The following is a 57,554-nucleotide window of genomic DNA, read 5'->3' on the forward strand; positions in this document are numbered from 1 at the left end:
GCTCCTACATTGTGTGCATAAATGTTTACAAGTTATATCCTCTTGTTGATCTCTTTATCATTATGAAATCCTCTTCATTGTCTCTTGTTACAGCTTGGTCTCCAGCAGCTCTCTATCTCACTCAGCCACAATCCTTGCTGATTTTCACAGCCATTTTTGTGGGGACTTCTCTTCCTGGCAGAGTTGTGGTCTAGGGAGACAGATCTGGGAACGGGAACCCTTGCTCTTCTGGGGGGATCTCCACAGCTGAGATATACCTCCTGCTTCTTAGCCACCACACCATAGGTATGGGACCGGCCTATTTCATGTCTCTGCCCCTCCTACTAGCCTTTACATGGCCTCTTCCTTATATCCTTATAGAAATTCTGTTCAGCTAGTATTTAGGTAGTTCTCAATGGTGTTCTATAATTTAGTTGTAATTTTGATGTAGTTATTGGAGGAAAACACAGCATTTACCTACTCCACCAACTTCACTAGAAATTGTCTATTTATCTTTAACTTTTACTACAATATGTCTTGGTGTAATCTTTGGATTCATCTACTTGGAACTCTCCATGCTTCCTGGACCTGGATGTCTGTTTCCTTCCCCAGGTTAGAAAAGTTTCCAGCCATTTTTTCTTCAAATCAATTTCCTGCTTCTTTATCTTTCATCTCCTTCTGGGTTCCCTATAAATGCAAGTGTTTGTGTGTTTGATGTTGTCCCAGAGCTTACTTAAATTATCATTTTTTGAAAAGAAAAAAGTACTTATATTTTGCTGATTTAATTGATTTCCATTAGTCTGTATTCCAAGTAACATATCCTTTTATCTGTATTAGCTAATCTGCTATTGATTCCTTCTAGAGTATTTTTCATTTCAATTACTGCATTCTTTAGGTCTGCTTGGTTCTTTTTTGTATTAACTCGGTTGCTCTCACTAAATTCCTCTATTCCTATCAAGTTTGGTAAGCATTCTCATAATCATTTCCTTTAAGTGGTTGTCAGGCAAATTATTTCCATTTCATTAAGGTTTCCCTGCTCCCGTCCATCTTACCCTGGGGATTTTTCCTATTTTTTCACTTGAGAACTACCCTGCTTCCCTGAAAATAAGAGTGTCTTATATTAATTTTTGCTTCCAAAGATGCACTAGGTCTTATTTTCAGGGGATGTCTTATTTTTCCATGAAGAAGAATATAGTACACATTTATTGTTAAATGAAAATAAAGGAAATTTATTACCTGTATACGGTACGGTAGTACGGTAGTTGTCAACACAAACCAGACAAACTGTGAATCCTACAGTATCAAGAATTTACTCATTTATTCAATGACAATCATGTCATCATCTTCTGGAACATCATCATAACAATCCAATTCCTGAATTTCCTGGTGAATTTCTTGTGACTCCATTTCTTTCAGAATCAGTAGACCAAATCTCTCATGTTTAGCCTAGGGGGGCCTTATTTTCGGGGGATGCCTTATATTTCAGTCAGAAGGAAACCTGTAAGTAGGTCTTATTTTCAGAGATGTCTTATTTTCGGGGAAACACAGTATCTTCTCATTTTGTTTGACTTATTTATTTCTGTCACTTAAATGAAATAGCTATCTTTCCATCTTAAAAAAACTGGCCTTGTGTAGAAGTGATCTCTGTACATGACAGTAGTTTTGACAGGCAGGTTGGAGCCAAGAGGGGGGCCTATGCTACTGGTGCACCAGCCTATTGGGTGGGAGTGGCTCCAGATGGTGCATGTAGTAATTCTCTATTGATTCTGCTTGTTCCCTTTGTTCAGAGACAAAAGTGTTTGGACAATGTGGCTGGGAATGCACTGTGGCAGTCTTACAGGGCTATCGTACCTGGAGAGAGCTCCTGCTCACTCTATGGAAGTAGAGAAAAAGTAAGTAATGATGTTCACCAGCACTTTGGATAGTGAAAAATTTCCACAGATCCTGGAAAATTACATCTTCCAGGTCTTCTCTATAAGGCGACTCTGTTGTGAAGGAAGTGATCTTGTGTAGAAGCAACATCTGTGTGGACTGTGTGCCAGGTAGTTATGGCAGGCTGGTTGCAGCCAGGCAGATGCTTACTGTGCGCCTGGGTGCTGGCTTGCCCAATAGGAGCAGCTCCAGGCAGAGAGGCCAGGTGCTATGTGGTGACACCTGGTCGATCCTGCTTGCTCCCTGTTTGGGCCAGATGGATTCTGGGCAGTGTGGTTGGGAACGTGCTACAGCTATCGTGCAGGTATGCCAGAGCACCTGCATAGAGTTCCTGCTCACTCTACCAAGGTGGAGGATGGTAACAATGGCACTTACCAGCTCCAATCCTCTAGAGCTCCAGTGGTTACCCAGCCTCCTCTACTTGGTCTCTTAATTCATCTGTTGTGCAGAAGGTGTTCAGTCAGCCTTCAGTTGCCTCTCAGGAAGAACTGCTCTTTATATAGGTGTACATTTCAGGTACTCGTGAGGGAGCAAGTGTCCTCCTATGCCACCACCACCCTGTAACTGTCCCAGTTGTCACTCTTAAATGAGAATCAACTTGTTACTCCTCTTCGTAAAATTCTTCACTTGGACCTCATGTTCTTCAAATGAAATCCAGACTCCTTAGCAGGAACCCCAACTTCATTTCTCAATCGGTTTTCTCCCTGTTCCTAAATTCAACAGACCATTTCCCCCCAAAGCCATGCTCCTCTGCCCGAGAACTCCTTTAGGTCCTTTGCTTGGTAAAATCCTTCTCATCTTCAAAAAAACCGCCTGGCTTCTCTTCCCTAGGAGGACTTCCTCCACACCTCTCCTATGAGCTCTCAGAGGATCATGTGCTGCTTGTTGCTGCACTCACCACATTCTTTTGTTTTACTGGCTTTTCTTTTCCACTAGGATCATGAGGACAGGGAAAATCTAGGATCCTATTATATCCGCTAGTAGCCAGGTCAGAGGCCTGACACAGAGTAGACACAAAATAAATGTTTTAATGAAAAGTAAATACCCGCTATCTATAAATCTCACTTTCTTTCAACTGGAAAATATCCAATCTCTCTAAAACCTTTCTAAAAACAGACCATTGTCTTCCCCCTTTGACTACATTTATAGCCAGAATGATGACTTTGTAACATATGGGTCATATCCTTGATAACATTTGAGAGTTAGGAGCTAAGTGCATCATTTATGACATCAGGAAGGAAGCCACCATTTGTAGAGCACCTATGTGCTGCCATTGTACACTAAGTTTATGCTGTCCATTACTTCAGTCTTGACAATTCATGGGAAGTCTTTTTAGCTTTTTTGGTAAAGAACCTGAGGCTTAGGAATTTGCCCAAGGTCACACAGCTAGCAAGTGAGGAAGCCAAACTAACACAATGTGCAAGATCAGGACTAAATTTTCTTCTAAATGAACTAAAAAAAATGAGTTTGGCTGGAACTAAGATTTCCCACAGGGCTGAAAAAATGATGAAGGCAGCAAATAACTTGTCCATCTCAGACTATGGGTATGCAATTTTAACAACATAAACTGAAAAACAGCCTTGTTCCTGTTCAGTTTAAATAACGCACATGCTGTTGCCATCCTGTCAAATAACAGACTCATCAGACCTTCAGTTTGAACTATTTCAAAACAACTTCTCAAATTTATTGAACTCATGGGATAATATGGTAGAGTTTTGTGTAAAGAAAAAAAAAAAAGCCACCACTTACTAAATCTTGCAGACAGCTCGGAGTTTAGGCAGCATATTGGGCATAGTAATCACAGGATCACTATCACAGAATCTGCATTTTCCTTTCAACCAGCACCGAAGGTTTCCAATTCTAAATTTAGCTTACTGGAGACCTCAGCATAACAATGTTTAAAAAAAGAGACTGAGTTGATTTTTTTTTTTTTCAATTTAGAAAAATGACCAGAGGCAATGACAAAAATAACCATTTAAAAGGGATCCCTCTCCAGAAATGTTTCGTAAAGGTCCAGGCTTTTTTAAGTTTTTTAAGTTCAGGCTTTCCATCTTTTTCTCCATCCTTCCAGATTTAAAAAAGACGAGGTTGGAATATGTCATCCTGTACTCGGCTTGCTACACAAAGCCTCTGCCTTTACAAGACCTAGGTGTAATGCCAGGACTCACCCCCCAAACCTCTGGGCTTAATCAAGTCCATGGGTGCCTGGCTAGAGAGCCCTCGGTGACTGCTGCTCAAGAGACTGCTCTTAACCCAAGGTCCGTCACAATACTGGCTTTGAACAGTAGATGGCTGACTGTATCACGTAGAACTGTGGTCTGCAAACTGCGGCTTGCGAGCCACATGCGGCTCTTTGGCCCCTTGAGTATGGTTCTTCCACAGAATACCACGGCCTGGGTGAGTCTATTTTGAAGTGGTATTGGAAGAAATTTAAGTTTAAAAAATTTGGCTCTCAAAAGAAATTTCAATCGTCGTACTGCTGATACTTGGCTCTGTTGACTAATGAGTTTGCCGACCACTGACTTAGGACATACACCAGGATAAGATGGAAAGAAGTCAGACATCCCTTGTCTGTTCGTAATGAGTCACACCGGCAGCCAAGCCTGTGCTCCCATCCCCAGAGCCCAGTGTAGCCACTGCCACACCCCCTCCATACACTGAGCTCACTGTGCAGCCAGAATGGAAGTTGTTAAAAGTTATCACTGCAATAGATGACTTTCCTTAAGTAACAAATGACAATATTTTATTTAATAGCAGTTTAGTCCTAACAACTCCATCTCTCCATCTCTTTTTGGGGAGCTGGACTTTTAGGCAAATGGGAGGGTTAAAAATACAGAGGAGCAACATCTGTATAGTAAACGTGTGCTTTTCTCTCTTCCGCATGACCTTCTTAGAAAATTCTTGTTTCTGAACAGTTTCCTCAAGAAGAAATTTTATTAACTGTTACGTACTGCATGTAGGAAAAGATTCTCCTTTTCGCCTTCATTTCATTGTATGGGTTTCACTTTCAGGTACTGACAGGGGGAAAGGGGAGAGGGGAGGAGACAAAAATCACAGGAACGGGGAGGAGACAAAAATCACAGGAACGGTGTAAAGTGCGCGCTGTGTCAGCAGCATGAGCCATCCTCTAAGGCCGTCAGTGCTGACTCTCGGTGATTCTGGTGGAGTTGAATACATCATTACACTTCTATTTGCGTTCCACCTGAGGTTTTGCCCTAACCACGAATTTTGAATGAAGGTCTAGAGCGCTTTTGTGAAAGGGGTAGAACACAGAGGTGCGCTGGTAGGTAGCCAGGTGTCAGTGCACTTTATAAGGGAGGAGAGGATTACAGGAAGATTTCTGTTGCAGCCTCAGTCCAACCCAGATTTAAGACTTACAGAACATGGCTTCACACAGAACTGTGTTAGTGGGGAAGGGATGATAAGGGGAATGGTAAACACATCCAGTAAAATTGAGGGATAAAAAAATACCCACACAAGTCCGAGGGATAAAAAATACCCACACAAGTCCATGGAATACAAAGGAACACAGAAGAATACTCCCTGAGCCATCAGGGCACAAGGTAGGTAGGGTGCAATGGATTAGCCACTAAACTGCTTCAGTAATAATAATTCTGAAACCTGTTCTAATTTTTTGTTGAGAAAATCTTCTCCTGGACAGGTCAAAGATTGTGCTTTAAAAATGTCATTAGAAGGTAACAGTTTTTTAAATATTCATTTGCCTCTTGCTTCCAGGTGATTTCTTTTTGGTTAAAAGCCAGCAGTACAAACCCTTCAAGATGGAAGAACAGTCTTCTGACAGGTGAGGTGAGGCGCTGGGTGAACTTACACAGTAAGTGAGAGTCTGTATGTCTTGGTCGTCTCCCTGACCACTCCCCATCGCTGCCCTCCAGAGACGCAGCTCATTTCCTCTGGAAGAAGCCAGTGATGGACACCTGCCTATTGGCTTTGCCCAGAGCAGCAGTCCCTTTCTTGGGGCCCTTTCGTTCCTCTTTGGGCTCTTTTTTCACAGTCACTGCTGGGGGTCTGTGTGTAGACGTCTTCATCTTAAGCTCCTCTTCACTGTCTGTGCAGGATTCACTCTCGTAGACTTTCTCAGTCACTGGTAGAATAAGGGGAAAATGGAACATGAGTGGCCTGAGTCATTTAGAATACTATTCCATCAAAAGAATGAGAAGTCTTGTCCTCCCAGATCCCCTCGGACACTCCGATAAGGAAGGTGTGCTCATCTCCCCCTGGCAGATCAGATCCAGCCTCAGGTAGGAAGTATGTGGCATCTTGAGATCACAGCCTCTAGTTGGGGTTCAGAATCAACACTCACCCTTATTCCCTCATTGCTATGTCCCATACCTTTATTTTAAATATATTTTTATTGATTTTAGAGAGGAAGGGAGAGAGAGAAACATCAATGAAAGAGAATCATTGATTGGCTGCCTCCTGCACGTCCCCCTCTGGGGATCAAGCCGACAACCCAGGCAAGTGCCCGACCATGAATCAAATGGCGACCTCCTGGTTCATAGGCCTTTTCAACCCCTGAGCCAGGCGGGGCTGTCCCAGGCCTTTATCATTTGACTGCCCTAATCCTGCTTTTGGGTCTTGCTCTATGCTAGTTAATTTCCTGAGCTCTAGTAGTGCCTGCCTATTTCCACTGATCATTTTCCTGGTCTTAATCTCTGCTCTATTGGCAGTTTTGATCCTGTCTAGCCAGGCTCCCTGCCGTGGACTCTCTGACTAGCTCTATCCTGATGTCACTCACTCTCCGCACATCCTAAGTATAGAGAATTGGACATTAGATACTCAATTGTTCAGTTCTTGGTTTTGAATGAATGCTAATTAACCCAAGATTTACGTGGTCTAAGTTTATGTCATAAAGAGAACTGTCCCAAGCAAATTCTATCAGATGACAAACTTGATAGTTTCAAGGAATGATCATGATACAATGAGAAGCATAGTTACTAATTCTCTTACTCCATATCAGCCAATAAAACTCACTGAAACATGCCTAATGTAAAGCATTATACTAGTGAACAGACATTATGAGAAAGACCCAAAGGGCACAGACCATGTCACAGAACTGATATTATTGCAATGCATGTGCCAATACAAGAAACGGAACTGCCACCTTCCTGTGACTTGAGAGAGCTGAAGCAGCTGTATAACCAATGTCATCTAACTTCTCCCTCAGGCTTCCTGGTTGCAGCGAATGATGGTAAAAAAACATCTTTTCTTAGCTGAACAGAATTACCCAATATACATAATAAAAACTCAGATGATTAAAGTGAAAGGTATTTTTTCCCCCATTTAAGAACAAGCATAGTTTTAAGCTCATAATTACTGATCATTTCTAATAAAATATATTAGTCAAATGGTTCTATAGGCAATGGTTCTATAGGCATAAGCATTGGAATCAGTATATCTGTGTTCTAATCCCTGGTCTGCCATTTATACAATTTCAAACTTTGCCGTGCATCAGAATCACCTGGAGGGCTCATTAGAACCCAGGCTGCGGGACTCCATGTCCAGAGTTCACATCCAGTAGGTCTGGGACCTCGTTGTGAGAGTCGCTTCCCTTGCCTTCCATTAAGTGGGAATTACACTGCCTCACAGAACACACAGATGCACGTAGTAATCTTTGGCAAGCATCCTTCAATGCTACTTTCTCCCTCGCAATGGGCTACGCTGGCGGTCAACTGGCTACTCCTTCGCTTCATTCCCTCTGATGTCATTAAGGTTGCATAATTAACAGTCCCCTCCCCAAGAGCTGCCAGGATGTGTCATTACTTTCAAGAGCCCAGAATTTACTTTGCTGACTCCTGCCAACTTAGAGGCTAAAAACACTGATAAGCGTTAAATATGTATTAAGTGTTCTCAAAGGCTTCCTACTCAACTTTGTTCCACAGACGAGAGGCCATTAAAACTCCCATGAGCTCATTAGAAATGCAGAATCTCAGGTTCTACTGAATCAAAATCTGAATGTTAGCAAGGTTTCAAGTCATGCATCTACTCAAAGTTTGAGAAACATTGCTCTAAAATACTTAGGGAATTTCCTTGGTATACCTATTAGTTCAGCAGTTACAATCCCATAAGACCATCCCCATCTTGTACACAACTTCAAAAGCATTATGTAACTAGATTACTGGAACAAAATTAAGAGCTGTTATTTACTCAGTATCTCAAAGTCTGAAGAGCATCTATACAGAGAAAAGAAAACTTACTAATTGCTCCTTCATAAGCTACATTCTGTATTCAAATGGCAGCATGTCTATAATATTAAACTCCAGCATCAATTAGCTCATTATTTCATTACTTACTAATGAAACCACTGGTTGTCTCATTGCCAAATTTGCACAAGAGATTGCTCGGGGGTGGGGGTGGGGTGGGGGGGTTTTTAAAAAACAGTCAGGGCAGCACACTGAGTATACCTTACTAGCTAAAAGGAACATTTTCTATACTAAAAGCTGTAGCTCCTTCAAACTACAGGCCAAAAGGGATTTTAAGTTAAAAATATAGGATCTTTATTTTAGCTGAATAACAGGCCACTTTTCTCAGATACCATTTTAAAAGTCCCGGTTTGAAAAAGATAAAAAGGCCCATTTTGCATGGGTAAAACATCAGAATCCTTTTCAACCAACTGTTTTGCTTTAGAAATTCACCTTGTCCAGAAGTCCACCACAAACTTATCAGTCCCTGCAGTAAACCCAGAGACCAGCTCTGGTCCAGCACAGGACAGGGCAGCCACTGTGCCGATACATCTGGAACAGTCTGAGCAGAGAGAGGAAAGCCGAGCTCCTTTGTCGGTAATGGAAGCCAAGATTCATTAGGTTGAACTTGGACTAAAAAGCTTTAAAAAACACACCAAACTGGTATGTGAGCATAGTTTTCATTGTTGCATCCAAGGCTCTTAAAGTCCTGTCTGAAGACGGGACTGCAAAAAGGTCCGCATCCCACACCTGGCCAAACGTAAAGCCACAAATTCCCAATGAACGCTCACAAAGATTTATGTGACACTTTTATTTTGGAGTAGGAGGAGGAAGAAACTAGCACTGGAGCTTTTGTCCTCTTATAGTTAAAAGAAAGAATAAGAAATTTAACAGAAAATACATATATTACTACCAACTGTCAAACCTCAAAACAAAAAAGACTACTACTCAAAGTTCAGAATTCATAGGCTCACAATAAACCTGGCATTGCAAAGACAGAATTTCCACATGTAAGGAATTTTATTCCCCAATCACATGCTACAATTAAAATGCCAGAGACCTTTTCAAAGGAATGGGAGGTGGGAAATAATGGGACCAGGTTCACAATTTATGTCTTCACTAGTTTTAACAACCACAATGCCGGGAAAAACTGACTCTTCAGTCAATATTTTTAAGACAAAAATTTGAACAAGAAAAGGGAAAAAATACTTCTCTAGGAGAACCAAGCTGCGGCAGGTGCCACAGGAGAAAAGAAACAATTACGGGCTAATCTAATTAACAGCAGGTTTAAACACAGACACACAGTGCTAGGATCTGAGCATCCCATCAGGCCAAGCCTGAGAGCCCCACAGAAGTCCGGTTCGTTTGTGGAAAAGGCACAACAAGCTAAAACGTGGCCGAAGAATAAGCCAATGACTCAAAGCCTGAATTCTTTTCTTAAAATTGAAGTATACCACTGTATATTGTGAAATGATAACCGCTGTAGGTTTCAGGGGTCCTCAAACTTTTTAAAGTGGGGGCCAGATCACGGTCCCTCAGAGAGCTGGAGGGCCGGACTATATGAACTACTAATCCCTACTGTTACACCTCGGCTGCGCTCACTGCCCAAAATACCTGGCGGGCAGGATCAGACTCCTCTGCAGGCCGCATGTGGCCCGTGGGCCGTAGTTTAAAGACCCCTGGTTTAGTTAGTAGGTAACGTCTATTATCTCATATAGGTAAACAAAAAGCAAAAGCAAAAGTTTTTTCTTCATGAAAACTTCAGATACATTCTTTACTTCCATATACATCATAGAGCAGTGTTAACAATATCATCATGTTGTACATACATCCCTAGTACTTACTTACCTTGTAAGTAGAAGTTTGTACCTTTTAACCAACTTTTTCCTATTCCCCCTGCCTCTGGTAACCACAAATCTGACTGCTTTGTCTATGAGTTGCTTTTTTAGGTTCCACATGTAAAAGAGATCACACAGTATTTGTCTTTCTCTGTCTGATTTATGGTTTGACCCTCAAGGTCTACCCATGTTGTCACACATGGCAGGATTTCTTCATTTATATACATTTTGATTTCAGAGAGGAAGGCAGAGGAGAGAGAGACAGAAACACCAAAGATGAATCATTGATCGGCTCCCTCCTAGAGGCCCTGGACTGGGGATTGAGCCCACAAACCCGGGCATGTGCCTTTGACTGTTCAGTCCGCAGGCTGACACTCTACCCACTGAGCCAAACAAGCTAGGGCTTCATATGGTTGAATAATATTCTGTACACACACACCCCAACTTCTTCATTCATTCATTCATTCATTCAATCATCTGTCAATGGATACTTAGGTTGTTTCAAAGCCTAAATTCTGTTCCCCTCTAGGCCTCCTTAAAAAGCACATCCATTTACCTAACATGGCTTACAAATAGGAAATTAATTAAAGAAGTGATTTGGAAGAGTCAAACCTCTATGAAGAACAAATGGAACAAAATACCAAAGACTCATGACTCTCTCCTCAGTCTAATCATCTGTAGGAGCTCCTTTTCCACTGTTCAAATGTATAAAACAACAATTCTAAAAAAAACCCCAATATTTTGGTTTTGGGTCAATGATAACATCTTAAGCTGGTATTGTCATTTCCATCTTTAAAGTGTTTTTAGATATATTACCTCACCTGAATCTTCACAACAACCCACATGTAGGCAAAATAAGGAAATTTAGCTCCATTCCATAGATCAAATTCCCCACCAGAGGTGACAATTTTCATCCGGGATCTCAAAGCTTACTTCTGTAGTGCGTGGACCAGACAAGAGCAGGTGTTTACCTGTAGTTGTAGTGGTCTCCTACCATCTATTCAAGTGTGCGCCAAGACAGGCAGCAAGGCACCGCCGGGGGTCGGGGTGGGGACACATGCACGCTGCTCTATAAAGGACCATGGTGCCTCTCTGAGGTAATAACTATCTCTGAATTTGGAATCCCAAATTTTTCTTACCTATGCAGCCGTCCTCATCCACAAAGGTTTTAGATTTCAGCACCCGCTTTCGTTTTCTTTTGTTTTCTCCACTTAAGCTCTGAAAGACCAGAGATAACATTAAGGTGACCAATAAAACTACAAAGAAAAATAGAAGTTTAATTTATAACAAGCAATCTCCAATACTCCATGATGGTAAGCTGAAAAAGGAATTCAATACATTTCCTTTTAGAGGACCAGACCTACCACACAGACAAGTTATGGTCATTGCATGTGCCAGCTTGATGTTTCATTGTTTATGAGAAGAAAAGTAACATATTGAGCAAACATCTGTGTTCATTCAGCAACATACTTTGTTGAGCAGTGCGGGCACCATGGGTTAAAAAGACCAATAGGACAAGAACCTTAATGGAGAAGACAGGCCGCTACTGGAGAGCCTAGGGAGGGATTATGGGAGCACACAGGGAAGGCCCCTAAACAGACCAGAGGTTTCCACGACATCTGCCCCTGCTGTAGATACTGGCTATTTCAGCCTTGACACTGCAAGATAGGCCCATCTAATTTAATCTGAAACTGATATTTTACTTTATCTCCACTGGTCTTTAATCCCATATGCTCTTCAGCTAATGAAGAAATCAATGCAAAATTTAAATGACAGTCTTTAATACAATGAATTCAGGAAAAATGACAGACAAAAAGGAAAAAGAAACCTGTCAGCACCTTTCTTCTCAACTCTTCATTATTTACACTAACAGCTATAGACAAGGTGCAGCTAGAGATCACTCAAAACTGCATTTCCCCATTTGTTGCCAGCTTTTCTCATCCAGCCCTTTTCCAGAAGAGTAGCCAACATGCATAAGCTGTTTGTGCTCTATTTTTCACACACTTTGCTCTGATGCAGGCAAGACCTCATTTTGCACAATTCCAAAGGGAGTTGGGTAGCACAGCAGCCCTGATGCTGGAGATCAGGGAAAACAGAGCTCCCTCTGAGACTTCGACCTACAGCTGAAATCTCACGTCAAGTGAGAAGACAGGGAATGTCAACCGTGTCTTCTTACCACTTATAGGAGAGAATGAGACAAGAGCCATCTACTGGCATTTGTGAAGTATACAGCAGAGAACAGCTTTAGGTCCTTGGGTGAAAAAGAGCACACGGAAAGGCAGCCGTCCCAGTAAAGTTGTACCTTGACAGAAGGAGGCTCTGGCTCAGTCTTCGTCGCTGGTTCAGGAGGTGGAGACGCAGGAGGAGGTGGGGATGGTGACTCAGCCTCATAAATCCCAGGAGAATCTGGTACGACTGAAATTATGAAACAGCTTAGATAAGAGAACTACAGGCACTATCTGGTACATCGTCTTCTCCACTGGCTCAGTTTCCAGATCCAGCAAAGGACATTTTGCAGACAGTAATTCATGACAACCAAGGACTCTGTAGTTAATATCTCTCTACACAAATATATCTTTAAAATATACATATTAATTTTATACAAAGAAAATTAGACAATCAATTATTAGAGGTGGAATGTACCTTAGAGATGATCTTAGCTAATCTTATTTTACAAATATGTCATGTATGAAGTTGTTTTATAAATATCCACTGATCACCTACTGAGTCATGGATATCACATACATTGTTTCACTTTATCCTCACAACAATCCTAAGAGACAATTATTATTCACACATTAGAATTGAGTAAACAGAGGTTCAGAGAGGTTAGTTAGACAAGGTCACAGAACTTGCAACTGAGGCAGGTTTTAAAGTAAGTCCATCTGATTTCTCAACCTTACTCCAACTATCCCATGCTGCCTTACCATTCAGGACCAGACATTTTCTCTTAAAATCAAGAAAATGGAGATAATCTCAGATTATACCATCTGTCCCATGACAGAGTCTTTGTGACTGTGGTCTGAGGATTCTTTGCAATCACGTGAGATGTTTGTTAGACTGAAACTTTCCAGCTGATGTTAAAAGCATAAACTTGGGGCCCCTTTGAAATTATCACAGTTGGAGCTCTAACAACTAAGACCTGTTTATTATGCTGTAAGGCAGGCATGGGGAACACCTGACCCACAAGCTCTATCAGGCCTGCAAAATCATTGGTCTGGCCCTGCCAAGGTAATAGGGGTGAGTTAATTTAATGTTTGACCCAAGATAGCAGGCTGATTTTTAAGTTGATAATTTTATATGGCCCACAAATTATGTTATAAATATCCAACGGGTCCTTGAGGGGGGTGGGGGGGTGCCCCACTCCTGCTGTATGGGAACTATTTCTAGTGATGGCCCCACTGACGAGGCCTGTTTTGCTATAATCTAAGAACACTTTTCTGAAAGAAACCTTGCTAAAGAAGTGATATCACCGAGAAGAGAGCGCCACCAGGAGGATCCCATCCTTTCCAAACAGTGGTCTTAGTAGAAGGCCCATGAGAGGGGAAGTGGAAATCCTCAGCTGACCTATTGCTTAATCACCACAAAGAAACTGCTGGTCAAGGGCCTGGGTAGCTGCTTAGCCACACCTGCTCCCTGAATGGCCTGGCTGTATCCAAATTCTTAGCACAAGTCTTGGATCTGAAATCCTCCCAAATGATTAGGTCAGTGTTGAAAATTATGACAGTGGAGGGTCTAAGGCCAAATGACCTAAAGAGATGAAGCAGAATGAGAGCCGGAACAAAACAATAAATATACACTTCAAGTATGAAATGGGCCCCCAAACTTTATAGGCTCTGGGACACAAGAGAGACACGTAAAAAGAAAGTGGTCCAGCTATTATCCCAGCTCTGGGAGGCTAGAACCTGAGGGGTGCTCAAACAAGCAAAAGGAAAGTTAAACCACAGAGCACCCATTTTTTCTGACCTATCACTATTAAGAAAACTGTCCCAATGTGTTACCGTAGCAGGAGAAAAGTTTATGCAGTAAGGGAGCCAAAAAAAAAGGGATTCTGAGGACTCACAGTAATAAACTCGGGAGTACTTACTCTGTTTACAGTTCGGTTACCTACCTGACTTAAGCAAGGAAAACACTTAATGCTGGTGGCACCTTCTAAGACCCCTTTTCACTGCAATGTCTGAAACTGTTAATGCAGACCCCCCTCCAGACTCTAAGCTCCAGAGGCATAGGTACCATGACTTCACTGGCACTGAACACACAGCAACCACACCTTATTTTTAAATACAGAAAATCATTTTCTGAACTAAATCTGAGATGGGGGGCTTCTCTGTCAAGGAAGATTCAGCATATACCTCCCTCTCCACTCACCCCAGAGAAAAACATTGTAATGATAAAGGAATGAAGATATAAATACCCCACCTCATGCCAAGGAAGAGAACAAAAGAGGAGCCAAGTGCTCTTAATGAGTACGAAATTTCAACAAATCCCTGGAAGACAGAAGGCAATGGCTGACAGAAGGTTGACAAAAGAAGCACCAAGCAGTTGAAGAGTCAGATAGAAGAGGTTACTGTATATTATAAAACTTACATTTGATCTGATTTTTGAAATTGTATATAGGTATTAACTTTAAAAACATTTTTAATGAAAATATTTTCAGGAAGAAATGACAGGGAAAAACAACTAAAATTTTCTGGACTTTACAATCATTCATTCTCATAATAACCCCACAAAGTAATTATTATTTGTTTTAAACTAAGGTTTCATTCAAAGACATTAAAACAAAACAAAACAACAAAAAAACAAACATGCCCTAGCTAGTTTGGCTAGGCCGAGTTTATTCTTATATTATTCAATAATTATTGTATTATTTTCTATACAAACAATTGTAAACCTACTTTTGCCCCATCCTGTATAACTAACAAATTTGCAGTGTTTCGGATAAAAAGCACACAAGTAGTGAAACATCACTTACACTGCTCTCAACAAAAGAAAGCACCCTTTGCTGAGAACAGAACAAGACTGTAATAAAATGGATTTTAGGGATCCAGCAAAGTAACCACTGTTGATCAGAATTTTCTGGCAGTGACTGGTAATTAGAATTCCCGGAAATCATAGCTTCCTAGGAAATTTTTTTTCTACCCATCTTAACCTTCCAAAGGGGGTCATTTGCTTAACATTCTCCATAAGCAATCTGGAAGGACTGAAAATGTTTAGCAAAGACAAACATATTGGTTAAAACTATTTCCTAGCACCGTAGTTCTTAATGTTACTCCTTTCTGTATTCAGCCTTCTCTTACTTGAAGAGAGTAACTGCGAAAAGTGCCGACTGCCAGGGAGAGAAGAAAGGAAGAGCTTCTTAAGGATATGGAGGTGGGAACTTCCTGAGAGGAGGAGGATGAATATATTACTTATTACTACTGTTAATTACTAATCACCTCAACAGGAAAAGTGGGGGGATAAGAAGAAAACCTAGTCTGTGTCAAGCACTCTCCTGGCATTATTTTTATCCTTTCTTTTTTTATTTTAGTATGTTTTTTGATTTTTTAGAAAGGGAGAGAGAGAGATAGAAACATCATTGATCAGCTTTCTCCTGCACGCTCCCTACTGGGAATAGAGTCCCACAACCCAGGCATGAGCCCTGACAGGGAATTGGCCAGAGGATCTCTTGTTCCTGAGTCATCCTTCAACTGCCACACCTGTCAGGCTCTCCTGGCACTTTCGACACATTATTTTATTTGATGTTCATAAAAAGCCTACAAGGTTTCTAATAATATCTCCATTTTAGAGATGAGAAAACAAGGAATTGAAGAAGTTGATAATCTGTCTAAAGGGTCACACAGTAAGTGGTGAGGTAAGATTTAAACGCAGACTGTCTGACTCCAAAGTCCCCAGGAAGTCCACTCCTGCTGCAATGTGCTAACTGTGAGCTTAGAACAGCATACTAAACGGCACATATTCAGGGTAACAGAAATACAACAATAGGTTAGAGACTGTGGAAAGGTTTAAAATAAAATCCCACTGGCTTTGAGACAAAGAAATTTAGAAGTAAAATGGCCATGGTTTATAAATTTATTCAGATGCCAAAAATTATTTTTGCCAGAGTAAAAATCTGAGAGTCTCTGCTTTACATCATATCTTACTATAGGTTGTACATTTCTATCACATTTCTTCTCACTCATTTCCAAACCAAATAACCCCACTCATATTCCGTATCACCCATGGGTATAATTGTTGTGGGCTAAGGGTCAGACTCACAGAGATTATTTCAAAAGTATGTAATGAGTGCTCAACCAACCACAGTAATTCCTTGACTTAGAGGCTGACTCCTTTACTAATAATACTAGAGTATCTAGTTTCCCTTCTAATATACATTAGGCTCATGGCTTCAAAGACTTTTACAGAATCTTCCCCAAGTTCTTTTCCTGGTTGAAAACAGGGAAGACTGTTCCAATTAATATATATCCCTAAGTTCCTAATTATTTTCCCATGTGTCTGTAGAGAATCGCCTCTATTTTCTCAATTCTTAACTATTCAGAATGTTCCTTGATTGCTGTTTCATCTACACACTTGGGAGTTTTCCTTTAAGTAGTCGTAGTCAAAGCATTTTTGATAAATGCCACAGAATAAGTATATAGCAAACCCCTCTGGGATGCCCATAATGCATTCTCCCTACCCATTCCAAGGATTCATTAAAAAACCATGGCTCTGTTACGCACTGTACCTCTCACTGTTCCAAAAACTTGAACATGTAAGCACGACTGGGAAGATCTAAACCCATGGAAGCGTCAAAAGATGTACCTCCTGTCATAGCCAGATTCAACCTTTTGTACAGTTTCTTAGATCTATTCCTTTCTTTTGCATTATTGTCATCAATATATACTTTTTTCCCCCCACTCAAGAACAGGAGGCATGCTTGAGCTAATATCCCCTTTTGGAGAACTTATGTTATCATTTCCAGTTCTTATAGTTTCTAAAAGTAGAATCTAACAAGTTTAGTTTTGTCCTTCAACAGCATAGCAGGTTCCTTTTTTTTTATTTCCCCACTCATTTTTCTTCTTTAATATCTCTTAGCATCAGTTTGTTTGTTTTTGTCTATGTACCTTTACATGATACTGAATTCCTTTGGACTAGTATTCCTCTTCCCTCCCATTACCTCAAATGTTTTATACCCATTATGGCAAGAATTCATGGAGAATCTATACTAATAAAAGGGTAATGTGCAAATTGGTCAGGATGCCCTCACGCAACAGCAGGCTGTGTGGAGTGACCAGGCCAGCACAGGGCGGGGTGGAGGGGGTGGGAGAACAGTGAGGGGCGACCAAATAAATGGAACAGCAGGCTGTGTGGGGCGACCAGGCCAGCAGAGGGGGGCAGTTGAGGGGCAACCAGGATGGCATGGGGTGGCAGAGGGGCAGTGAGGGGCGACCAGGCTGGCAGAGGGGGCAGTGAGGGGCGATGGGAGGAGCAGGGCTGCCAGCAGACAGGGGCCTGCGGTGGGAGGGGCCAGGTGGGGGCATGGAGGATGGGCCAAGACCTGCCCCTGTGCCCACCACAGCTTGCAGCCCACAGTTCCTTTCAAGGTGCATGAATTTGTGCACTTGGCCCTTAGTACTGTATATAGAAGATTAAAACAGAATCATTTGGGGTCTGGAATGAATTAATTCAATTTACATTAATTTTCTAGGTGAGAATCTCGCCCTTATTGTTTATCTTACAAAAGTGTCTATATCTTAATACTGGATGGGCCCATGACATCATTCTCTTTCAATGATGACACTATAGATTCTTCATTTTAGCATGGTTTTACTTATATAGTGTGGAACGTCACCAACACCCTTGATGCCTACAATATAACCTGTTTTTAAAGATTCACATGAATGAACATCTCCGGTTTATTTTTTGGAAAAGAGAAGATCTTCAGATGGTACCCTGAGACTTTTGCTGAGTGGCCTCAGACCTACTGATGCCAAGTTTGAATGTTTATCATCCTGGTGTGAACACCATGCCCCGACCTGGTGTGACTCATTGAGAACCTGCTTTAAGTAATTCATGTACCACTACAGGCTCTTTTAGTAACTAAACCCGATAGACAGCCAGCAGGTGGAGCCGGACCCAGGAGTACTCTGAGCCTTTTGATGACCTACCCCAGGCTGGGTACTGGTGGAGGCAGGCCTCAGTATGAAGCGTGGCCCTTCCCACATGCACCTTGGACCAGCAGAGGTGGCTACCAACTGTGGATCACTTTGTAGCTCCTAACTGGGAGCCCAGTGCCAGTCACAGGCAGTGTCCAACACTGACCTGCACCAGAGTCCTCTCCATAGAGTTAATGCTTCAATGAGTGGTAACTGCTGTTTTGGCATACGTAAAATATAAATTTCAAAAACGGTCTAACTTTGTAAAGATGGTCTGTTACATGCCGTTTGTGAATTGTCGTTCAGATGAAAGAGTGTAAGTATATACTCAAACCCCTGATGAGTTTTGGAAATATGGTTGATTCAAGTAAAGGATCTTCCCATTCTGGCTTCTTCATTAGTCCCATCAATAATATTAAACCAAGAAACTTGTTTATATCCATATAAGTAATGTCCATCCATAGTGAAGTTTTAGCAGAGGTTTTGTGGTATATTTCCATTTGATGATGAAATTGGTTTGAGAAGAAGATTGAAAAATTCTTTATAAAAAATAAATTGGTTACTTCACTTATACTTCATGGATCTTCAAATTGAACAGTTATGCCTGAAATACTTATATAAACTTCCAAAGCTGGTAAATGTCTTTTTCTGTCCATACTTCTTCAGAATCACTTTCGCTGTCAGATATTATCACATTTCTCTTTTATCTTTGTGATGGTCTAATATCAGGCTCATTACTATCTTCCAACAAAATACTACTGTCTTCCAACTGACCACCAAAGTCACTTGACCAATCAAATAGTGTCTGTACATAATTTGTTCAAAAGTTCTTCTCTGTTGTGACATGTCTTTTTAAAAACTTTTGCCATAATAAAAGATGGATGGAAAGAATTAGATGTATTGCTTGTCACATCTCTTGAAATACTGACTCATGAGTTGAGAAAAATTAAGAGGAAAACTAGGGACACATAATGAAGAGGAAAACGAGGAACGGCCAAAAAAGTGCCAAGTGATGAAGTGGCTCATATCTCACACCTCTTATAATCTGAGCCTAAACAAAGATAACTAAGAAAAAAGTCTAGATCTCTCTTTTAAAACTCTACATTGCTTTCAGATCTTAAATTAATGTAAGTGTAGACACGAGTTATCTGTGACCAGTCAATGCAATTTGGGAAGAAAACACAAGTTAACCCGTGACTAGTCAGCAATGTTCAGATGCAGAAACACGAGTGTACTCAGATGTATCAGTGAGGCTAGGATGCTCAAGGAACTTAGGGAATGAAGGGAGGAACTCAGTGAAAACTGTAATAAAGAGGTAGTAAGCATAAACAAATAATATAGAAACCATAAAAAGGAGCCAGTCAAAAATGAATAATACAATAACTGAAATGAATACTACACTAGAAGGAATGAGCAGCAGATTAGATGTAGTAGTGAGTCAAATTGGCCATTTGGAAGACAACGTAACAGAAGACACACATTCAGAACAGCAAAAAGAAAAAAAAATGAGTTTAAGGGGCCTATGGGACAACATCAAGCATTATATCATCTGCATCATAGGAATAATGGAGGAAAAGAGACAGAAATTGAGAACCTATTTGAAGAAATAATAACTGAAAACTATGTTCCTAACTTGAAGAAGAAAAAAGGCACACATGTCAGGAAGTCCAGAGAATCTCAAACAAAAAGAACCAAAGAGTCCCATCACACTTCATAATTAAAATGGCAAAGGTTAAAGACAAAGAGAAGTATTATAAACTGCAAGAGAAAGATAGTTAATTAACTACAAGTGAGCTCCCATAAGTCTATCCACTGATTTCTCAAAATATAACACTAGAGGCCAGAGGGACTCATACAACACCCCCCAAAAACCCCAAACAATTCAATTTAAAAAATGGGTAGATCACGCAGGGAGAACAAAGGATAAAATATTTAACTGCAGCAGTATTTGACTATATTCTGTGCAGTGAGAAAACCTTAAGTTATTTTCAAGGTCCACCATTTCTTTTCAGTAGGGTCAAATTTCTAAGCTTTCTAAATCTCCATTTTCCAGCTCATGAAAAGAAAATAGGATTCCACCGAGTCTCCTATCTACCAACTCCAGGACTTCTGTGAGGATCAAATGAGATGAGGCACGGGAAAACGCTTCACAGACATTTGGTTACAGTGTAAAATGTTTCCACCTGGCTATAAAACAAGTTGTGTTCCTGGGCTGAAGAAATTGCAAGGCAGCTAGTTGTCACTAGGGAAAGGAAGCCAGACATTGCTATGTGATGTCATTACCTGGACAGACACTTAGCATATTAGCCTTTTATATACATAGATAGCAAAGATATGTGCTCATCAACAGATGAGTGGATAAAAAAAGCGTTGGTACATATATACAATGGAATATTATTTGGCCATAAAAAAGAATGAAATTCTACCATTTGCAATAGCATGGATGGACCTGGAAGGTATTATGCTAAGTGAAATAAGTCAAAGAAAGACAAGTACTATATGATTTCACTTATATGTGGAATCTATAGGGCAAAATAAATGAACAAACAAAATAGAAACAGACTCACAGATACAGAAAATAAACAGATGGGGGGACAGTGCAAGGGTGGTGGCGGCAGTGGTGTTTGTGGGGCTGGGTGAAAAAGGTGAAGGGATTCATAATTACAAATTGGTAGTTACAAAAATGTCCTGGAGATATAAGTACAGCACAGGGAACATAGCATTATTGTAATAACTATGCACAGTTCTAAGTGGGTACTTGAAATACCAGGGGACCACTTTGTAAAGTATATTGTAATCTAACCACTATGCTGCACATCTAAAACTAATACAGAATAATACTAAATGTAAACTGCAATTGAAAAAGAAATTTAAATTTAAAAATAAATAAAAAGAAAAGGTTTTTGATGATATATGTTAATAGTCCTTATTTTCTTTTCCTTTGTATCTGTTATTTTGGCAAATTACAAGAAAATGGTAGTTCTGGTAAAAAGGCTAAAGTAGATTTTAAACAGAAATATGTGTCTGAATGCTAGGATTACTAGAGTAGTTGTGACCCATACTAAATTACTTTTTAGCTCCTTGAGCATCATAATACGAACTCACCCCTTCTATGGACTAAATGTTTATGTTTCCCCCAAATTCCTATGTTGAAGCCCCAATCCTTAATAGGATTTTGGGAAGTAACTGAATCAAGCAAATGGGGCCGAATGAATGAGATTAGTGCCTTTACTAGAGACATAAGAGGATTTCTCTTCCTGCCATGTAAGGACAGAGCAAAAAAGGTGTTCCTCTGCAAACCGGGAAGAGCTTTCTCATTAGGAACTGAATGAGCCAGTATCCTCATTTTGGACTTCTCAGCCTACAAAACTGTGAGGAATAAATTTCCGTTGTGTAAGCCACCCACTCTACGGTATTTTTGTTATAACAGGCTGAACTGACAGACAATCCTACTAGCCAAAAATTATTAGCAATACCCACCTTCATCTTCACTGCTATCAGACTCGGGAAGTTTAAGTCTTCTCCTCTTTTTCTTCATGTTTACAGTTTCTTTTGTCTCATCATCAGAGAACTCCACTCGCTTTCCCCTGTGGCCATCCAGGAAAAATTTAAGCATGTTACACAGGAATAAAATTATAAGTATTCATATGCTACTATGGGTCTTGCTTCATAACTCATGGTCTTAATTCCAGAGGACAGAAAAGTCAGTAAGAATTATTTTTAAGGCTAACTGACCGCAACTAGGTTACTTCATGGGATGACCAGAATAAAAAATTTCTCTAGCTCTCTGAAGACCACTGGAAACTACTACCAGATTATTGAGCATCTTCTAAATTCTTACTGCCCCTATTGGCCTTTCAATAAGTGAACAAGCATTTAATAAGCAGCTACTACCTACATATATGAGGCACTTTGCTAAACAATGAGGCTATAAAGATCAAGAAAATATTGTTCTCAAAGGAGCCTTAACTGGAAAGACTGATATAAACACTACTATAATACAATGTGATCATTTTTCCAGACAAATGTTATGGGACATGAGTCTTACTTGAAAACTTTAAAAGTATAAGTTCATCAGATAGAAAAGGGAAACATATTTTATAGAGGGGGAAAAAAAAAAAAACCAATATGAGCAAAAGCATAAGAGCTCAAGGTGATTCTAATAACAATAAAAAACTTATACTCCATCCTTTCCTGACATTATTTAGCTCCTCTGGATACTCCGTCACATTACTCATTCATTCAAGAGCCCACTGTGTGTTAGAGACATAATTTTTATCTACAACTATTTTATTTCTTATGTAACTTTAAGTATCAACTTATTTTTCTATCTTAAGATACAAAAAAGACAAATTAAACCCAAAATAAATAGAAGGAAATAATAAATGTAAGAGCAGAAATCAATGAAGTAAAGAAAGTTAACACAGATAAAAGTCATTATTTTGGGGGGGAAATTTTATAAAATTAAAAAGCCTTTTACAAGACTGATAAAAAAAAAGACAAAAACTATAAAGAATGAAGGAATCTGTAGTAGTAACTACAGATACTCAAAGAATAAGGATATATTATGAACAACTTTTAACCCAATAAGCTCAACAACTTAGATGAAATAAATTCCTTTAGAAACACAACCAAACTGATTCAAAAAGAACAAAAAAATTTGAAGAGCTCTATTTAAAGAAATAAAATTCATTTCTTAAAAAAAAATTCCCAAAAAGAAAACTCCAGGCCCAGATTCACTTGAGAATTTTATCAAACTTTGAAGAGAGAAATACATATCATATACAAATAGAAAACAGAGGAATACTAACTCCTCCCAACTAATTTTAAGAAGTCAGCGTAACACTAATACTAAAATGTGATTAATGTTATTAGAAAAGATCCCTATAAATGTAGGGACAAAAAATCCTTATAATATTAAGTAGAATCCAACAATATGTAAAAAGACTAGTAGACCATGACCAAGTTGGGATTTATCCCAAGAATGCAAGGTTGGTTTAACATTTGAAAACCAATCAATGTAATACACTACATTAACAGAAACACTGTATGATCATTTCAATAAATGCAGAAAAACCATCTGTCAACACCCATTCATAATAAAACCTCCCAGCAAACTAGGAACAGAATGTCTTCCATCTAATTCAGGACACCTATTAAAAATATACAGTTAACATTATATTTAGTGCTGAAATACTGAATGCAATCCTGTCAATAACCATCAACAACAAATGTACCCATGCCGAGACATTTTAATCCTAGGAGGTGAGGCCAACTGGACAGAGCCTGGACCCTCTGAAACTTTAGCATTTTGTTGATGTTTTCTATTAGAGTATCCCCAACCTTGCCACAAAAGTCAAGTATTTCTGGGCCTATCAGTGCTGACAGTGTCCTTTAGAATTTCAACAGACTAATTCCTACCAACTATGAGGTAGTGTCTCAAATTCCTGGATCCATTTTTAACAGCTTGTGTGCTTTTATTTTCTTTTCTAATTACATTTTACCACTTGAAAAATAAACTCATTGATATAAAAAGAAAACAAAGAACTTTTTCTCTTAAATTTGACTGGAAAGGGTAACCTTTCATTTGCAATTTGAAGTGAAAAACAGACACACCATCAGGCACACTTATGCCATGTCTATAAATTCAAAATAAAGGAGAAAAAACAATTGATTTAGGCCAATGGAGTCCAAAAAATACACTTTGGGCTTTAAATGATCTAAAATGCAGATTCTAGGTCTACTTCGCTAGATAAGATATTGAACTTCCCCCCTCACTTTGGTTATTAGCTGTATCCTGACGGCATTAAATAGGATTTAGTGCTCAACTGAAAACTGCCTGCTGTCAATAAGCCCAGACAGACCTTGTCAACCCCAGAAGAAACACTCTTTCCCCAAAAGTGACAATATTTTCCTACTTTTTTTTCTCTTTCTGCTGCATCTTAACAGGCTCTGCTTTTTTGCTGGATTTCTTCAGACCTGCAGGGGCTGCCAGCTTTGGTTCAGTGACAGACAGTAGAGGTTGTTCCACTACTTTTTCTTCTTTCACTTCTTGTTCTGAATCCAAGTTGACTTTCAGTTTATCTACAAATAAAGTATAGCAGACAATGTACAATCCCATTGTGCAATAACAATCTATCATTCCTTTGACAGCCTATTAAGTGCCAGGTAACTTGTTAGGAGGAGAGGCTAAGGGGGAAAAATACAGTCCCTGTCCTAACAGAGCCCGTGGTCTAGTCAGAAAACATTTCTCCTTTCCAACTACTACTCTAGCTACCGTGTTTCCCCGAAAATAAGACCTAGCGCATGGAAAGATAAGACATCCCCTGAAAATAAGACCTAGCGCAACTTTGGGAGAAAAAATTAATATAAGACACTGTCTTATTTTCGGGGAATCAGGGTATTACTCTTCTCTTTTCTGCCTCCAGCTAATCCCTCTTAATATCACAGCCCCCAGGGCAAGTGATAGTAAAAGCAAGGCTTAGGAAAGAAATGAGATATCATTATTCTCATTAGCTAGATGAGGAAACTAGCTCAGAGGAATTAAAGAGTCAGAGGACTTAAAATGTTCCCCAAGAGTACACAGCTTACAAATAGTGACAAGAGAAATTTGTACTAAGATCTTATTTTCTACTAGAGGCCCAGTGCATGAAATTCGTGTATGGGGAGGGGGGGTCCCCTCAGCCCAGCCTGCACCCTCTCCAATCTGGGACCCCATGGGGGATATCCAACTGTTGGTTTAGGCCAGATCCCGGGGGATCGGGCCTAAATCAGCAGGACATCCCACTCACAATCCTAGACTGCTGGCTCCTAATCGCTCACCTACCTGCCTGCCTGGTGGGCAGAGCCTCCCTCTGCGGGACAATTAATCATGGGGCTCCCAGACTGCGAGAGAGTGCAGGCCAGGCTAAAGGACCCCCTCCCCCCCGAGTGGACAAATTCAGTGCACATATAAAATTATAATTGGCCAATTAGCTGGTAAAGAGGCAGTTTATTGTAACAATTTCAGGCAACTGTTAAGAAAAATTTAATCACATTTCCTCATTACCTGAATGGTCAAGTTACTAGTATCATCTTGATTAATTAAAAGCAACTCATATAAAAATACTCAAGAGAATATAAAACCACTTTTCAAGCAAAGAAAAGTAACATAATGACTGTCATCAAAGCTGCAATTGTTTTAACATAAAAGGCATTAATTTTTTTGTTATTGAGATATAAATCACACATCATAAAATTTACCCTTTTAAAGTGTATAATTCAGTGTCTTTTATTTGTGTAACCACCACCAGTATCCAATTTTAGAAACTTTTCATCACTCCCAGACCTTGATAAGCACTAATCTACTTCCTGTCTCTACAGATTTGCCTATTCTGGAATCAAATAATACGAGGCCTTTTATTTTTGGCTCCTTTCATTTCTCATATTTCAAGTTCATCCATGTTGTAGCATGTATCAGTACTTCATTCTTTTTTGACTGAATAATATTCCACTGTGTGGGTAAGCCAATGCAGTATATCCATTCATCAAATTATGGACTTTTGGGTTGTTTCCACTTTTTAGCTATTATGAATAATACTTCTGTGAACATTTGTGTACAAGTTTTGTATGGACATACAGTTTTAATTCTTGTGTAGATACCTGGCAGTGGAACTGCAGGATACCTTTAGATTTAATTTTTTTGTAGTATTGCCATACTCTTTTTTAAAATGAGCACACCATTTTTCATTGCCCACAGCAATGAATGAGAGTTCAATTTCTCCACATCTTTGCCAATGCCTGTCCAGCATTAAGTTGTAAAGGTTCAAGTTCCCACAGTCACCTCTCTTCATCTAACTCTCAAGCTTCATTTTCATTGCAATGAAAATGTGTTAAATATAATAAAAATATTCATAATTTAACTCTAAACATTCTTGAAAAAAATGTTAAATAATCAACTTTGTAAGCCATTCTTTTTATTAGGTAAACTGGAGGCCCAGTGCACAAAATTTGTGCACTGTGGGGGGTGTGGTGGTGTTCCTCAGCCGAGCCTGTGCCCTCTTACAGTCCAGGAGTCCTCGGAGGATGTCCAACTGCTGAGGAGGTGGGAGAGGCTCCTGCCACTGCCACTGTGCTTGCTAGCCACGAGCCCAGATCAGGGCTTCTGGCCAAGTGGCATTCCCCTTGTGGGAGTGCACTGACCACCAGGGAGAAGCTCCTATGTTAAGCTTCTGCCCCCTGGTGGTCAGTGTGTATCATAGCAATTGGTCATTCCACCATTTGGCTGATTTGCATATTACCCCTTTATTATTTAGGATATTGAATTATTTTATTTTATTTAGGTTTTACTCCTCTTTCTACTATATCCCATTATAACACCCTTTACTCTCTGCCTAACAATTACAATCATTAACTACTTTATTATTTTTATATTTATTTGTGTCTCTGCCATGAGAATGAATATAAGGGCCACGAGGGCAGGAATCTTGTTTGCATATGTTTTGATCATTGTAGTACCAATGCATAATAGTGCCAATAGTAGATGTCAGTAAATACTTGCTAAATGACACACATGAATAAATAAATGTATACTTCTATTTAGTTTGATTTCCCCACTTTCAGGTCTTTCCAAAGCAGCAGTGTCATCTGCTATTTGGTGTTTTCTCGAAGAGGCAGCTGATTTTTATTTTATTTTTTTACAATTAGCAAATATTCACATCTTACGTATTTTAAAAATAATTTAAAAATTCACCCCGCCAGTGTGGCTCAGTGGATGAGTGTCAACCTATGAATGAGGAGGTCAGGGCATAGGCCTGGGTTTCGGGCTCAGTCCCCAGAGGAGGGCGTGCAGGAGGCAGCCAATCAATGATTCTCTCTCATCATTGATGTTTCTATCTCTTTTTCCCTCTCCCTTCTTCTCTAAAATAAATAAAAATAGGTATTTAAAAAATTCACTGGTTATTAAGGTTAAGACGCATAAAAAGCAAACATGTGAACTTCATTGAGGTTGCCAAGAAACCACACAATCTAATTGGGTACAGTGGGCAGAGCAGTACCAGTTGTACCAGCTAATGACATTAGCACGATGTGTCTTCATAGAAGTAGGTAGCCCTCCTTGTTCACTGTACTTGCAAGAATACAATTGTGCTTCCCAATATCCTAAAAGTATCAAATTTTCCATATGCTTTCAGAACACAAAAATGTTCTTGGATAGCTTTTATGACAAATAAAAAACTATCATACCAACCCCTCTCCCAACCACCAATTTGACCATCACAGAAAAGCAGAATTCTAATTTTGCTTGCATAGGCCTCTAATAAAATGCTTCTCCACAAAATCTTTATAAAACTGACACTCCAAAAAAGTGTGCTATAATTATCCTGCAACTCCTACATTCTTCCTGATATTTTGCCACATACCCTCAGGGGATGTTTACTTGACATAAGTATGAAAATATGGGACTATTGGTTCCTTCCATATGAAAGAAATTGTTGTTTTTTAATTTAATAAAGGAGAAAATTTTAAATGGCCACTTTAGATCCTATCTGAGCACTTCTAATTCACACTGAAGTCTAATCTGCAAAAATAACTAAAGAAAGGCTAAAGCTTTGTTTGTGCAGCCCCGTGGGAGATAGGGATAGTAATGGTCACACCAGGCAAACTGTACCCAGCATCCAAGATATTAACCTCAACACTGTACTACTTAACCAGCAAGCCTCCCTTTTGTTTTAATTCCCATTTACAAGAGCTCTATAAAACAATATCTTTTTCTTTTCAAGGCAGGAGGTAAAAATAGGAATAGTAAACTACACTCCAAACCAGCAGTCGCCAACTGATGGTCCGTAGGTCCGAAAGGTTGGCGACCACTGCTCCGAAGAATCTAAACTGAACCAAACTCACTCATAAAATCCACTATTCCAGTTGGGTTAACTTCATTAATATATTGAAAACTGATGCTAAGATCCAGGAATGCTACATGGTAGTGTCCCAGATGGGTAAAGCAGGCTTTCATCGCAGATAGGTTGTAAGTTATTTTTATAAATACTAGAGGCACAGTAAACGAAATTTGTGCGGGCGGGGGGGGGGTAGTAAAAGGGAAGGTCACTTCAGCCCAGCTTGCACCCTCTGCAATCTGGGACCCCAAGGGGGATGTCTGACTGCCTGGGACCACTGGCTCCTAACTGCTCACCTGCCTGACTGCCTGATCGCCCCTAACTGCCCTCCCCCTGCCCCAGCTGACCTAGTTGCCCCCAACTGCCCCCCCACCCCTGCTGGCCTAGTTGCCCTTACAGCCTCCTCCCCCCGCTAGCTTGGTCACCCCCAACTTCCCCCCCCCCCCCCATGCAGCCTGCTGCTCGGTCGTTTGGTCGCCCCTCACTAACCCCCCTACCAATCTAGTCGCCTCACAAAGCTTGTTCAGTCATCCATTAGGTTGCGATAGTGGCTTAGGCATATACAGATAGATAGATAGATAGATAGATAGATAGATAGATAGATAGACAGATAGATGAGAGCGAGAGAGAGAGACAGACTTATAGCCCTGTGCACAAATATGTGCACCAGTAGCTCACTGACGCCCTCCAGTAGCTCTCTGCCTGCACCCCCGCCCTCCTGTAGCTGCCACACACACACCCCCGCCCCCACTGGCCTCCCCTCATAGCTTGCTGCCCTGCCTCCTCCTGTAGCTCTCCGCTGCCCTCTGTAGCTCCCTCTGCCCCCCCTGGCCTCCCCCTCTTAGCTTGCTAACCGGCCCCCTCCTGTTGCTCTCTGCTGCCCGCTTGTATTGATAGCTCACTGACCTACTCTCCTGCTGATCCATGATCTGGTCATTATGCAGTCAGTCATTACGCTTTATAGCGTAACAAACATCTGCAAATTACATCTTTATTATATAGGACTAATATATTAGTATTCAAAAAGAAGGTAAGAACATGCTTACTCATAGCAGCTTTTCCAAAAAAATTGCTCATCACAGTCCCTTTCCCTGGTGCCTTGTTGCTTGTTGAAGATGCCTAAAAGTATAGAAAGAGAAAACACAATTTTTTTCTTAGTTTTTAGGCTGCTCTTCAAAATGTGTCTCCAATAAACTTTCTTCAACAGCAGAGCACACTGTCATGATGGTTCAGTCTATATAATCATGCCAAAAGTGTATGCATTAGATATAAGAATAAATCCAGACCCACCAATATCAGTATTAATCTCCAAAGCTTAGGTTCTCACAGTTCTTATAAAATTACTAGAGGCCCAGTACATGAAAATTCATGCACTACAGTGGGGTTCCCTCAGCCCGGCCTGACCCTCTCACAGTTCTGAGAGCCCTCAGGGGCAGGAGGCGACCTGGTGATCAGGAGGTGATGCCCCCCATCACACCTCTGCTGCTGCCACTGGTGGCAGCGCAAGCCTCAGCCGGCCCTGGTTACCTGAGCCTCGGGTGGCTCTGGCAGCTGCCATTCAAGGCTTGCCTGCACCTCGGGCCAGCCCTGGGAAGCTGTGCAGCTGCCATCCAAGGCTTGCCTGTGCCTCAAGCTGGCCCTAGGCGGCTGGGCAGCTGACATCCGAGGCTTGCCTGTGCCTCAGGGGCTGGGCAGCTGAGGGGACTGGGGGACTCCAGAGGCAGGCACATGGAGCAGCCGGGCCTGCCTGAGGGGGGGCCCAGCCTTGCTGCACACCTGCCACCCCAGTGGGGCTGAGGGGACTGGGCCCAGCCATCTTTGAGGGCGGGACAGTCAATTAGCATATTCCCTCCTTAGTGGCTGTGGGCGCCGCCATCCTTGTGACAACATAAGAATCAATTAGCATATTTCCTCTTTATTAGACAGGATTAACCATAAATGTTTCTAAAATTTTGACTGAATTTAAAAGCTACTTAGTTTGACAAAATTAAGATAGGTCAGAGACTGTATGATACATGATAGGGAAAAACCTGCAAAACATTACATTTGTAATCATCACAAGTGAATTTGATGCTGGTTCCACCACTTAGTAGCTCAAGGCTTAGTGAGAAGCATTATCAAAAGAAAAAGACTGTTTCATATGAAAATATCATGAATTAAGGATTCAAGCTGAAGTATAAAAAGTAGAACTAAATATCAGACCCTTATATAATCAAACTACTACCACTGGAACTACAATACAATTGCTTTTCTGGTTACCCATCTGAGTTGAAAGGCATACCTTTATAGAAGACTTACATTTGTTACCTCTTTAGCTTCCGTTTTGGTTTCCTTGTTGGTATCTTGGCTTTTAGAAGCAGCTTTAGAGGCAAACATTCCCATAATTCCTTTAGGTTGGTGGGAAATCTGTTTGGAAGTAGGTGGGCCATGACCGTTGGCAGTCAACTCACTAGTGGCTTGTGTTTCACTTGATATCTGAAGATTTGACTGCTCAAACTTTTCAGAAGACGAAGTTTCAGAAGCTCTAGGAACTGCAGCTGCACACTGTATGGCACTAAACCTGAGACAGAAATGTTATGTTAATGTCAATATCAAACCTTACTTTCAAACTCTTGCTTCTTCAGTGTAATACTTTTTAAGCTTAACACTATTAAAGGAGAAAATATGAGAACTAGAATGAATTTTAGGAATTATTTTGAGCAGAACACTCATTCAGATAAATATCAGAGAGAAGCCAGGGACCTGTCTTAGATTACATATCTAGCTGGTAACAAGACTAGGTTTGGAATCAAAAGTAGAATAGGGGAGGATTTGAGATCTTGCTTCTCAGCATGTTGTCAATTTGGTTCAAATAAATTCTTATAAAAATCAAAACAAAACAAAAAACCCTAGGATATGGAATCTAGCATTAAATATTCTTCTTTTGAAAAAAGCATCCTGCCGAAACCAGTTTGGCTCAGTGGATAGAGCATCGGCCTGTGGACTGAAAGGTCCCAGGTTCGATTCCATTCAAGAGCATGTACCTTGGTTGCGGGCACATCCCCAGTAGGGGATGTGCAGGAGGCAACTGGTCGATGTTTCTCTCTCATCGATGTTTCTGGCTCTCTATCCCTCTCCCTTCCTCTCTGTAAAAAAATCAATATATTTTTTTTAAAAGAAAAAGCATCCTAATTCTAAATAGTAAGAATATATCAAACAATAATAAAAGATTAGTAGTTTCACCATACTTGGGAAACCAAATTATAATAACCCTCGTTTTTAATTATTTACTGCATGAAATAAATATTGACTGATTCAAAATTAAGAGCTCCAAATATTAACAAATTTCTTGGCAACTCTCCTGGCCAGAGTGGGTCATGATTAAAACATGTAAGAAGCCACAGCTGGTTTGATCCCCAGTAGGGAGTGTGCAGAAGGCAGTCAATCAATGATTCTCTTATCATTGATGTTTCTCTCTCTGTCTCCCTTCCTTTCTGAAACCAATAAAAATATACTAAGGGGAAAATTATGAAAGAAGCACCTGCCCACATCATTCAATTATTTGGAACATCATCCAGATTCGCTAAGGTATGGGTTTGATCTCTGGTCGGGGCACACATAAGAAGCAACCACAACCAATGAATGCACCAATAGATGGAACAACAAATCCCCCTGCCTCTCTCTCTCTAAAATCAATAAACAAAAAAAATTTTTTAATAAAAATAAAACATGGAAGAAGCTGGGAACACACAGCCATTGCCTCTTATGACCTGTGGTCCTTAACAATTGGTTGTTAATAATTTCTAATAATACCAACTAACAGCACCAGAAAAGTATGTCCAAAGCCAAGTGCATAAATTTGGAACTGTTTGAATGGATATTAAAAGGGAACATTCATTGTAGAAATGCCTGTTTCACACAAATCCATAATGTAATATTCCACATTGTGAATGGATAACTGATCTAGCCTTCTCAAATGGCTACACTTAAAAAGCAAAGTTCCCCAACTTTTCCTAACAAAGAACATTTTATTTCCCAGTCTTTTGCTTACTGTGGGTATGTAAGAGTTCCTTGAAGTTAGGGAAACGTACTATTCATCATTTGTATTTCAGGTACTCAGCACAAGACCTGGCATATAAAAGTGTCAGGAAATATATACTGAAAGAATGATTATTTAAGCCACTGAAAGTGAGGCTTCTGGCTTCTCTCCCGTCTTCACTTCAAGTTGGGATGGGAGAAGATGGAGGTTAAACTATGTGATGAAAGCAATTATCTTAGAGATCAACCAGGCACAGATTTGCGCGCGGGAGAAACAACCCTGATAAATCATTTAATTTCAAAAGTAACTTCAGATTGAACAGCCCCAAAGCTAGAATTTACAGTTCCAAAAATCTTCCACTGATTTATTGTGGTCCACGTTAGTAAATCCTACATTAACACAAATATTTTGTGCATCAGAATTATGAACAGACGGAAATCATTTCCTTTCACCCACAACTCTACGTCTCTGGCCTTGCAGTGCTTCCATGTACAAGGAAAAGAGCAATGTTTTATTTCACCGTCAACATCTAAAGTTGGCCCCAAGACAATCTTTCTCCATTTGGTCTGCATTCCACACCTTAGGGTCAGGACCAGGAATTGGCAAAGAGGAAGAGACCAAACTAAGCTGGGAACTTGTCCGAAGAGAGAAGAATCTGCTCAATCCTAAAATTTCAACTTTCTTCCTGTCACAGCACTTCTTAAAAACACATGAAACAATGAGTCAGATCTCAGTTGGCCCATAATTCTCAGGACCAAATACTAAACTTCTTTATTGGAGATAAATTCTTCACATTTTTACCAAAGCTACTTTAAGTATTGAAGTAAAGTTTCATTAAAGTGCTTGCTATTACCACATTTCTACTTGCCATCTTTATTTTAGAGGTCCCTGTGCAATTTTTTTGAACATTTGAGTCACCTTTATTCTTGTTTGCTTACTTGCTAAATACAACAGAAGAAATAATTTTTAAAGCTTGACATACCATGACTGAATTTTAATAGACTATTTTTGAAATCTAATATAATTTACATAAATATATCAGGTATTTTTTTCCTATAATCTTTCCCTAGAAGACACAGACTTATAAATTATTGTTCTTCAGTTACATATTTAGCACATATTTGTATGCCTATTACACTGAAGGTTCTAAACTAAAGTAAAAGAACTAATGTTTAAACATTAGTTCATTCAACAATTATTTATTGAATGCTTATCATCTGCCAGGCACCATTGTGGGTAGAGAGTGGTTAACAAAATAAACACATTCTTGATTTTCACAGAACTTACAGAAATTGTGTTTGGCAATTCTATCTCTATTTGTCCTCTATCAGTTATCTCATCTCCCTAGTATTTTCAACCATTTCCTCTTTTATGGCTCTTTCCTAACAATACAAGTTCAAGGCACTCTCAACTTTAAAACTGTGTATGTCTTTCCTTAGTCTCAATTCCTCCTTAGCTACCTCCCTCTTTTCCCATTTTATACTGGTAGTCATGTTTTCTAGAAAGAGTTATCTATATTGACTCAGCTGACCAGAATCTGGTCACTTCACTGAAAATGCTCTTTCCAAGACCATCACTAAATCCAGTGGACATTTTTCAGTTCCTATTTTACTTAGCTTCTCAGCAAGGTTTGATATTATCAACCAGTCCCTCCTTCTTGAAACTCTTTCCTTAGCCTTTAGAATTCCATGTACTCTTGTAATTTTCCTCTTATCTCTAGCTGCTCCCTCTCAGGCCCCCTTTTTTTCTGAGAATCCGTTAAAAATGGCTATCACTTAAAAAGTGCTTACTATGTGCCAAGCACAGTACTAAGCACTGTACATACATTAATTCATTTCATGCTCTACAGCCCTGTCAGGTTGGTTAGCTTCATTTTGCTGATGAGGAAACTGAAGCACAGAGGTTAAAGTGCCCAAGGTTAACACAGCTAGTAATTATGACCTAGAGTTTTACTTTCTGTCCTTCTTTCATTCTATGCATTCTCTGTGTGACTATGTCTACCCAATTAATTACCTATTTTCTCTGATTCCAAAATCTCTATCTTCATCCCATTTGACCAGAGCATTAAGCAGGCACTGGGCCATATTCACTCTGTAGAGTGGAGCATGTTGTAGGTACACATCAGATCTTCATTGAATGAATTTAAGTTATCTTTCTTAGCATCTATCCAAGTAGTAGGCATTCAACATGTATCTGGGGAACTGACCTGAACCTTCAATATAACCCCACAAAGTAGGCATTACTATATCTAATTTAAATTACTATATCTAATTTAAAGATGAAGAAACCAAATCTCAAAGCGTTTAAGTAATTTGTCCAAAGCCATGGAGGAGTATGAAGCAGCAAAGCCACAACTGAAGCTCAGGACCAGCAATTCTCAAAACCCACATGCATTGTAGTCCATCACTTCCCTGTGCTACGAAGGATATTGAGGATGAACAAGATCAATACTGGCTATGGAGGATCAATTGCTCTTGGATGGAAGGTAGGGGGATATCAAATTAGGAATAGTTTTTTGAAGTTTGAACTGGTTCTTAAAAGATGGGCAGAATTTAGACCAGCAGAGACGAGGGTAAAGGAGTAATGAGGGGGCACAACAAACATTTCTGGTGACAGTGACAGGATAAATACATGAGAAATAGATTTATGGGAAGTCCACTGGGGTTTTCAATATGGGTTGTGGCTGCTATTTTTCACCTTATGATGTACTAATAAAACCAGGCATGTGTCTTACTGCAAGATAAATGGGGTTTTACTAGACTTGGCATTCACTCTTAAGAGGCAGCCACTGTGTAAACATCTTACAAAATCAATTCGTAAAGAAGCCCACAAGGAACATTAAGGAGCTCACTTGCTGCAGTTCTGCAAGTTGCTTTTAAGGATGTCATAGTCGGTATTGAACAGAGGCCCACTGTCCTTTAGCATGGCTTTCTGGATGCTGTACACATGGACGCTGGCAGTCACAGCTAGCTTGGACTTCACTGCTACAAGTCAACAGGAAAAGCAGACTGTTAACACACAACCTTCATAGCATGTGGGAACTTTAACAAGAAACCCTTCTGCATTAAAACCATTTACAATCTGTGGTGGTCCAAAAAGCTGTAAAAAGCCAAATAGCCACATACTAGTATACAGTATAACATCACCTCTTCTGTCTCCAACAGGGACATTATGACAAGGTAGGTGGTGGTGGTGAGTCAGTTGTAAGCACAGCACCTGTGAGGGTATCACTCATCCAGTGGACACTTAGTAAATACTAATGAATGATTGATGATGACCGTGATTTTTTTTTTCAGCCAGGAAAGAGTCTTACACTCTAGCATATAACGAGAAAGCAACTCTATAACAAATACTTAGCAAGTATGCAAGGGAAAAACACAAAAGAAAATCATAGGAACAAATTTGAGGTCCCATAAAGGAAGGGACTATGCCTAACTTGTTCCAACTCTCTAGTGACTGGCCCAGAGCTTGATACAGAGTATACACTCACTATGTATCAACTGAATGGATCTTGCTTTGCCTACCAATGTGGGAACTCAGAAAGAAAGAAGTAGCCAACTCCACCACCCTGAATACATCATATTAATTTGTAATAAAACGACTCTATCAGAATGAGTCTTATTTTATAAAGTATAATTGTGTAGCCCTGGCTGGTTTGGCTCTGTGGTTGGAGGACCTAAGTGTTGAGGGTTCAATTCCATATCAAAAGCATGTACCTCTGCTGTGGGTTCCCTCCCCACCCCCGATCTGGGCCTATGTGGGAGGCAACCAATCAATGGTCTCTCTCACATTGATGTTTCTTTTTTTCTCTCTCTGTCCCTCCTTCCCTCCTCCCTTTCTCCTCCTCTATCTTTCCACTCCTTTCCTCTCTCCCTCCTCCTCCACCCTTCCTTTTACTCTAAAAATCAACTGAAAAAATATTCTTGAGTACCGATTTTTTTAAAATAATAATTTTTTTAAAAGTACAATAATGCTGCTTTTGTCTTGAGGCATAAGTCCAAGATCATGTGGAGCCCATTGACTATTATACAATTCCTCTGAATTGAGTTTTTTAAAAATAGAACAATAGCATAGTTTTGAAACAGGTAGACAAATTTAATTTAGAAATTATATTAAGTCTTTCTGATTTTAGAAAAGATATTTTTTCTATCAATAAAACTGTTATAGAACACAACGCATTTAGAGACTACTGTTTTTTTACAGTTGATGAGGTGCTCCATATGGTATTCATGAAAGTTTTTTGTATATCTGTCACGAGTTTTGAAATCCTGTGATTAAAGTGCTTTATAAATGTTAGCAGCTATTGACCTTAAAAGAGGGAAGTTAGGCAGATGTTGTATATTTTAAAGTTTCAGAAACTACTTATAAAAAGCATATACAGATCTTCAGTTAAATAGCTAACTATATTGTATGCAAATGTTAGAGGCAGATTTTTTTCTTTTTAGTGTACCTATATTGATGCCATAAGAGTAAAAACTTTCTAAATTGCTAAAACACTTACCTTCCAATTTATCTTCTCTCACTACTGCAACCTTGTGGCACTATAAGGAAATAACACTTCATTAATGTTAAGTGTAACTTGCAATTTTAAAGTTTCCTAGCCAAAAATTCAATTGCACTTGAATATAAAATTAGGAACATTAAGTATCCCTGAAAATATATTGTTACAGTTTAATAGTTATACTCATTTTAACTTGCTTATATTAAAACTTCTCAATGAGGTTAAGAAGAGTGATAGAATATAATTATCAATACAATTTTTTTAAACCCACAACATCGCAAATCAGTGCAAAGAAAAGAGAACTTTTTAACTGATAATGTAATGAGAATTAGTTTAATCACATAGAACCCAATAAAAATTGGATGTCTCTCACACCAAACAAACAATAAATTCGTAATGGATCTGAGATCTAAATATAAAGAATGAAACCAGCCCTAGACAGTTTGGCTTAGTGGATAGAGCGTCAGCTTGCAGACCGAAGGATCTGGGGTTCGATTCCAGTTAAGGGCATGTACCTAGGTTGCAGACTCTTCCCCGGTCCAGGCAACTAATCAATGTGTTTCTCTCACATCGATATTTCTCTGTGTCTTTCCCTCTCTCTCCCACTCTAACAAAATCAATGGAAAAATATCGTTGGCTGAGGATTAAAAACAAACGAATGAATGAAATTATATAAGCACTAGAAGAAAATATGAGTGAATTCTTCAATAAACTAATACAATCTGAGAATGGAGAAGTTTCCTAACTACAACTCAAAATTCAAAAATAATGAAAATAATCCATAAAAACTGACAACTTTTAGATAAAAACAATAAATAAATAAAAACTTTAACCAAAGTACAAAGACAAATGATAACGTAGAAAAAAATGTCTGTTACATCACAAAGGGTTAATATATGGCTTCTAAAATAGAGAAAACAAACACTAGTAAGCCTTTAAAAAATGAGCAAGATGTATGAACAGACAGTTCACAGAAAAAGAAATGCAAATAACCCCGAAACATATGACAAGTGCTGTGTGGAAACAGGCATTCACGTAACACTGCTGCTAGGAATAGAGAGGTATTTGGCAATACCCAACAAAGTACAAAACATCCTACTTCTAGGAATGTAACCTTTAAACACACTGGCAAAAAATATAGAGAACACATACACACTGAGCTATTCACTATAGCACTATTAGTAATAGCCAGATTATAAATAACTCAAAGAACTATCAATAAGGGACAGCTGAATAAACTAGGGCCATGGTCGGCAAACTGCGGCTCGTGAGCCACATGCGGCTCTTTGGCCCCTTGGGTGTGGCTCTTTCACAAAATACCACGGCCTGGGTGAGTTTATTTTGAAGAAGTGGCATTAGAAGAAGTTTAAGTTTAAAAAATTTGGCTCTCAAAAGAAATTTCAATCGTTGTACTGTTGATATTTGGCTCTGTTGACAAATGAGTTTGCCAACCACTGAACTAAGGAATGTCTATTAACTAGAGGCCCAGTACACAAAATCTGTGCAAGGGTAGGGTCCCTAGTGGCTGCCGGCAGGGGTGGGGGTCTCCCTTCCCCTGGCTGCCTGCCACCAGGGCTGCTGACCCCACCCCCTGGTTGAACTCTGGTCGAGGGGACAATTTGCATATTAGGCTTTTATTATATAGGATGTAGGATCATGTGGCTATAAAAAGAATGCAGAATATTTCTGTAACTATTATGGAGTGACGCTCAGGATCTACTATTAAGTAAAAAAAGCAAAGTGCAAGATACAATGTAATGTATGAAAATTATTTTAAAAAGGAGGGTAATATGAATATAACTAGTTGGTGGTTTAACTACAGAGAGAAATTATTTCAAGTGATTCTGAAACAGACTGATTGTTTATCTCCAATAGGATATACTACAGACAAAAACGACTACAAAGAAGTGAAACCATTTTCAGTAATTATATTGTTACTAAAAATATCGGTTTTGCTTTTCTAAATCATACATATTTAGCTAAAGCAGACACATATTTATGTTACTATAAGAACCACCAAAATTCACATCATAAAAGAGCAATATAAAATCAAATAGCCTTCTTTTAAAAAATGTAATTGTAAATCTGAACAAAACAGGCATTCTTAAAAATGACATATTCTGCAAAGCTGTATAATAAAAATTACAGAGCATAAGAGAAAAAAAAGCATTAGGAACTAACCACTCAAACCTATGCAACTTTGTAGTAAGAGCCCTAAGATAATTTCTATCCTCAGGAAAAAATTTGGACAACCCAGGGAGCTCAGTGTGACTATCTGCTGCTTCTTGGGATATTAAAAATGCATAAACGCCGAAACCTGTTTGGTTCAGTGGCAAAGCATCCGTCTGCGGACTGAAAGGTCCCGAGTTCGATTCCGGTCAAGGGCATGTACCTTGGTTGCGGGCATATCCCCGGTAGGGGGTGTGCAAGAGGCAGCTGGTGGATGTTTCTCTCTCATCGACGTTTCTAGCTCTCTATCTCTTTCCCTTCCTCTCTGTAAAAAATCAATAAGATATATTTAAAAAATAAAAAAAAAAATGAAAAAATAAAAATTAAAAAATGCATAAAAACAACTCAGTGGAAATACTAGCTTTCAGATGCTAAAACAACACACACCAGACTAGAGCTCCAATTCAGTTGGTTCCCATTAAAAGGAGGACACAGGAGTAAGTTCAGTATGCACAAACCCAGAGCCTGGCTGAGGGTAAGCCCCCTTGCTTTTTTGCAGTTAGAAAAAAGGAAAAATATGGCTGGTTAGTGAGAACAAGTTCTTCTTTATAGAAAAATTCCAGCATGCAGAAAGAATGACAGAAGTAGAGTACCACCATTTTGTGAATTAATGATCTAGGCAATAATAAAAATCCAATCTCAGGAAAAATCATTAGATGAAAAAAGCTGGTAGGGAATTTCATAAAGGATAGATCAGGGTGACAACCTCTAACAACACAAAAAGAACCAACCAAATGTCCCACTGAAATCTGCAAATAGTTCTTTAGGAGACTCTCGGGCATGAGATTACAGGGAGGCTTTTACTTTCTATGTATCATTAAACATTTTTTAAAAATATATTTTATTGATTTTTTACAGAGAGGAAAGGAGAGAGATAGAGATTTAGAAACATTGATGAGAGAGAATCATCAATCAGCTGCCTCCTGCACACCCCCTACTGGGGATGTGCCTGCAACCCAGGTACATGCCCTTGACCGGAATCAAACCCGGGTCCTTTCAGTCCGCAGGCCAAAACTCTCTCCACTGAGCCAAACCGGTTTTGGCTCATTAAACATTTTTTACAATAATCACAGTCACTGGAAAAATAAGCAGTATTGTTAAAAATCCATACAAAGTCTCTAACGTATCTTTTTCTTTCTAGAAACACTTAAAACTTAAAGAAGAAATGAAAAAGAACAAAACCTGAAAATTATGCTTAATATTCTGCCTTCCCATAGGAAGGCTCTCTTTAGGAAAAAAAAGGGTAACATCATCCACACATGATCATTCTAAGGGTTCCACAGAGCTGCCCTGTGGGGCTGAGGGGGGTGAATACAGGGCTTCAAAATCCTCACAGTCACTTCAACTACGGCACCCTACTCTCAGAGTATTTTTTATATTAGGATTCTAAAGATTTCATTTGGAAGCATTCTGCTGCTTAAAAAGAAATATTGGCAGAACTTAAATTCCATCTTAAATTTAAAAATAAAAGGCCTTTATAAGCAAGCCACAGCATAGAAGTTTTTTAACTGATATCGGTTACACATCATTTTGAAAAATGGCCTCAAAAAATGCACTGAGGAACACAATCTACTAGTAAATGCACTTTCAGGGCTTTTTCCAGGCATCTCCTGAATCCCAAAGACCGTGCAAAGTTCCCAACTAAGAACCTCTGCTTAAGTGTCTTAGAATAAAAATCTAAAACTTGATCTTAAAACATAAATTCTTAACCTTATATTCTGCTCCAGAAGATATGTGAACACTTAGAATTTTTCCCTAAGACAGTGGTCGGCAAACCGCGGCTCATGAGCCACATGTGGCTCTTTGGCCCCGTGAGTGTGGCTCTTCCACAGAATACCACGTGCAGGTGCGCACGTACAGTGCAAATGGAACTCCGTGGCCCACGCGCAGAAGTCGGTTTTCAGCCTGGGCGAGTCTATTTTGAAGAAGTGGCTTTAGAACACTCAAGGGGCCAGAGCCGCGGTTTGCCGACCACTGCCCTAATACATCTTCAACAGGAAAAAAGAGAAGTAACAGAAGCAGTCTCCTAATGTCTTGCTGCCTAGAAAAACTGCTAATAATGTTATAGCCTTTGCATCACAGCCAAGATATAACCAAAACTTCTCAGAATTTTAAGTTTAGTCTAAAATTCAAAATAATCACCTACAGGTAGCTTTTCAAAACTTCCATAATACTAAAAATGTGTTCCCCTTTCCCCCACTCCATGTTATTTAACGTTGATAGCTCAAACATATTTAAGCTCATTATAAGATTCTGAGAACTTACCACATGTCCGTTCTGAACAAGACTGCCAGACACTAAATAGGTGACATGCAGTTGGGCTCCTGAATTTTCCTTTCGCTTCCTTTCAACATAATCATACAGCATCCTGTTCCAAACAAAAGGCACAATAAAGCCATTAGTAAGAGCTTTTTTTTACCTCATCAACTTTTAATTTGTGACTTGAAAGTTAGGTATATTAAATCTGGCAGTTCATCAAATTTTCTACAGAATTTTTGCTCAGTCTATGGAAAGAGAGTTAGACTGGGGTCACTTACTGAGTTGGCACAGTGACCCAGTTCATACTGAAATAAAAGAAATCTAGTAGTAGGCCCAGAGAGAGTGAACCTGCAATAAACCGATGACATATAATGAACAGAACACTCAACCAAGAATAAGTTCAGTCACTATGTGATTCTGGATAAGTTAATTTTTCTAGGCCTCTTAACCTGTTAACTGGGGAGTTCCCTTTTTAATGACGCAACCTGTAACAGGCGCGTACTCTTTCACTAGGACGTGTCAGTACGTCACGCCCGGAGGACGTAATTTCATATTGTTTTTTTATTTATACTTAATGAAAATAAATGAAATATATATATATTCGTTTATTTATATATATAAAGCACAAAGGAAAATACAAAATTACAAAAAAAATAGAAAAGAATACCGACAAAAAAAATGGATACGTCGAATTAAAAAATTATAAATTTTACAAACAATGATAAAGATTACAAAAAATAGCTGAAACCGATTTGGCTCAGTGGATAGAGCGTCGGCCTTCGGACCTAAAGGTCCCGGGTTCGATTCTGGTCAAGGGCATGTACCTTGGTTGCCAGCACATCCCCAGTGGGGGGTGTGCAAGAGGCAGCTGATGGATGTTTCTCTCTCATCTCATTGATATTTCTAACTCTCTATCCCTCCCCTTTCCTTCCTCTCTGTAAAAAATCAATAAAATATTTTTTTTTTAAAAATTACAAAAAATATGTACCGTCCCTCTCGGGGCGCAACATATAGTATTTCAAGGACATATTCATACGTCCTACCCGTTCCCGATATTGTTTACGTTTGACGTATTTATAGGTCCTGCTCGGTTAACAGGTTAATATCCTGAGGTATAAACAGGAGGGTACTAGACAGATTAGTGATTCTTTCACCATGGGATTCCATGGCCATCTATAACCCTCCACCCCTCAAACTGGGAGGTAAAATGTGCCTCTATGCAGGGAGACAGTTCAGGGTTCTCAAAAGTTTCTCAAGAGGGTCCTAAAACATTAAGAACCGCTGATCACGAATGTCCAGCTTTGAAATTCCAGTTTTATAATCATTGATTCAATGCTCTTTCAGAACTGCAGAATGAACAGCTTACTCCCACTGCCCAGTGCTCAGAGTATCCATTAAACCGAGACTGTCAAAGCTTGCTGTAGAAATAATGTTGCTTTCAGTAACATCCCTAAATTCACTTTATCCTTATGATCCAACACGTATCAGAGGTTGGCTCCCCTCAGTAACTCACAGATTAACAAAAACAACAAAAGAGATATATCATTTCTATCTTTTATTTCAAGAAATATATACAGATTCTCTATAATATGTCATACTTCTGCCAAGAACAGCTAGAAACTCAAACTCAAAAATTCCAAGGGAAACTCAACCCTATCCTGTTGACCACTCTCTTCTTCAAGCATCTGCTCTCTTAGCTTCCCTAATCCTGTGCCCCAATGAGTCCCCTGCTACCCACCCCTCAAACTGCCCTGCTCCATTTCCCGCACAGACTTAATTACCTCCTCCTTTTCCGTAATAGTCAAAGCTCTGTCTTTGGCTATCTTTTTACTCTGTATATTAGTGACCAATCATCTGGGTTTGCCTGGATTTGAGAGGTTTCCTGAGGCATAGACTTCTGGTGCTAAAATCAACAGTCCTGGGCCAACCAGGATGATTGGTCTATTTCATTCATCCCCATGGCTTCACTAATTCCTGACAACAACATCTGCCTAAGCCACCCAAGCCAGAAATCTGGGAGTCATTATCCTTCACTTCTCCCTTTCCAGTGAGTTGCCAAATCTAGTCAATTCTCCTTCCCAAGTAATTCTTGATTCCATGCCCTTTAAATCTCTTGACTGGACTATTTCAATTCCAAGTATCAATTCTTTTTTTTTTTTTTTTTTAATATATTTTATTGATTTTTCACAGAGAGGAAGAGAGAGGGATAGAGAGTTAGAAACATCGATGAGAGAGAATCATCGATCAGCTGCCTCTTGCACACCCCCCACGGGGGATGTGCCCACAACCAAGGTATGTGCCCCTGACCGGAATCGAACCCAGGACCCTTCAGTCCGCAGGCCGACGCTCTATCCACTAAGCCAGGGGTCCTCAAACTTTTTAAAGTGGGGGCCAGATCACGGTCCCTCAGAGAGCTGGAGGGCCGGACTATATGAACTACTAATTCCTACTGTAACACCTCGGCTGCGCTCACTGCCCAAAAAACCTGGCAGGCCGGATCAGACTCCTCTGCGGGCCGCATGTGGCCCGTGGGCCGTAGTTTGAAGACCCCTGCACTAAGCCAAACCGGTTTCGGCCCAAGTGTCAATTCTGCACCCCTTCCCCTTCATTATCCACAAGGCTGCCACAGGAAAATGCAAATCAAGTCATTAGGTTAACAAAATTTTACTGAGTGGCCAGTTCATGTTCTGTGCCTTAGGGAGAGAGCAATAACAAAGCAAAGTTCCTAACCTTTTAGACCTTACACTGCAGAAAAGAGAGACAAACAAATAAGTAAATATATATTGAATGGTAGCAAATCTATAGAGGGAAAAGTAAGATTAGAGAGTGCCTGAGAAGAACTTCTGCTATCTACACTAATAAAAGAGCAACATGCTAAATGACTGTACCTTTGCGACACCTACCGGCCAATCAGGAGTATGCAAATAAACCCAGCAAAGATGGCAGGTTAATTTGCATACACAGGCACCGAGTGGCCAGGGGTGGGACACTTATGTCGCAGCTGTTCTGCACCACCCCAGCCGCTCCTGGCCTCTGGGCAGCATGGGAAGGCAGAAAGGTGGCTCCCGGCGGGAGCAAAAAGGCGGCTCCGGCCAGAGCGAAGGCGGTGCCAGCAGCCAGGGAAAGGAAGGCCCATTCCTGCACGAATCTTCGTGCATCGGGCCTCTAGTATTATATAAGGTGATTAAGAAAGGCCTCGTGAGCAGAGCCCTGCAGGGAGTGAGGGAGCCACCACTGTGGATATCTTGGGGAATAATGTTCCAGGCAGAGAGAACAGCATATACAAAGGTTCTGAGGCAAGAGTGTAGGCAAGGTCGGAAGAACAGAAAGGAGGCAAGTGTGCTGAAGCAGAATGAGGAAGAACAGTGGTGGCACAGACAGCCAAGTGCCAGGGCTTTGTGGCCCTATGTAGAAATGGAAGCAAGGAAGTCATCAGAAGGTTTAGAGCAGAAATACTATGACCTCACTTTTAAGAAGGGTCCACTCTGACTGCTGTGTATAAAATACACTGGTGAACACACTGGTGATGGGTAAGGAAGGAAGCAGGGAGACGAGTCTGGAGGCTACTGCAGTAACCCTGGCTAGAGATGATGGCGGCTCAGATGAGGGTGGCCTCAATGAAAGTAGTAAATTAGTGGGAAAATTCTGGGAGAACATAAAGGGGAAAACAACAGTATTTCCTGATGGGTATAAGAGAAAAAGTAGTTATGAATGATTGAACTAACTAGCTCAAAGAATAAAGTTGTCATTCTCCGAGATGTAGAAAAGCAGAAGTAAATGTTGGAGGCAGAAAACAGGAGTTAGCTTTTGGGGCTTGTTAAGTCTCAGATGGGGGTTAGTCATTACATGATGTTGAAAAAGTAGTTGGTATTCTTGCCTTTAGTATTATACTTTCATCAAAATTTTTCAGTAGCTCTACATCAACTCCAACTCCCTAGCAAGACGATTCTTGTTCTGGACCCCCATCTCTCTCACCAATCTCTCACACTCACACTATTGTCAGCCTTACTGAGGCAGCACAGTAAGGAGCTAGGAAGATTCCTTGGCAAGTAGAGTGGGTAAACTGAGGCAGATAGCTGAACAAACTGGGAAAGCAATTTACAGCCAGATACAGAAGGTCACCTTCCTAGGCCTCAGGTGTATTTCAGCTCCAAGCCTAGAAAGCAGCAAAATCAGGTGGATGACATCAGGACCAATTGTAATGACTAACAACCGCCTGCCCTGGTACTGACCAATCAGTAAGAACGTGACCCTGATGAAGCACACCTAGAAAATTAGTGAATATTCTACTAAAACCCTCTCCTGAGACCTCTCCTAAGATTCCCACCTACAATAGAGAAAAACCCTCAAGGCAAAGGACCCAGCTCATGCTCCCCCCTTTGGGGAGCACGCCCTCGCCTTCCCCATTCTCCTCCTCTTCCCCAAGAGGCACGCATCTCCTAAACTCTAAGGGTCCCCAAAGGACTTGCAACCAGGTAAGTAATGGGAAATGGCTAACCCCTGAGCCTGTCTCCAAAGCCCCCTTTTCTCTGACCTCCCAGTGAGCTAGAGCAGCCCAGCCTAGGCTCTCCTTTGCTTTTTCTATGCTAAGCTCTTCCTTAGTTCACTGTTCTCAGCTTTAACAAATGTACCTGAACTCATGCTGTGAAATTTTTACTGCACGAAGTCAAGAACCCACACACTACAGACTGGCCCTAGGCAGGCAGACATGTTCCGGGCCAGGTCCCCTGCCTGGTAACATCATGAAACATTCTGCAGTTCCCACTGCTCCTTTGTATTCCCTTTCTTCTGCCGGAATGCTCTGCCCAGGCCTCACCTACCTAATTCCTTATCCAGACAGCAGCTCAATCCTCACCTCCTATGTGAAGCCTTCCCTAAAACCCAGGCCAGCAGGACACCCCTCCATCTAAGCTCTGACAGAGTCTATCCCATATCTGCTATTAAAGCACTCACCCCACTGTTTTCTAATTGTTTATATATCTGCCACCCCTAGTAGGCTACAAGCTCCTTAAGGACAAAATTGTACCATAGTTAGCATTTTTATTGATCGCTCTATTTTGTTCTCTTTAGTGTTTCCTTCCATGCAGCAAGTGCATTAGAGAAAATAAGGTAACACAAATTCATTAATATTTTGGTTTACTTATGGTAGTTAGGACCATCTAATAGAAGAAATGATAGACAGGTACCATGCCCAATATGCTCTCAAACTTGCTGACTAAATCTTTTATCTACAACTCTATCATCACAAACATCCTCTAAGTATTTCTCTCTCCAAATCAACTCCAGGTCTTTAACAGGGAGGTCAAAACTGCAAAAACCCTTTTTGAAAAATGTCATTCTGCAGACCGTCTCTAAAACATGTTTATCTAATTTGATTAAACAAAATACGCAAAATAATCTTAAATGAGTGCAAATATATATGAATTCTTATAAGATGCCCTTCCTACAAATATGATTAACTACCATCTCATTTTAATTTATTAATTTCCCTCCTGATTAGTTTCACCCATAATTTTTCCCAGGACAATTACAGTGTATAGGGATACTGCCTCCCCTAACCCTATTGAATTCCTTCACAGTATTTTTACAACTTGAAATTATCTTGTATATTATATATCAATGATGAAAAGGACCTTGTCTATCAGGTTTGCTGTTTTATGACAGAGCCTAAAATAATACTAAATAAATAGTAAGAACTGGAAAAAAAAAAAAAAACTTCTTAATAAATCCAAGCAAATCAGTACCAATCAGGCCCAATCACTGCCTTCAGTGCCAGCAATGATACTTTACATGCTTCCACTATAGAAAAAGCCAATCAGAGAAAGACAAATACAGTATTTCCCTCATATGTGGAATCTAATGAACCAAATAAAATAACAAGCAAAATAGAAATAGACTCATAGATACAGAGAATAGACTGGCAGCTCAGAGAGGAGGGGAGTTGAGGATTAGGTGAAAAAAAGCGAAGGGATTAAGCAAAAAACAAACCACAAAAAATTAAAGACACAGACAACGGTATGATCATTTCCATGGGGAAGAGGAGGAGGTAGCAGAGGATAAAGGGGGGGATAAATAGTAATAGGAAACTTGACTTTGGGTGGTGAACACACAATACAATGTACACCTGAAACCTATATCATCTTATTAATCAATGTAATTACAATAAATTCAATAAAAATTTAAAAAATAAAATGAGAATATTTCAAATGTTAAAAATAACTACTTATGCAGAAACCAGTTTGGATCAGTGGTAGAGCATCGGTCTGGGGACTGAAAGGTCCCAGGTTCGATTCTGGTCAAGGGCATGTACATTGGTTGCGGGCACATCCCTGGTAGGGGGTATGCAAGAGGCAGCTGGTCGATGTTTCTCACTCATCGACATTTCTAACTCTCTATCCCTCTCTCCTCCTCTCTGTAAAAAATCAATAAAATACATTTAAAAATAAAATAACTACTTATAGGTAAAATAAGAAAAGGTGACAGGACACTCAAGTCTCAATTTTCTCAACTGTAAAGAGAGATTGATAACATTCATTACATTGGATTGTAAATGAGATTATGTGAGATAAATATTTGTGAAAATATCTAGCATAATTCTTAATATTCAACAAATATCTATTAGTGCCTATTATGTGCCAAGCACTAAAGGTACAATGTGGCATACTGTTTTTTCCAAAAATGTCTACAACAATGTCGCCCATCCCACATGCTCTTCTATGTCCACCCAAAGAGGTGGACTCCATCCCCTCCTCTTGAATCTGAGAGGGCTAGTGATTCATTTCAACCAAAAGAATAAAGTGGACATGAAACTCTTGACCCTTGAGACAGTTAGCATCTGCCCTGTGCTGGAATACTAGCTTTTACAGTCCCAAGCTGCTGTGTAAGAAGTCCAACTACCCAGAGCCACCATGCTGTGATGGAAGCCCGGGCCACATAAACAGACCACATGCGATGTCTGGTCAACAGCCTCAGCCAAAGGCCAGCATCAACTCGAGGCACAAAGAAGCCTACAGATGTCAGAGCTCCAGACACTGAGGATTCTCAGCTGAGGCACCAGACATCACGGAGCAGAGATAAGTTATTCTCACTGTACACCACCTAACTTGAAAATGACAGAGTAGCCTTATTGTGAGGACTGATGCACTTTTAACATGTTAACAAGCACTTGATACACAAAAACCTTAAATATAGTGATAATTATTGGTGTAAGAACTAAAACTACTAAACTCTTCGAATAAAACAGAAGTAAATCTTCTTGACCTTGTGTTAGGTAAAGCCTTCTTTGACACTATAAGAAAACACAAGCAACAGAAAGAAATATATTGGACTTCTTCAACAATAAAAACTTTAGTGTTTCAAAGAACACCATCAACATAGTACAAAGACAACCCATAGAATGGAAGAAATTTTTTGCAAATCATGTGTCTGATCAGGGTCTAGTATCCAGAATATATATATAAAAAAACTCTTACAACTCAACAATAAAAAATAAAAACAACCACAAATAACCCAATGAAAAACCCAAAGGATCAGAATAAATATTTCTCCAAAGATATACCAATGGCTAAGAACATGAAAAGATGATCAACACCATTAGTCATTAGGGAATTGCAAATCAAAACCATGATGCCGCATCACACCCATTAGAATGACTAAAAAAGACAGATCATCAAGAGTTGAAAAGAATATGGAGAAATTGGAACCCTCAAACATTGCTGGTGAAATTATTAAATAGCATAACCACTTTGGAAACAATCAGGTAGTTCTTCAAAATGTTAAATATAGATTTGTCATCTGATCCAGGAATTCCAATCCTAGGAGACTGAGAATACATGTCTCCACAAAAACTTATACTTAAATGTTTATGGTCACATTATTTGTAACACCCAAATGTGGAAACAGCCTAAATGCACATCATCTGATGAATGGATAAACAAAATATGGTTCATCCATATATTCTGGGTTGAAGTGTGTTCCCAAAAAAAGTTATGTCGACCTCCTAACCATCAGAACCTCAAAATGTGACCTTACTTGAAAATGGGATCTTTGCACTTATAATCAGTTAAGATGAGGTCATTCCAGAGGAGGGTGGAGTGGTATTGTTATAAACTGACCATGTGAAGAAACAAACACAGAGGGACAACAAATGCCATGTGACATAAAGGCAGAGGCTGGGGTCATGCAGCCAAGAATGCTAAACACTGCGAGCAAGCCACCAAAAGCTAGAAAGAGGCAAGGAAGGATCCTTCCCTACAGGCTTCAGAGGGAGTGTGGCCCTGCTGACATCTAAATTCTAGCCTCCAGAACTTGTGGGACAACATAATCCTGTGATTTTAAACCACCAAGTTTGTAGTGCTTTTGTTATAGCAGCCCTAAGAAACTAGTAACACCACATAATGGAATAATTCAGCCATAAAAAGGAATGAAGTACAGCAGGTCTTCAATCTACTAAGGTCATTTAATTATCAGTTTGATGACATACTGGAGGAACTTAACTCTTGTTTATTATATCATTTAGCCTATGGTGAAACTAGTTTCCTTAGAAGCCGTTTCAGATGATGTTAAGTGAGGACTTACGGTCCTGATATGCTACAACACGGTCAGACCTTGAAAGCATTATGCTAAGTGAAAGAAACCAAGTACACAAGTTTACATATTACATGGTTTCACTTATATGAAATGCAAATAAGCAAATCTACAGACAGAAATATATAGTACATATATTAGTAGTTGCTTAGAACTGGGGTAGAGGAGGCAGGCAAAATTGCAGGGAAATGGTGAGTGACTGCTAAATGAATACAAGATTCCTTTTGGAGCTGATGAAAATGTTCTAAAATTAACTGTACAACTCTTCGGATATACTAAAAACCACTAAATTATATATTTTCAGTGGATGAATTGTATGGCATGTGAATTCTATCTCAATAAAGTTCGAGTGTTTTTAAAAAGTACAAAATAAATACATATGACAGAGAGGGAGAGAGAGGGGTGGGGATACCTGAAATACAGCATTAGGGGAGAGCTGTCCCAAGAAGTAATGTGTGAAATGTGAGCTGAGGCCAAAACCGGTATGGCTCAGTGGCTAGAGTGTCGGCCTGTGGACTGAAAGGTCCCGGGTTCGATTCCAGTCAAGGGCATGTACCTTGGTTGCGGGCACATCCCCAGTAGAGGGTGTGCAAGAGGCAGCTGATGGATGATTCTCTTTCATCGATGTTTCTAACTCTCTATCCCTCTCTCTTCCTCTCTATAAAAAATCAGTAAAATATATTTTTTTAAAAAGAAAGAAATGTGAGCTGAAACCTGAAGGATGATGGCAACTGGGAGCAGTGCATTCCAGACAGAGGGAATGGTGAAATGTCCAGGGTGAGAATGGGCTTGGCATATTTGAGGAGCAGAAAGGCCATATGGCTAAAGTGTGAGATGTAGAGGGTGGTGTGGGATGAAGTGGGTCATAGACAACATTGGCAAGTCAAAACGTTTTGAAGTTAATTCAAAAGCTTGTTCTTTTCCTTTTCAGCAAGGAAAGATAAAACAGCAAAATTCAAGAAGGGCACTGCTCTGTGCCACTCTAAACATTTCTGTTCTGGTTTCCCTTAAAGGTTCTCCCCGTCTTATACTGTTAGACAGCTGTGTCAAACACCTGCTGACCTCATTCTGGAGGTATTTCAATAACACCCAGGGATGGGCCTAAGGAGCATGTGTGAAATTGTAATGAAGATGTAAGATAACAGATATATAAATCTGAGAGGTAAACAGAATTAGCTAGCCCACTTAATAAATCTGAAATAATGAAGTGACATTAATCAGAGAGTAAGACTATGAATAAATTCAGTAAATTTATTACTACACATTTGTATACAGGTATACCTGTCTCCTAAATAATAGGCAAAAGTAGTAAAAACAGTATTCTTTCCCATTTTCCAGGGAAAAAATAGTTCTGACCTAGAGGCTATCTATGAGGCTATAAACAAAACAAAAAAAGAAAAAAACAAACAAAAAACTCCAACATGATTAAAATTAGTAGTTAACTGGACTTACTGTTTAGCCTGGTTAACATGAACTCCTAGTGTATAGCTCAGCCATTTGTATGTCACCTGCAAAGAGAAGGACTTTTTTAAGCATTTAAGTAACTCCAGAGGGCTAAAAGCTCCTAAAGATTCCTAGTCTTAGATGATTATGCCTTATCAATTATAATTAATGCCACCCCAGTTTTGCCAAGAACCATCCATCTGGGCAGGCAGGACGGAGATATATATCTTACAAATACTACGAAGTTTGTTCCACAGACCAATTAACGCAAAGGATATAAAAAGAAATGCTGAATGTACAGCAAGGAAAAAAGCTCTCGTTTTCCTCACACTCCTTGTTTTATGAAGGCCCTTTCCATATTCTGTCCTTTCTGAGGACCACCACCTAAAACTATACCAAAACCCACTCAGAAGCTAGATTGCTTTGAAGTGCAGGACTCAGCAGGACCTCTAAGGACAGCTGCAGCCTTACAAACAAGCATTAACGGGCACAGGTGGTACCGGGGCCAGGGAATGAATGAGGTGGAGATTAGATTGGGAACTCCTGGCCTCAGACCAGCTCTTCCTTCCACCCTTCCTTGGACTCTCCTGTTACTCTTCTCTCGCAAAGTCTTCCAGTTCTACATGCTGAGCTTCCAATAATTAAAAGTGTTACACAGGTTAGGCAAAGGCAGTGTGAAGTAGATGAGAGAAAACATGAGCAAGAGACAGACTTCTTGCTAAATTGGGAAACTGCCCGTCCTTGACCAACCACAAATAAAAGAGTTATTCGGCCCCTCGGTCTGCTTCCACTGCCTTTTCTACCGACCTGTGGGTGGGTCACTGCCCATAAACGCAATGATATGAGGATCCGCAGTGCATGCACATACATACATTGTCTCACTTGATCTTTCCTCCTCCCTTCCCTGGGAGACAGGTCAAGCCGGATTCAATACCAAATTTCCAGTAAGAGGAAACCGACTGTCCGAGGCTTATACAACTTACCACTTAAACCCAGTTACAATCTCCTCAACTGCAGTGGACTATAGCAATATACAGCCAAATGTAGTGGATGAGATGGTAACCTACAGATGGTAGGTTACCAACATACAGATGGTAACCTAATACCTTTTTTCACTTTATGCAAAACATACAAGTCTGACTTTAAACGCCCACCACCTTCTCAGACAGGTGTGGGGACGCCTTAGAAACATCAACCACCAACGCCCCGCCCTCCGCGGCCCACCCGAGGGGCGAGGACCTGCGGGCGGACCCCGAGACCTCCCCGCGAGCTCTCGCTCTCCGGGGGGCACCAGCTTGGGGACCTGTCTCCCCTGTCCCGCCCCCCACGAGAACCCACGCCGAGGGAGGGAGCCAGGTCCCGCCGCCGCCCTCGCGGGGCCCAGGACCCCAGGCGCGCGCCCGCCCGCGTCCCCCAGCCCCAGCTGCTCACGATCTTGTTCTGGTCCGTGACGAACTCGTCTATGTTTTCCAGATAAAGCTGGTCCGCCATGGTCTGGAGCTCCCCAACGCCGCCGCCACTACCGCAGCTCCCGCCGGCGGGAAACGTCTTTCCTCCCAGCCGGCGGATCCCGGTCGTTTCCCCGGGCAACCGGGGCGACGCGCTACGGTGGCCGGCCGAGGGCCAAATTAGTCCCGAAGGCGGCGCAGGAGAAGTGGGCGGGGCCAGAGGGAGCGGGCGGAGGGGAGGAGCTAGGAACATGGGCGTGGTCCGGAGGGTTTGTGGGTGGAGCCCTGGTTTCCAATCTCACCTGGGTCACTTAGTGACTGACCCAGGGCAAAACGCCTTACCTCCAGAAGCCACAGTCTCTCTACCTATAAATTGGCAAAATAATCCTTGACCTTTCATATCTTTATTAAACAAATATTTGTCAAGTTACCTATTCTATTCCGGGCACGTCTTAGGCCAGTGGTGGGCAAACTCAGTAGTCAACAGAGCCAAATATCAGCAGTACAACGATTGAAATTTCTTTTTTGAGAGCTGAAAACCGATTTCTGCACGTGGCCACGAAATTTCAATCGCACTGAATGTGCGTGCCCGCACGTGGTATTTTGTGGAAGAGCCACACTCAAGAGGCCAAAGAGCTGCATGTGGCACTCGAGCCACAGTTTGCCGACCACTGTCTTAGGCAATGGGGACAGAGCAGTGAACAATAAGGAAATAAACAAGTAATTTTAGTAGAGTGATGTCAGCTGGCATAAAGCACTGCTTGTTATAATCCCTAAGAATTGCAAAATTAGGGAAGGGTTTTCCAGAGTGGGTGGGAGGGGCAGTGGTTCCTAGAGGCAGGCATATTTGTTGGGAAGAGAAAAGAGATCATTAATGATTGAAATGTTGGCAGAAGAGACCAATGAGAAGAAATGAGATTTGGGAGACAGACGCCTGCTGTGGGGCAACCAGACCAACAGAGGAGTTAGTAAAGGACAACCAAATGCCAGCAAGGGAGGGGGGGGCTATTGGGGGTGACCAGGCTGACAGGGAGGGGGCAGTTGGGGTCAATTAGGCTGGCAGTAGGGGGCAGTGAGAAGCAACTAGGCCGGTGGGAGAAGGGGGGCAGTTAGGAGTGACCAGGCAAGCAAGGGAGGGGCACTTGGGGTGACCTGGCTGGCAGCTGGGGTCAGTTAGGGGCGACCAGGCAGGCAGGTGGGTAGGCAGACAGGTGAGTAATTAGGAGCCAGCGATCCGGAATTGTGAGAGAGATGTCCAACTGCCGGTTTTGGCCCCATCCGCGGAATTGGGCCAAAGCCAGCAGTCAGACATCCACTGAGGGGTACCAGATTGGAGAGGGTGCAGACTGGGCTGAGGGGAAGCCCCCCCCCCCCCCCCCGCACAAATTTTGTGCACCGCACCTCTAGTAAACAAGATAATATACATAAAACTTTCACATCATGACTGCACACAATAAAAATCAATAACAACTGGCTATACATTGCTATAGCCATGCACTCTGCACCAGGTGCTTTGAGAGTTAAATTTCATTTAATCTTCATAGCAACTCTGCAAATGGATTGTGTTTGTCCATATTTCATAAACTAGTTTGCCACGGTTTAAGAGAGGAGACATGGATTTTTTTTAAGTCATGGGCTAATGCGGTAATGCTGGGACTGAAACTCATTTCCTGTCATTGCTCCACAGGAGTGGGGTATACTAGTAAGTCAAGTTAACTGACCAGAGTCTCAATACTATCCCCACATCAACAGAAGCAGATAATGCAGTAGAGAGTACCTGGTCCAACTTGGTTCTAAATCACCACTATTTTAAAAATTACATGATTTCTAGAGGCCAGATTAGTGGTTACCCTTGGGAGGGTAGAAGCTGAAAGGCTTCTGAGAAAAGGATAACATTCTGGTTCTCGATCTGGTTGCTGGGCTCATGGTATGTTGAGTTTGTGAAAATGACTTTAACAGTACACTCTGACAACTGTAGTTTTCTGTATGTATATTCACACCCATAAGAAGTTTAAGTAGTTAAATAATATTAACTATTGTGCCAAGCCTTCTTAAACCAAGAAAATTGGTACAAGTGTTAGAAAGAATGTGTTTAGACCGGCCGGTGTGGCCCAGTATTCAGCGTCAACCTATGAACCCGGGGGGTCACAGTTCGATTCCCGGTCAGGGCACAGGCCTAGGTTGTGGGCTCGATCCCCAGGAGAAGCCATGCAGGAGGCAGCGGATTAATGATTCTCTCTCATCATTGATGTTTCTATCCCTTTCTCCCTCTTCCTTCCTCTCTCTGAAACCAATAAAAAATATATTTTTTTAAAAAGAAGCAGAAGGCTGACATCCCAGAAGTAACTGACATCAGAGAGTCTAATCATTCTGACAGGGCATGGGATGGAAAATATGGATGGAACTCAATATTGGGGAAAGAGTGAGATCAACCTCTATGCAGTCAGGATCTCCAGACTTGTGAAGTGGTGTTTAGCACTATATCATTCAGACATTCATTCATCAAACATTACTCAAGGCCTCTCTCTTGTCTACCAGACCCTACATGACCAACCATGGGGAGCACAGCATGGTTTTCATGCATGGGAATTTTGTCTGTGTGGAGTCAACAGCAACACGGTGTGAGGGAAGCGCAGAGTACATGGGAACCTAACAGAGGCAACCGGCTTGAGGATCAGAGGAAACGTGGAGGGAATTGGACCCAGGTTCTCCAGGGTTAGGTTCCATGTATTCCCTTCTTTCACTTTATGCAAAATATATGACAAAGTACACAGCACACATGTCACTATTTCCTCTTTTTGGTTTTTTGTTTTTGTTTTTTTTTTGTTTTTTTTTGTTTTTTAGCTGTTGTATGAGCCCTAACCGGTTTGGCTCCGTGGATAGAGCATGAGCCTGTGGACTAAAGGGTCCCAGGTTCAATTCCGGTCAAGGGCATGTACCTTGGTTGCGGGCACATCCCCAGTGCGGGGTGTGCAGGAGGCAGCTGATCGATGTTTCCCTCTCATTGATGTTTCTAACTCTCTATCCCTCTTCCTTTCTCTCTGTAAAAAATCTATAAAATATATTTAATAAATTAATAAATTAGTAAATTAAATAAATAAAGCTGTTGTATGAGAACATGTGTACCTGTACAGACACTTGTAGACACAAGGCACACTATCTTATAGAATGTACAGCCACCAAGACCAGGACATGTCAACCTTCCTGACAGCTGGGGAGGCAGGAGTCCAAGGAAAGTTGAGATAAGCCTCCAGGCACTGTTCTAAAACACCTTATCAATTCTATAAACATTAGTACAAAACAGTTACCGAAACCAAGTGGGTGGGCCAGGAGAGCACACAGACACTGCTTCCCGTTTCCTACCCACTGCCACCCCACTGCCACCCACGCTCACCCTCACACCCCAGCCTGTCTATTCCTCAGCTCAATCACAGAGGTGCACACTGCTACCTTCGCTGCCTTGGACATTCAGAAAAAGAGCAGTGGCCTCGCCTGTCTTGCAGTTGTTTTGTACAGTGTTCTCCTCTCTCCATTCCCTTGGGGGCTGGAAGGGTGTTTTGGAGGGGTGAGGGGAAAAGTGAAGATAATTGGAAATTGGTCACAATAAGTTTTATCTTAAGCAAGCACACAACTTCTGAGTTATTAACACTGAGGGTTGGGATTTGAGGTGCTGGCATTCAGGGCTGGAAAGAAGCATACAGTCCTTTGCTCAGAGACCATTGCTCTCTGGCTGCCAGCCCTGCTGGTCGTGAAGACTCCCAAGAAAATGGCATGTGGCCTCAGGTTTAGTATCCTGTGAGGAAGGGGCAGAGGCCCTGCCAGGCACAGTCTTGATGGAGCGGGCTGCTCTTTTTGCCTCATTGTCTCTCTACTGTACCTCTGGGACTATTCTGTTTTCTTCTGTCTTAATCATAGTTCCAACTTCTTCATAATTTTAGTTTAAAACCTGTCACAGGCTGCCATGGCTCATCTCTACCATTACTTCTGTCTTTTGCCCTGTCACTGCAGATTGTCTTAATAATTCCTCATTTTGAAATTCCTAAACGGTTGCACCTGATTTGCTCAGCTTATCTCGGGTTTTTGGCTTTTTAAATCTCAGACTGTGAATACCTACTTCAGCATACTGAGCAGCCAGTGGGCAGGTTTCTCATAGGCAGGTGCTCTTTCATTCATTCATTGTTCATGGAGTTCCTTTTACTCACTCACTATATATGTGAGACACAGGAAATTAGGATACCTGTGGTGCTGATTAGAAACAGGTAAGTTCACAGTTACACGATCATGTTATCACAAGATGCACCCACTAGAGATGTCCAGTAGGTTGTGGCAAGTGTCTGTGCTCAGATGCAGAGTTTGATTGGGTGTCCACAACATACAGATGGTCACCGAGGCCATTGGAAGAGAAGACCAGGTCACGCAGGGACAGAGTTGAAGGCAGGACCCCAGGGAACACACAAGTTAAAGGACAAGCACCAAAGGAAAGGCCAAAACAGGGAACTGAGAGGAAGCAGCAGCACTGGGAGGGGCTGGTGTGGAAACAAAAGGAGAAGCAAGTTTCAAGGAGGGAGTTATGGACGTGGAAAATGCTTCCCTAAAATAGTGTTGGGTAGGGATCGGGAGAAATGCATTGAATGTGGCAATTGGGAGGCCTCTGGTGACACTGGCCTGAGGAGAGAGAGGTATAAACACCAGACTGCAGTGCGTTAAGGAGTAAGGAAGAATGCGAAGAGGAACTGAAAATAAAGGGTAGAGCCCCATGCTGGCAAATTATGTGGAAATGGAGAAGTGGGTGGCGGAGAGGGTGGTCATGACCTTCACAACCTAAGTCATAGGGGTGGGAGGTGATGAGGGCAGTCGGTTTTTGAAAACAGTCTGACAGCCAATGCCGGTTTGGCTCAATGGCTAGAGCGTCGGCTTGGGGACTGAAGGGTCCCGGATTCCATTCCGGTCAAGGGCATGTACCTTGGTTGCAGGCACATCCCCAGTAGGGGGTGTGCAGGAGGCAGCTGATCGATGACTCTCTCTCTCATCGATGTTTCTAACTCTCTATCTCTCTCCCTTCCTCTCTGTAAAAAAATCAATAAAATATATTTTTTAAAAAAAGAAAAAAAAAAAAC

At 40.8% G+C, this 57,554-nt stretch overlaps 1 protein-coding gene across 2 annotated transcripts; it reads right to left on the reverse strand.

The window, feature by feature from the left end:
- Positions 1–3,564: 3,564 nt before the first annotated feature.
- Positions 3,565–52,647, reverse strand: POLD3 (DNA polymerase delta 3, accessory subunit). Of its 2 annotated transcripts, none has more exons than XM_084893404.1 (12): positions 52,421–52,647; positions 50,999–51,054; positions 40,967–41,069; positions 36,473–36,512; positions 34,823–34,955; positions 30,252–30,513; positions 29,000–29,072; positions 24,000–24,165; positions 21,562–21,668; positions 12,252–12,364; positions 11,089–11,167; positions 3,565–6,013 (listed from the first exon to the last, which is right to left on the reverse strand). In XM_084893404.1, the coding sequence occupies exons 1-12, from the start codon at positions 52,478–52,480 to the stop codon at positions 5,814–5,816; spliced, it is 1,392 nt and encodes a 463-aa protein (XP_084749530.1). In that variant the 5' UTR covers positions 52,481–52,647; the 3' UTR covers positions 3,565–5,813. The 2 variants fall into 2 exon arrangements, with proteins under 2 accessions (XP_084749530.1, XP_084749531.1); XM_084893405.1 differs by having other exon boundaries at positions 30,261–30,513; positions 52,421–52,615.
- Positions 52,648–57,554: the final 4,907 nt, after the last annotated feature.

Source organism: Pipistrellus hanaki (assembly GCF_964339955.1).
Source record: "Pipistrellus hanaki genome assembly, chromosome: 9".
In the NCBI taxonomy this organism is placed as follows: domain Eukaryota; kingdom Metazoa; phylum Chordata; class Mammalia; order Chiroptera; family Vespertilionidae; genus Pipistrellus; species Pipistrellus hanaki.

What these genes read in the sequence shown, in the direction of transcription:
- POLD3 (XM_084893404.1), bottom strand. Translation starts at nt 52,480, where the DNA reads ATGGCGGACCAGCTTTATCTGGAAAACATAGACGAGTTCGTCACGGAC. An exon ending in AAGCTAAAGAGGTAACAAAT is followed by an intron (nt 29,073 to 30,251) that starts GTAAGTCTTCTA and finishes CTATACTTTTAG; the next exon opens with GCATCTTCAACAAGCAACAA. An exon ending in CAGCAGAAAGAGAAAAAAAA is followed by an intron (nt 21,669 to 23,999) that starts GTAGGAAAATAT and finishes GGATGGCCACAG; the next exon opens with GGGAAAGCGAGTGGAGTTCT.